This window comes from Nicotiana tomentosiformis, chromosome 1, assembly GCF_000390325.3.
Source record: "Nicotiana tomentosiformis chromosome 1, ASM39032v3, whole genome shotgun sequence".
NCBI lineage: Eukaryota > Viridiplantae > Streptophyta > Magnoliopsida > Solanales > Solanaceae > Nicotiana > Nicotiana tomentosiformis.
In genome coordinates this window covers 40,013,149-40,085,237 of record NC_090812.1, presented here as the reverse complement: position 1 = coordinate 40,085,237, position 72,089 = coordinate 40,013,149, and the positions used below count along the sequence as shown (strand labels likewise).

Below are 72,089 nucleotides of genomic sequence, written 5' to 3'. Positions count from 1 at the left end.
CAATTGAAGTAAGACTGCTAGAGCTGTTTCTGGTGGACTTTTAGTGACGAAAAATGGACTTTTAGTGACGGATTGGCAGATACTTAAGGACCAAAAATGCTCATTTCATTCATTTCGTTTTGGATTTTTGGAGCACGGTTCTTGGGCGATTTTTACGGAAAAACATTGGGGTAAGTGTTCCTTATCCTATATTGATTATATTTCATGATTCCATACTCATTTACATCATGAATCCGTGAATTTATGGAAGAAAAATCAAGATTTTTGCAAAATCTTCCAAAAATAAAAATTTAAGATTTGGAGGTCGAGTTGTTATCGAATTTTGGTAAAATTGGTATGGGTGGACTCGTAATTGAATGGGTTGTCGGATTTTATAAGTTTCGCCGGATTCTGAGATGGGGGCCCCACGGACAAATTTTGAGCTAATTTTGGATTTTAATGAAAATATAATATTTTCTTATGAAATTGATTACTATAATTTTGTTGACTGTATCGAATAAATTATGACTAGATACGAGTCGATCGGAGTCGGAAAATCGAGGAAAAAGCATAATACTTGGTTAAATTGGAGCAAGTCGAGGTAAGTGACTTGTCTAACCTTGTGTGGGGGAAATTTTCCCTAGGATTGGTATTGATGTAATTATTAAAATGTGTTGAAAGTCGTGTGCACGAGGTGACGAGTGTGTATACGGACTAAATTGCGAAAGATTATATTTTAAAATTGTGTAGATCACTGTTGCGCATTTATTAAATTATTTTATCTTGTTATATTCTTCATCATTGATCTGAGATATATACTTCAAATTTGTTTGATCTTTTCTTATTAATTGTTTTACTATAGTTGAAACTTGGTTTCTTTTATTCTGTGCATTATTTGAAGGTTGATTTTCTTTAAATTAAATATTATTAATATGAAGTATTTGACATTTTTAAACTTGATATTGAAGCAACATAGTAAAGATTTTGAAATATTATTTTCCTAAATTATTTACTCCTAAATATTTTTATACTCATTGGGAGGGAGCCGTGAGCTCTTTATTGTGGAAAAATATTATTGTTGAATTATTTTGACATGAGTCGTGAGCTCTTTATTGTGGAAAAATATTATTGATGAATTATTTTGACATGAGCCGTGAGCTCTTTATTGTGGAAAAATATTATTGTTGAATTATTTTGACATGAGCCATGAGCTCTTTATTGTGAAAAAATATTATTGATGAATTATTTTGACTTGAGCCGTGAGCTCTTATTGTGAAAAATTATTATTGATGATTTATTTTGGCATGAGCCGTGAGCTCTTTATTGTGGAAAAATATAGTTGTTGAATTATTTTGGCAAGTTAAATTATTTGAGCACTTGAGGTGCAAATTGTGATATATTGTGATATTGATACGCATGCGGTGGTATAAGGTCTGGGTGTTGAAACGCATGCGGTGAGATAAGGGTGGCTTGATACGCATGGCTAGTAGGGGAACTACTAGAAGTCATGCGGTGTGATAAGGGTGGCTAAAACGCGGGATGCTATTTCGGAAAAAAATATTTTCTTTAAATAAATTGTGAAGGCTCCCGCGGTGATATAAAGAGATGAGATATTGTGAATTTATTTATGATTTGGAACTACGAGGCGGTACCTCGGGAGTGCCCTTGTTGATATTGATTTATAGCCGTAGTTGCCTTTGATTATTATTGTGATTTTCATAAAGTTGAAGGAAATTCTGTTTTGATTTCCACGAGATATTATTTGCAATTATTTGGTGTCATTAAATGTGACATACTATTTGATTCATTTTCAATGTCATTTTATTTTACTACATTGATAAACATTTTACCATGCCATTATTATATTCCAGTAGGGCCTCACCTGACCTCGTCACTACTCTACCGAGGTTAGGCTTGGCACTTACTGGGTACCGCTGTGGTGTACTCATACTACGCTTCTGCACATCTTTTTGTGTAGATCCAGGTACATTTTACCAGCCTAGACGTCAGTGCGTTACCTGCGCACGGAGATTTCGAGGTATATCTACCAGCGTCCGCAGACTCCGGAGTCCCCTTCTATCATTTTATGTTGCTTCCTTATATTTTATTTAGACCTTGACATATAGAGACATTGAGAATAAATTCTTAGAAGCTTGTGACTTATTTCTACCGGGTTTTGGGAGTTGAAATTGTTTGAATTGTAGTTTATTTATTTCAGATATTTATTATTATTCCGCATTGATAGGCTTACCTAGTCTTAGAGACTAGGTGCCATCACGACATCCTACGGAGGGAATTTGGGGTCGTGAAAGTTGGTATCAGAGCACTAGGTTCATAGGTGTCATAAGTCACAAGCAGGTTTAGTAGAGTCTTGTAGATCGGTACGGAGACGTCTGTACTTATCTTCGAGAGGCTATGGAACTGTTAGGAAATATTCACTTCTTTGACTCCTTATCGTGCGTCATTGATTTAGCTTGAAAGATATATCTTATACTCATTTGTATCCACTTGTGTATGACATTGCGCACTCAATATCAGTTGTGTGTCGAGGGTTCGTGATGCCGCAGATAGACTACGAGGGAGCTAGAGATGCTCAAACATTGTCTTAACGTGTGGTTCCGACTGAAGATGTGGGCGTATTGAGAGATCACCTAGTGAATCATGTGCGGGGTGCAACGGACATTGGCGTCTGGTTGATTTATTCGAGCTGTGAAGGTTATTATTGTGGATCTTCGGACGTTGTGACCTATGACTTCATGCCGTCCACTATCAATGGGTAGATTGCGGGGTCATGTATTATATCAGTTTTGGCCTGAAATGTATATATGTGGTACTGAAAGGTTCCCTAAAATTTACACATGTTTAAGACCTGAGATTTTGTGGAGGATAAGGTTAGGACTTGCGGTATGTATGCCTCCTTAATAATCATATACTTCAATACCAAAGGATTTATAGAAACAACTCTAAATTTGTAGAAGGTCTACTCAGCGTGGACGACACTGTTGCAGATTTTGGGGTACTTCGGAGTAAGTACACTTGTTGACGAGAGTCTGGACTATGTGGTTCATAACAAGATTTATCTGTATGGAGCTCTACTTTTGTGATCCTTGTGTATAAATAGGGGTAAGGGTTACCCCAAAGAAGAATCAAAGAGTATGTTAATAAATGGGCCAGCTCAACAGTGTTAAGTCAGCATAACAAAAGAAGAAATTTGCCTTGGGAGAGATAATTCTCCACCAGTGTTCGTGGTAAGCCTATGAAGAGGGCAGACCAGCCAATGCAACACCGCCCACTTAGCTCAGGCAGTCGTCCAGCCCAGTCCACACATCGGATTACTCGGGGTGCTCTAGTAAGTTCTTTTAATGTACCACCGACATGAGTTCCTACAATGGTTATTCCAGTTATCTGGCACAAACTCAATATGAGCAGCCTAACCCACAAAGGGGTTATTATGAATACGGTGATACTGGAACATTAGGAGAAAAAAATTCCCAAACTTGGGAGAGACTTATTTCATTAAATCACTCAGGCTACGTGACCTAGTGCAGTTACTACACCACCCACACGACCAGTTAGGGGTGGAGGACAGACGGGTAAAAGGCGTCCTAGAGGTGAAGACCCAGCCATTGATATATTTCTTTTATGGTATGGCGGAGGTCGCTACATCAGTTGATGTCGTTACAGGTACGACTTTGATATAATATAAAGGAATGATTTCCTAAAGTTGATTCGGTTCTCAATATCGAAACGAGTCTTCCTATTGTGCTCCACTTATGAGTGAGCTTCATAATTCTATAATTTACTTATGTGTTTACCCCTGTTGGGAGATTTTATAGAGATAACTACACCTATCATTTCGTGTTGGTCACTAATAAGAGCTGCGAGGCTAAATGTGGCTTTTTATTACTCATTTTGATAAATTTTGATGTAAATTCCGAATAATTAATTGCAAATTATGAATTATATGCCCTACCGGTGTGGGGTTCATTATGTGTTATGATTTGGTATAACCGAAATTATTTAAAAGGAGAAAATAGAAATTTGCAATTGGCACGATGTGCATATTACTTGTGATTCAGAACTGAGGACGAGATCCTCACATTTTTATATAAATTGATATGTTTAAACCGGGCTACGAGCTGCGGTGGAAGTTAAAAAAGGATGAGATCCTTGTGAGAGAAATTCTTGTGTTTAAGTTCTCCCTTGTGAAATTAAATTTGTACTATAGTACTAATAGGGAGTCATGCCTATTAGGCTTATTTGAAAATTCTTATATGAAATTCTCTGTGCATAGTTGTCAAATTCGTGTGGTAATTATTAATTTTTAACCTACGAGGTAGGTGCCCGCCTAGGTGGCATTAAATGTGACTCGTTAATTTGGGTAAATAATTTTGAGGTCTTCATGACTCATGTCTCGTTATCAGTATTGTGAAAGTTTGAAATGAGATTTTCGTTAACATGAAGTTAATTGATGATTCGGTAATTGATTATAAACAACTATTAAGACCAGATTGACCCAGAAGGGTGCTCCATTCAGATGGACCGAGGAATGTGAGGAAAGCTTCCAAAAGCTCAAGACAGCTTTGACTACAGCCCCAGTATTGGTATTACCTATAGGTACAGGATCTTATACTGTGTATTGTGACGCGTCACGTATTGGTCTCGGCGCAGTGTTGATACAAGACGGTAGGGTGATTGTTTACGCGTCCAGACAGTTAAAGGTGCATGAAAAGAATTATCCTGTACATGACCTGGAGTTAGCAGCTATTGTTCATGCCTTAAAAATTTGGCGGCATTATTTGTACGATGTCCATTGTGAAATCTACACTGATCACCGGAGTCTACAATATCTGTTTAAACAGAAGGATCTTAATTTGTGGCAGCGGAGATGGTTAGAGTTGCTTAAGGATTATGATATCACCATTCTCTATTATTCGGGGAAGGCCAATGTGGTGGCCGATGCCTTGAGTCGTAAGGCGGAGAGTTTGGGTAGCTTAGCATATTTACCGGTAGCAGAGAGGCCTTTAGCCATGGATGTTCAGGCCTTGGCCAACCAGTTTGTTAGATTGGATGTTTCCGAGCCGAGTCGGATTTTGGCTTGCGTGGTTTTCCAGTCTTCACTTTATGATCGTATCAGGGAACGTCAGTATGATGACCCCCATCTACTTGTCCTTAAGGACACAGTTAAGCACGTCGATACCAAGGAAGTCACTATTGGAGATGAAGATGTATTACGGATGCAGGGTAGGCTATGTGTGCCTAATGTAGATGGTTTTCGTGAATTGATTCTCCAGGAGGCTGATAATTTGCGGTACTCCATATATCCGGGTGCTGCGAAGATGTAGCAGGACTTGAGGCAATATTATTGGTGGAGGAAGATGAAGAAAGACATAATGGAGTGAAATATGAGCATCAACGACCTAGTGGATTGCTTCAGAAGTTGGAAATTCCAGAATGAAAATGGGAGCGAATCACTATGGATTTTGTTGTTGGGCTCCCACGGACTCGGAGGAAGTTCGATGCAGTTGGGTGATTGTGGATAGGCTGACCAAATCAGCTCATTTCATTCATGTGATTACTACTTACTCTTCAGAGCAGCTGGCTCAGGTATATATTCGCAAGATTGTCACACTTCACGGTGTACTAGTATCTATCATCTCTGACCGGGGTACACAGTTTACCTCACGGTTTTGGAGGGCAATACAGCGTGAGTTGGGTACCCGGGTAGAGTTGAGTACAACATTTCACCCTCAGATGGACAGGCAGTCCGAACGCACTATTCAGATACTGAAGGATATGCTTCGTGCGTGTGTGATAGATTTTGGGGGTGCTTGGGATCAGTTCTTATCACTTGCGGAGTTTGCTTACAATAACAGTTACCAGTCAAGCATCAAGATGGCTTCGTATGAGGCCTTGTATGGTAGGCGGTGCTGGTCTCCAATGGGTTGGTTCGAACCAGGCGAGGCTAGACTTTTGGGTACAGACTTAGTTCAGGATGCCTTGGAAAAGGTTAAGTTGATTCAGGATCGACTTCGTATAGCCCAATCTAGACAGAAGAGTTATGCGGATCGGAAGGTTCGTGATGTTGCATTCATGGTTGGTGAGCGGGTATTGCTCCGGGTTTCGCCTATGAAGGGTGTGATGAGGTTTGGGAAGAAGGGCAAGTTGAGCCCTAGGTATATTGGGCCTTTTGAGATTCTTGAGAGAGTTGGAGAGGTGGCTTACAGACTTGCACTACCACCTAGTCTTTTTGCGGTTCATCTGGTATTCCATGTTTCTATGCTTCAAAAATATCACGGCGATCCGTCTCATGTGTTAGACTTCAGTTCGATTCAGTTGGACAAGGATCTATCTTATGTTGAGGAACCAATGGCTATTTTAGATAGGCAGGTTCGAAAGCTGAGGTCAAAGAATATTGCTTCTGTAATGGTTCAGTGGAGGGGTCATCCAGTTGAGGAGGTGACTTGGGAGGCCAAGCTTGATATATGCAGCTGTTATCCACACTTATTCACTAGCTCAGGTACTTTTTCTAACTCCGTTCGAGGACGAACGTTTGTTTTAGAGGTGGAGAATGTGATGACCCAAAATGTCATCATTAAGTTTAATAATTAATTTTGTGTTTTAAGACCTCGAAAAGCACTATTTATAATTACTTGACTTGCGTGTGCAGTACGTAAAAAATTTCCGAAAAGTTTTCAGGTGAAAAATGAATTAAAATGTGAATTAGAGCTTTAAAACTCAACTGAGTTGACTTTGGTCAACATTTTGAGCAAACGGACTCGGATAAGTATTTTGACAATTTTTGTAGGTCTGTATCATAATTTGGGACTTAGCGTATTCCCGGAATTAAATTCCGAGGTCCCTAGCCCGAGATATAGAATTTTGATGAAAAATTAAAAGTTTAAGTTCAAATAGTGACCGGATATCAAATTATGTGCAAACGACCCCGGAATAGAATTTTGATGATTCCAACAGCTCTGTATGGTGATTTTGGACTTAGGAGCGTGATCGGAATTTTATTTGGAAGTTCGTAGCAGAATTAGGCTTGAAATGCCGAAAGTTGAATTTTTGGGAAGTTTGACCGAGGGGTTGACTTTTTGATATCGGGTTCGAAATCCGATTCTAAAAATTTTCATAACTCAGTTATGTCATTTATGACTTGTATGCAAAATTTGAAGTCATTCCGAATTGATTTAATGTGTTTCGACACAAGATATAGAATTTAAAAGTTCAAAGTTCATTGATTTTGATTTGAGGTGCGATTCGTCATTTTGATGTTGTTTGATGTAGTTGGAAGGATCGACTAAGTTCGTATGATATTTTGGGACATGTTGGAATAATTGGTTAAGGTCCCGAGGGTCTCGGGTGAATTTCGAAAGGTAAACGGAATGGATTTCGGACAAAGACTGCTGGAAATTTCTGTTGCAGAAATTCCGTGCGTGGAGCCAACTTTGGAAGCTTATATCTCGCAATTCATAAGTAATCAGAAAATGTGCAAAACATGAAAGTTGTAGTCGTATGATTATAGGTTCCAGAAAGTTAAACTATGCATTATGTGGACATTTTTACAAAAAGTTATTACGGATTGAATGAAGGCTGATAGAGCAGTTTCGCCAGAAATTTCGCCAGAAATTTCGCCAGAAATTTTGATGCATGCAGCCGACTTTGGGAGCTTATATTTCGCAATGCATAAGGAATCAGAATAATTGCAAAACACGAAAGTTGTAGTCGATGGATTCTAGTTTTCAGAAAGTTAAACCATTTATCATTTGGACATTTGTACATAAAGTTATGATCAATTGAAATAAGACTGCTAGAGCTGTTTCTGGTGGACTTTTAGTGACGAAAAATGGACTTTTAGTGACGGATTGGCAGATACTTAAGGACCAAAAATGCTCATTTCATTCATTTCGTTTTGGATTTTTGGAGCACGGTTCTTGGGCGATTTTTGGGCGATTTTCACGGGAAAACATTGGGGTAAGTGTTCCTTATCCTATATTGATTATATTTCATGATTCCATACTCATTTACATCATGAATCCGTGAATTTATGGAAGAAAAATCAAGATTTTTGCAAAATCTTCCAAAAACGAAAATTTAAGATTTGGAGGTCGAGTTGTTATCGGATTTTGGTAAAATTGGTATGGGTGGACTCGTAATTGAATGGGTTATCGGATTTTATAAGTTTCGCCGGATTCCGAGATGTGGTACCCACGGGCAAATTTTGAGCTAATTTTGGATTTTAATGAAAATATAATATTTTCTTATGAAATTGATTACTATAATTTTTGTTGACTGTATCGAATTAATTATGACTAGATAAGAGTCGATCGGAGTCGGAAAATCGAGGAAAAAGCATAATACTTGGTTAAATTGGAGCAAGTCGAGGTAAGTGACTTGTCTAACCTTGTGTGGGGGAAATTTCCCCTAGGATTGGTATTGATGTGATTATTGAAATGTGTTGAAAGTCGTGTGCACGAGGTGACGAGTGTGTACACGGACTAAATTGCGAAAAATTATATTTTAAAATTGTGTAGATCACTGTTGCGCATTTATTAAATTATTTTATCTTGTTATATTCTTCATCATTGATCTGAGATATATACTTTAAATTTATTTGATCTTTTCTTACTAATTATTTTACTATAGTTGAAACTTAGTTTCTTTTATTCTGTGCATTATTTGAAGGTTGATTTTCTTTAAATTAAATATTATTAATATGAAGTATTTGACATTTTTAAACTTGATATTGAAGCAACATAGTAAAGATTTTGAAATATTATTTTCCTAAATTATTTACTCCTAAATATTTTATACTCATTGGGAGGGAGCCATGAGCTCTTTATTGTGGAAAAATATTATTGTTGAATTATTTTGACATGAGTCGTGAGCTCTTTATTGTGGAAAAATATTATTGATGAATTATTTTGACATGAACCGTGAGCTCTTTATTGTGGAAAAATATTATTGCTGAATTATTTTGACATGAGCCGTGAGCTCTTTATTGTGAAAAAATATTATTGATGAATTATTTTGACCTGAGCCGTGAGCTCTTTATTGTGGAAAACTATTATTGATGATTTACTTTGGCATGAGCCATGAGCTCTTTATTGTGGAAAAATATAGTTGTTGAATTATTTTGGCAAGTTAAATTATTTGAGTACTTGAGGTGCAAATTGTGATATATTGTGATATTGATACGCATGCGGTGGTATAAGGTCTGGGTGTTAAAACGCATGCGGTGAGATAAGGGTGGCTTGATACGCGTGGCTAGTAGGGGAACTACTAGAAGTCATGTTGTGTGATAAGGGTGGCTAAAACGCTGGATGCTATTTCGGAAAAAATATTTTTTTTAAATAAATTGTGAAGGCTCCCGCGGTGATATAAGGAGATGAGATATTGTGAATTTATTTATGATTTGGGACTACGAGGCGGTACCTCGGGAGTGCCCTTGTTGATATTGATTTATGGCCGTAGTTGCCTTTGATTATTATTGTGATTTTCATAAAGTTGAAGGAAATTCTGTTTTGATTTCCACGAGATATTATTTGCAATTATTTGGTGTCATTAAATGTGACATACTATTTGATTCATTTTCAATGTCATTTTATTTTACTACATTGATAAACATTTTACCATGCCATTATTATATTCCAGTAGGGCCTCACCTGACCTCGTCACTACTCTACCGAGGTTAAGCTTGGCACTTATTGGGTACCGCTGTGGTGTACTCATACTACGCTTCTGCATATCTTTTTGTGCAGATCCAGGTACATTTTACCAGCCTAGACGTCAGTGAGTTACCTGCGCACGGAGACTTCGAGGTATATCTGCCAGCGTCCGCAGACTCCGGAATCCCCTTCTATCATTTTATGTTGCTTCCTTATATTTTATTTAGACCTTGACATATAGAGACATTGAGAATAAATTCTTAGAAGCTTGTGACTTATTTCTACCGGGTTTTGGGAGTTGAAATTATTTGAATTGTAGTTTATTTATTTCAGATATTTATTATTATTCCGCATTGATAAGCTTACCTAGTCTTAGAGATTAGGTGCCATCACGACATCCTACAGAGGGAATTTGGGATCGTGACATATACGATGCATTATGAAATGGTACATAACAACCATCCAAACTAGCTTTTAAACTCTTTACCTATTAATAGACTATCACATCTAAAAAAGAAGAAGATAATATCCCACCTAAAGTTCCAAAATTGGAACTAAGTTAAGCACGATCCCAAGGATTAGTTGTATGACCTTTTGTTTACACCATTTTGATAGAGATGTGGAGCTATACATTGTCTAAATTCTAAGAGGACCATACCTATCCTTGAATCTGCATTTGCATTATATATTAAATCAATAAATTTACAATATATGCTTTTGATGCATATATTTATGGTTAATCGATATGCATTTTTACTTTAGATTTATATGTTAAGATTAAATATTTTGTTTGGTGTAAACATCCCATAGGTATTTACCCCTAACCAATTACCTCGCTAGAAAAGGTAATCTTTCCTTGTTTATCTTCCAAATTATGCAACTTATTCCAACTCTTCAACTTGTCTCTGTATATACATTTGCTTAAAACGTATGTCCTTTCTAACAATATTTTCCTGTCAAGAAGAAACCCCATGAAGTTTTATTGTCTCTAAAAGCTCCACCACATATTAAAGAACTTTATTTATATCTATTTGTATTTATTAACTTCAAATTAATATTCTTTTTTGAAGATGATTTTGGTTATCTCTTTCTTTCGTTAGGGGTTGCAATGACACGGATAAGAAAAGTTTATGTAAATTTCAAGTTTAGAAATGAAATATTATATAAAGATACTTTATGAAATCCTAGAAAAAGAAACTAGTATTTGTCTTAGCTATTCAAACCACTAAATTTTAAACTTTAAAAAATATGTACAAATACAACCAAATATCTATATTATATTAAAAGCACGAAGGCCCTTAGCGAAATGTCGTTCGTCTTTTTTACCCCTTTAAAATAGAGTTCACATTAGATAAAATGGTCATTTAATTATTTTTCTATTTAAGAATTTGAAATAACTAAATTTTTTATAATTATATTATTCCTTATTTGAAGGTTTCTAATATTTAAGACTTTAAAGTCAATTAAGTTTTTACCTTTTAAAAATTCTTTCCTATTTGAACTATGTAATCTAACTATGGAATACACTAAAATATTGTTCACAAATCCTTCTCTAGAACATTCTCAACCTTAATCGGCAAGATACCCAAAACTTCATCTAATTTACACTAAATATCTGTTTGTTTTCGATAGCCAAGCAAATGTTATTGAAACTTGTATGTTAAATCTCGTAGCATGATTTCAGAGACACTGAAAAACTAATCATGAAAAATGAAAGAACAGAAATATCGGACAAGATTAATTTGTTCTTATTTATTTTCATATTTTATGTATTTTGAAATTTAATTTAAAAATTATAATAATTATGTTGTGTCACAAAGCTAACGTCATGTCCTAATGATAAGTAATGTAATATTTTTCATTTAGGGTTTAAATAATATTAAATTACTAGATGTTAGTTTTATTTCGGGTGTAGATAATACTATTAAATTCCTAAATATTAGGCGTTGCTACATAATTTAAAGAATAAAAGATTTCATAGTCAAAACTTTAGTAAAAACACGTAAATATAATAATAAAAAATAATTACATAAATTTTTGATCTAATTTTAAATTTTTTTTATAGGATAATGAGATTAGAAAACTCAAACACGTGAATAAAACAAAATTAGATTATCGTCTACATGCCAAGTGTTTTATTTGTCATAAAGAACATATATGAATATGTTGTAATAATATAATTATTACATAAAGACTACAAGTTTTTAATGATATATAGGAATATATAGTATGTATGTCTAAATTATATTTTCTGAATATAATGACTTGTTGGACCATTGGTGTCACAAGTATTGTTTCCATACTAATCAGAGGCTAGCTAAATAAAGCCGAATAGTCCAACGTGATAAAGGATGAGATAAAATGGAGTCATTTGCTTGTTTTCGTAATTTTCAAGACTTTTAAATAAATAAATTATTATAAGTTTTTTACTTGAACTATGTATGAAATCCCAATATTTAAAACTTTAAATTCATTAAAATTTTATCTTATTGAATTATTTCTTTTAAGTATGATGTAACTATAAAGTTCGTGACATATATCAATATTAAGATTTGTCTTACGACAAAATCATCCAAATGATAAAAGAAAACTTATATCAATAATATTGTTCGTTAATTAAGCGAATAATATCTAATTAGTAAACTCAAGTACTGTATCACTAAAATTCTATTAACACATAACTTTTAATTACCTAATTTGAATTATGCTTTATAACTAAAAGAATATCTTAAAATATATATGCAGATAAGATAATTAATTTTAATGTTGTTGTAATGATTATATGAATGTATATTAAATTTACATGAATTATAAAAGACTTTTAATAATAATAATAATAATAACAATAATAATAATAAACATTAATTTTCTACCTTAATTTTCTATGACAATATCCTTTTCTTTATAAAAGAGAACATTGTTGTATTTAAATATGAACCATCTAATTAAATTTTTTGTATGATAACTAAATCTTGCAATATAAAATATCTTGTTGTTTTTCGTATTTTTCAATTTGAGTAATATGAATTTCATATTAGGTACTTGAGCAAATCTAATTTATTTTTAAGACCATTAAGGACATATTATTGTTACACGATATTTGAGTAAAAATCAACATATATTCTACTATATATATCGAAGTTTTGACAAGGCATTAAGAATGACATAATTTTTATTTATTTATTACGTTAGCTAAATGGGATTAATATTTATTATTTTAAGAGCTTATGGTTTTATAAAATTTTATTTTATAACTCAATCCCATAAATTAATATTATTTACGTAATTTATTTTTAATTATTATATTCATCAGCATGAATACACGCGCGCGTACTCTAATACTAGTATATATTTAAAAGGATAACAAACTAACCTTAAAAAAATTATGAACATATGAAAATGCATTCGACAGCCTTTTATATTTGAAATCAATTTAACCTTAAATTTTTTATTTTATCCTTAACGATATATTATTATAATCACAAAAATTTTATGGCATCTTTAAGGCCACGAGTTCCATAGTATTTTTTTAACTCTATGTCCAGTAAATTATGCATGTATGTCACATATAAATTGAAAGCGCGAGAAAATTATGGAAGAAAAATTCAATTTCGTGATAAATTATTTTGGAATAAATATTTCTGATACAAACAAGGACGAAGTTACAGCCTATCAAAGATGGTCATTTGACCACCCTTTGTCATTTGATTATATCATGTATATAAATAAAATATTAAATTTTAAAGGTATATAACATATATTGAACACCCTTTATCGATTTTTTTTTTTACTTTTAAAAGTTTAAACAACCTTAGAAAAATTGTTAGCTTTGACACACAGCCCACTACATACAAATACAACAATAATAAAAATGTTATAATAAGATATTTTCAAATAAGGAGTGAAATTAGGGCAGTTGCAAGAAAGATATGAAAAGGACACCCATATTAATTAATTATTATTAGGTGGTCCATCGCCCGTACGTGTTTCTCCACTCAAAATACAAATACGGTATACTACTAGCAGTGCAGCAGCAGTAGTACCAATAACCTATCTTTTTGCTACCCCACTTCTAGTCCCCTACCACCCCCGACTGCCATATGTACATCAACATAATATAGATATATAACCTTATTACTCTCCCTCTCTCTTTTCATATTGATCTTTCTCTTTCTAACAAAGCTGTTTTTTTTTAAGGTTTGGTTTATCCTCTGCTCTTCTCTCTGTCTTTGTAAGCATTGTGCATTAACGTTGTTCTTTCTTAATGGTTTCATGACTAGTGTATCTTGAAGCGAAAAGTCTCTTGGGTTTTACACTGTTTGTATGTTTCATGAGTACTACTGTATCTGTTTCGCCTATTGCTTTTGTTTTTTTTCCTCGTTATTTCGTCTCTTGCTTTGCTCTCTCTGTAAGTCTGTTTAAACTCGTTGTTTTTTGAGATCTTTGGGTCATAATGACCTTTAATGCATGTATATATAAATGTATATATTAGTCTACGAGATGGTTTGTTGCTTCGTCTTCCCTTCTGAAGTCCAATGTTCTTTTTCTTTTCAAAATCTGTATCTTCATATATCTTTTTACATTTAGCCATTGGAAGAAGCTAGGTTTTCCGTTTTTGGTAAAAAGGATTTTACTCACTCTGTTTTTTTTTTTTTGTGGTTTCTTGCTAATGGGGTTTTGAGGGAGGGTGTTTTTATGGGTAATAATGACAATGTATATATGTATGCATATATTGTATGTATATATGTATGTATGAGTCTATATATGAGATGGTTTGTTGCTTCGTCTTCTCATGAAGTTCAATGCCTGTTCATATATCCTTTTACAGTAACTCATTGGAATAAGTTCCGTTTTTCCGTTTTGGGTAAAAGGGTTTTGAAATCGAACAGGTATCATTATGGGCAGTCTCCTTGTTTTATTGTTTATGTTTTCTTGAGCCATTGTCCATTGGTATGTCTTAATTCGTTAGCAAAAAAGGAAAACTTTAGTCTTTAATACAGCTGTTATTTAGTCTCTTTGGTTTCTTTGAACTTTTAATTGTGTGCTAATTACATTACTTTATTACTAGTAGTAGTTGTAAAAGTTGTGCTCATTTACTCGTAAAAGTTGTGCTCATTTACTCGTAAAAGTTGTCTCCTTATCCTATAGGAGATTAGGAGATATATTTGTACACTGATTTAATTTTGCATATAAGTAAAGACAAGAATATTGTACTATCCATTACTTGCAAAAGAGAGGAAACTTTTGCAGGGATTCTTGGGGTCTGCTTTTACCACTCTTTAAATTTTAAAAACTGAGGTATCTACTCTCTCTCTATATATACGGAGTATATATATATATATATATATATATATATATATATATATATATATATATGTGTGTGTGTGTGTGTGTGTAGTATAACATGGATGTTGTTTGTGTTGAGTTTTCTTTGCTCTCTGCATATGTACTGTTTCTGGGGTATGCATGTATAAGATGCTCATGAAATTGATTTTTTGCTAGCTTATTTGCTTTGATTCATATACATTAATTTCCCCGTTTCAATTTAGACGAGGTAGTTTGATTCGGCACGGAGTTTAAGAAAAAAAAAGATTTTTGAAACTTGTGGTCTTAAAAGCTTAAGGAGCAAAAACTTTATGGACCATAACATTTGTGTGGTTATAAAAGTTTATCGTTAATGGTAAAATGGATAAAATAAAGGGTTTAAACTTAAATTATTTATAAATTTAAAAATATGTTAGACTGAAAAGAAAAATACCAGTATAATCTGAAAGGAGGGAGTACATTATTTTAATTTTGCCTTTTGTATCAGTGTTTGTCTCTGCTATCTGCATGTTCAGTGTGTGTGCGTATGTGTGTCTTTTTTAGTCAACCTCTTGCTCTGAATCTGTTTGCCCAAAATGGAAATCTTTGCTCTTTTTGGTCTATAGCAACTTCCATATTCCAGCTATTCAACTTTTTATTCTGAAGAGAAATACTCCTAGTTTGTTTTCTTTGTATAAATTAAAGGGAAAATATGCTCCTTATACTTGTCCCCAAAATGTGAGTTTCCATTCAACCTTTAGGGTGTCATTTTGAATTTATTTTTTCCTTAATAAATGACATGTTGGAGGAATTATTTTCACATTCCAAAAGGCTTAAAAATGATCAAAAAGTGATTAAATAATTAGTGGCGAAGTTATAAAATTCAATAAGGGTGTTCAAACCTTTGCTAGTGGATTATGTAATGATGTTCAAAGTCTATTTTTAATCAATAACAAATAATATTTTAATTTATACAGAGTATAATTTTCCGACGAAGAACAATTAATTGACCACCCTTGGTGAACTTAGCTTCGCCCCTGTAGATAATACATGTCTTGTTATTAATTAGTTGTATTAATGGGAATACTAATCTTTTTTCTTTTCTTATTCTTTTATCTTTTTTCTTCTCTTCCTCTTTCCTCTTTTCTTCTTCAGATATCTTTCCTCCATTTTTGCCCATCTGCTTACGTTGAGTTACCAGATGGGAACAACTAGTACTCAATTATGAACAAAAATAGTACCCAATTTACTTATAGACTAACAAAATAAAAACTTGGAGTCTTAATATCACCTCATTTTTTCAATTCATCTCTTTAAAATTACAAGTTATGCCACACACACTATCAGCATTCACGTCAAGATTACACCTCACAACCAAAATCTCTCTTCATTCTCCAATTTTGTTGGAGTAATGCTTCTTTATCTTATTAACCCAAAAATATATTTTTTTGCTTATTAATGGACGAGACCCACATAAAATTGCAGATGAAATAATTCAACAAGAACAAAAGAGTATGCAGATTCTTTGAGTTGCAGGTATTCAAGCGCTCAACAATGTTCTTTTCAGGGAATATTATTTTGGATTTCTTTGGGAAATTTTTACGGTGGAATGAAATTAAATGAAATGGAATAAACGGGTTATGGTAAGTATTTGGGTATATTAGGTAAAATATTACTATCTTAATTAATTATATTATTAGACTAATAATCATTTTAAAATAAAATTTATTATGTGGCATCATCAGAGGGCGAGTATATGCCACACACAACATACACACAACATACATCCTGGGAGAGGGGTTAGGAAGGAGGAACTAAATTTAATTTGGACAAGTACATGGAGTAAAATCTACGGGGCAAGTACAGGGAGCAACATATGTATTTTCCCTAAATTAAACTATTAGTCATGCTTAAATTGAAGTTGCTTTCACTAATCATGAAAAAAAAAATCCAACTCTAGAAAAAATATATTTTAGTTCTTTTTGCAAAGTGAAGAGGCATGTTCTGATTTTTGAATTTATATTGACTTTTCTGCAGAAGCCTAAGGTCTAACTTTACAACTCTCTGACGTTCCACCATTAATTAAGTCTTCAGGTATATCCTAATTTACTTGAACTCTTTAGAGAGAGTTGAATGTATGATTTATATGAAGTACTATTTGTTGAATAACACGTGAAGACATATTTTTGAGTTTGTTTATGTAGAGAAGTAGCATTGGAAATAAAGATGTATTAGGAAGACTGAGTGAGTGCTATGGAATCTTTTTACTATTTAGAAAAGTAAAAAAAATGTTGGGACAACCAAGAATTTCAGGAATTAAGTAAAAATTTGGAGGGGGGGGAGGGGGGGGGGGGGGGGGAGTAGCTGCTTATAGGGGAGTGTATATGTGCAACCATATGCATGTGCGTGTGTTTAGATTGCTAAACTATTTGTATTTTGCTTGTATATATATATGCTTGTGTTTGTCTCTGTGGTAATATGTGCTGGAGTGTGGATCTTGATTCTTGTGTATTAGCTATCTTAGTTGAAGAGGGATTATTTCAGGAATTATAAGATCTTAAAATGTTAAGTACCATGTTTGTATGCATGTATGACTTCACGTGCTCTATGAATTATGTGGTTGCTTCTTCATGTTGAGATGGAGCCTTTTCTGTCTGCAAATCCCTTATAATTTCTGGAGTTTTATTGTATTTTGTGGTTTAATCTTTTCCCTTAATTCCCCTTTTTCTGAAAGATGAATACTGTTAGTATCTCATCTGAATCTTCATGTTACCAGAATATTATATTACTTTATTTTTTCTTGTGTTTTTTACTGGAAAATGAATACTGAGAACCATTCGCAACATGTTCTATTGAGATTTTATAGTCGTCGCTCAAGATTTATTGCAGTTAATGTCCTGACAGCTAGATGATAATATCTGTAATATGGTTTTCAAACTTTGTTGGTTGTGTGCCACCCTTTAACCAAATGTAGATATCTTTATATGATCAACCATAAAGGGTACAACTTTTGTACTTTTCTGTTGGTTTACTGGTAGGTAATAGTTTGTTACTCATGTTTGAATGTCCTTCTATATTCCCATTTCATTTCAGATCAAGGCCCTCTGTTTTAATAACTTGCATTCAACATACTAGGCCATTTATTTTAGGATTCATGCATGATCTTTTCAGTTGGCTAAGTGGAATAAATACGTGCATTTCTTTGGTCTATTTATGTGCCTCTATGTGTCTGTGCATTACTTGTATGCTGAGCTTTTCTTTCTTTCTTCTCAAATTCTGTTACTTTTTAAAGCTGTGTGTGATTATATTTTTATAGCCACAAACTGCAGCATGTCTGAATCTACAGACGAAAATTTAGTCCTGTTGTGATATGTTCTGTTAAGATTACATGATGTTACAACTGTATCATATCATTCATTTGACAAACTGACAGGATATATTATATCTTACTGGTTTATTCGCACCAGAAAGATGAAACATCATTTTATAAAGCTATGACACATAAAATTCCATTAGTCTTGTTTTTTTAGCTTCTCACTGAACAAATTACTGAATTAGGTTGGTCGTTAGAATGGCTTCTTCAAAAGGTGAAGCTACAACAACAAAACCAAGCCGTGTTCCTATGGCTCGACTAGGGATTGGATCAAAAGGGCAAAAGATTCGTCTACTCACCAACCATTTTAAAGTAGGGATGACCAACTCTGATGGATACTTCTTCCATTATAGTGTAAGCTCTCATCTGCTTATAATGCATTCAATTTCTTTGTGCTAAAGTACAATGTGAAATGCTGTGTTTGGCTTGATTAAATTTCAAAGTGAACTGAAAAAATATTGATTATTATTGCCTCAGGTTGCTCTAAATTATGAAGATGGAAATCCTGTAGAGGCAAAAGGCATAGGACGAAAAATTCTGGACAAGGTGCAACAAACATATGCATTGGAGCTAGCCGGCAAAGATTTTGCCTATGATGGTGAGAAGAGCCTGTTTACAATTGGTGCATTACCTCACAACAAACTTGAGTTTACTGTTGTGTTGGAGGATCTCTCTTCTTCTTCTAGGTGCAGTATTGAATTTCTTTTTGCATTTTACAATAAACGATTTTGGTTTTTTAAAAACCAATTTTATGTATCAACTAAACTTTTGCTTCATGTGTACAGAAGCACTACTCGAGGTGGAAGTCTTGAAGGGAGCCCCGGTGAGGCTGATAAAAAAAGGTCAAAGAGGCAGCCACGGTCAAAGGCATATAAAGTGGTAATTAAGTATGCTGCAAAAATACCAATGCAAGCAATTACAAATGCACTCCGGGGACAAGACTCTGAACAGTATCAAGAGGCAGTGAGAGTGCTTGACATAGTTTTGAGGCAGCATGCTGCCAAACGGTATGGAGTTGCTTCTTTCTCTGCCTTGACAACTTATTCTGGTTATCTAAAACTCAATTTTTTTTGTTTTGTTACAGGGGCTGCCTGATTGTGCGACAATCTTTTTATCATGATGAGCCAAGAAACTTCACTGAGCTTGGTGGAGGAGTTTTAGGATGCAGGGGTTTCCATTCAAGTTTCCGGGTCACTCAGGGAGGCCTATCATTGAACATGGGTAAATTGTTAACCAGAAAAATCACTGCATTTTCTCACCTCCCCCAAATCATTATCGTATAATGTTTGAGCTTGCAGATGCATCAACAACAATGATTGTGCAGCCAGGGCCAGTGGTAGACTTCCTTCTGGCAAATCAAAATGCTAGAGATCCTTACCAGATTGACTGGTCCAAGGTAATTTATTACTCATTCTCTTTTCCTTCTTTGCAGCAGTTGCATTTCAATTTTTGTATTTGCTCCTCTATCCCAGGCCAAGAAGATGCTCAAGAGTCTGAGAATCAAGGCCAGCCCCTCAAATAGGGAATACAAAATCACCGGCCTCACTGAAAAGCCTTGCAAAGAGCAGACGTCAGTTTGTTTGTTCATTATGAATCCATTTTTCTTTTCTCCACATTTTGTGGACTGATTTGCTTTAGAGCACGCAAAGATTTAATCTCAGTTGTTTTGTGTTTCAGTTTCACATTGAAGCAGAAAAGTGGAAATGGTATGGCTGGGGAAGAGAAAGAGGTTGAGCTGACTGTTTATGAATATTTCACTCATCATCGCCATATTCCTTTGAATTATTCTGGAGATTTTCCTTGTATAAACGTTGGGAAACCCAAACATCCAACTTTTATTCCTCTTGAGGTACTATAGACAATTTACACCTAATATGTGCAGCTTTTAATGTTTGTGACCTCACAGTTTTCCTTTCTGCCTTGTCAGCTTTGCCACCTGGTGTCTCTGCAACGCTATACCAAGGCGCTGTCCAATCTACAAAGGGCTTCCCTGGTAGAAAAATCCCGACAGAAGCCCCAAGAAAGAATGAGAACATTGAGTGATGTAAGCTCTAGAATCAATTGTAGCCTGTTCTAATTTCATACGAGCTATGCATTTCACTATCATGTAAAACTTGCAGGCTCTAAAGACCAGCAACTATAAGGCTGACCCTCTTCTTGGATCTGCTGGAATTTCGATCAGTGATCAGTTTACTCAAGTTGAAGGTCGTATCTTGCCAACTCCAAAGGTGAGCATGATCGATGTTCAATTTCCTGCTGTTGTTTCTCTTTTGTCATCTTTAATTGCTAGAAGTTTCTCAGGTTGGCACTTTAGATTAGAGAATTTGTGTTTGTACGCAATGTCTGACAAGAATGGACATTTTTTATTTCTTGTTCTACAGTTGAAGGTAGGCAGAGATCAAGACTTGTTTCCTAGAAATGGAAGGTGGAATTTTAACCAGAAGGTAGGGGTATCTTGCTTAACAATATTACTTTCTCTGTTGACTTATCAATGCTAGTCCTTTGATTTTGGAGTCTTACCAACACAGCAATTGGTTGAACCGAGCAAACTTGAGCGTTGGGCAGTTGTGAACTTCTCTGCCCGTTGTGATGTCCGTAAGCTTTGTATGGATCTACAAAGGTGTGGGCAACAAAAAGGAATTGTGAGTACCTTTCCAACTCTAGAGTGCATGTATATATACACATATATAATCATATTTCTGCATCATTAACGTGTTCCATCATCTATGTAGTCCATCAGTAAACCATTTGATCATATCTTTGAGGAGAATCCGCAGTTCAGACGCAATCCTGCTCCTGTGAGAGTTGAGAAGATGCTAGAAGCAGTGAAATCAAAACTTCCATCTCCGCCTCAGTTCCTTCTCTGCATACTTCCAGAGAGGAAGAATTCTGACCTTTATGGTTGTTGCCTTAGAGCCGACCAATCTTGGTTTCTCTGAAATTTACATTTAAAGTTTTATATAATAATGGCTGGAATCTCTTTTTTAATTGTCTCTTTTTTGGTAATTTTCCATGTTGAAGGCCCCTGGAAGAGAAGGAATTTATCCGATCTTGGAATTGTTACACAATGTATTGCTCCAACAAAGATCAACGATCAGTACCTTACCAATGTGCTCTTGAAAATCAATGCAAAGGCAAGTTTGAATTGGCAAAAGGTTTTCACTCCAACTATTTACTGACTCCTGATTGATTAATAAACACCTCTTCCATGTGTGGTGCTTCTTTGCACAGCTGGGTGGTATGAATTCCTTTTTGGCTATGGAGCTTTCCCCTGTACTACCTCAGATTTCAAAAGTCCCCACAATCATTATCGGAATGGATGTCTCTCATGGCTCACCTGGACGAGCAGACATTCCATCCATTGCAGCGGTACTCAAAGATAATGTTGCTCATTTTATATCGCTTACTTATCTCTAAGTCTTAGATGGTGCTGACTCTGTGGATTTGAGATTATCAGGTGGTCAGTTCTAGACAATGGCCCCTTATTTCGCGCTATCGAGCAGCTGTTCGTACTCAGTCACCAAAGCTGGAAATGATAGACTCTCTGTACAAAAAAGTATCAGATACTCAAGATGATGGCCTTATCAGGTAGTTTCTGACACAATGTTGTTGTCCGTGTTTAGATGTTTATATTTACCATGCCGTGCTGATTTTAATTGATACTAGAGTACTCTCTATGTAAGTATATCGAATGCCCCCATGTTTTGTTGCTTAAGAAGTTTGTCCTGTATACAGGGAGCTGCTGGTGGACTTCTACTCAAGTTCTAACAAAGTGAAACCCGAGCATATTATAATTTTCAGGTATAATTTCTAGAAAGCAAGTTAAGAGAACTGATTCAATCTTGTATCATTTACTCAAATGCAGTTCTGTGAATCTGGAACTAGAAATTGTTGTACTTTTCAACTCCATATCCACATTTTGTGCAAGTTCCCCAGTTCATCACAACCTTTTTTCCCCTTCTCAAGTAGACTTGAAGCAAAATATAAAAACAAAGGAAGATATTACTTCTGAGGGCTTTAATTCTTATGTACTTTCACTATGCTTTCAGTACAAGCTCTCTGATTTAGGGCTATATTGATTTTTGCAACATCTAACTTAAGGATAGTCTTCACACTACCACATGATGTATATTTTATGGTTTCTTCTTCTCATTCCTGCACATTAAAATTTTATATAGTTGCTAATGATTAAGCTGTCATGGATGTTAACAGGGACGGAGTGAGTGAGTCCCAGTTCAACCTAGTCATAAACATTGAGCTCGATCAGATTATCGAGGTTTGAATATGCAGTAACTGCAACTTAGTTTTTCCATGACACCTATTCTTTTCCTGATCACTAAATATGACCATATTCTCTAGGCCTGCAACCATCTGGATGAGAATTGGTTTCCAAAGTTCACAGTCGTTGTTGCACAAAAGAACCACCACACAAAGTTTTTCCAGACTAACTCACCTGATAATGTTCTTCCTGGTTTGTACTTTTAGCTACCTAGTTTGTGTTATTACTGGAGTATAATTTGATTGACTCGTTCTGTATAAACTTCCTTTGAAATATCTTTCTATGCAGGGACTGTGATCGACAATGCAATTTGCCATCCTAAGAACAACGACTTCTACATGTGTGCTCATGCTGGGCCTATTGTGAGTTTTGTAAAATCCCTTGTTTGAGTCTGCTCTATGATTCATATTAATTGCTTCTATTCTATGATGAGCTTCTGTCATCTTTGTGCTATTAAGGGAACAACACGACCGACTCACTACCATGTCCTGCATGATGAAATTGGATTTTCAGCAGATGACATGCAAGAGCTGGTCCATTCACTATCATATGTGTAAGTAAACAGTCTCCTTCTATGAGTTGATGTTATTTGTTGTTCAAATCCTTCTTTGAGAGATTTTATTCATCTTTTCTACTGTACTACAGGTATCAGAGAAGTACTACAGCCATCTCTGTTGGTAAGAAAATCATTTGTGTTTTACTAGTATTGCTTTTTCAGGAATTATGATTCTTTACTGGCTTGAAAGGTGTAAAATATAGAATATCATCACATACTACTCCTAATACTGATCTGATGAACAATTTTGTTTTTTCTTAATACGTTTCGCGCAGTTGCACCTATATGTTATGCCCACTTGGCAGCAGCACAGATGTCACAGTTTATCAAGTTTGATGAACTGTCAGAGACCTCATCGAGCCACGGTGGAGTTACAGCAGTTGGTGGTGGTGCGGTTCCCGCATTGCCTCGGCTTCACAGGAATGTGCGCAGTTCTATGTTTTTCTGCTAAGTCTTACATTTGGAGAAAAAACTAAATTAAGGGAAACTTTTAGTTCTGTAATACTAAATATTAGAACTTAGTATTAGTGGAGGTCTGGATGCTTTTTGCCACCATTTCTCTAAGCCACTGTTGGTGTCTGGTTATATGTTGTGATGAATGCCAGAAATCAGTAAATCAAATATATCGTGCTTTGTCTCCCTTTAAGCCACTGCATTGGCTTTATTTGTATATCTGATCGACAAGGGAGAGGTTTTAGGGAACTTTAGTTTTGCATTTGCTGTTTAAACCTTTCGGTAAAACATTCGTCTATATGAGAGAGTTAACTTAGTTGCATCTTCTATTTATTATCTTTGCTAAATTCATGCTTTTTCCTTCGTTGTGGTTTCACCTCTGGTGTTATTTCTAGCCACATGTTGTATAGTTTTTTCAACTGCAAATAACAAATTTTAAGAGAAGATTGATTATTTAATCATTTACGAGAAAAATCTCTTAATTAATTGAAAAAAAGGAAAAATTCGACAATCATTTATAACAAAGTTTATTGCCTATACGTGCATCATTACGCCTTGGACTAGGGGCGGACAAAACACAAAGAGCACCATTATATCGTTGGTTTGGAAAGTAAGGGTGTGTATGGTATAACGGAAAATGTTTTTCGTGAAAAATATTTTCTTGAAAAACAAGTATTAATCTTACTTATCTTCCGGTGTTTGGTACGCAAGTTAAGCAAAATAACTTCTCAATTATTCATAAATAATTTAGATACAATAAACACGAAGCCATAAACTTTCGCACCGACAATCTTCTTAACCCATAAATTTGATTAACTTCTGAACCGCTAAACTTTCGAACCCGTAAACTCTATAATTTCTAAACCCGCAAACTTCCAAACACATAAACCTCTAAATTCATAACTTTGGAACTCGTAAAATTTTGAACCTGTAAACCGAAAAAATTACAAAACCAGCACTGAAAATATTTTTTTAAAAAAAATTGCCACGGGGTGGGGGCTGAATGGTGCAGAAAAACGAAAAAACATAAAACAAAAAAATTGAAAATAAAAATATTTTTTTGCGGGGAAAAAAAAGAAAAAACAGAAAACAAAAAATTGAAAATACAAAAAAAAAAAAATTGTGGGGAAAAAAAGAAAAAACAGAAAAACAAATTTGAAAATACAAAAAAATAATATATTTTTTGGCGGGGGTGGTGCAGAAAAACGAAAAAAACAAAAAATTAAGAAGTACAAAAAAGGTAATAAAAAAAAATGCGGGGGGTGGGGGGAGGAGGGCGGTGACGGAAAAGAAAAAAAACTGAAATCTAAAAAAAAAAAAAAAATTGGAGGGAGGGCGGGGTAGGCAAGAGAAGGGGAGGGGTTATATGTGAGAGTATGTGTAGTTTTTGGAAAATATTTTCTTAACTTTTTCTAGGGAATCATTTTACTCCAATTTCAAAAAAATGTGATATCTAGGAAAATATTTTTCAAATTATTTTGTGCAACCAAGCAGGGCAAAATGGAAAAACATTTTCCGTCGTACCAAACACACCCCAAGTTGATAGTTATTTGTATAGAACATAGTGAGGGACTACAATAATGTTGTTTTACTTAATTTAGATCAAGTATTGATGCCTTGCTTCACCTTTTCCAGTACAGTTGGTAAACCACAGCAAAAAAAAAAGAAGGTAAGGCGCATTAAGGAACATCAACGAGGCTCCAGTAACTCAACTACAAATTTCCTTGTTGCAACTAGCAAAAAGACCGTCTCTGAGCCTTAGACGATAATTGGTGGAGAATTCATCAATGCAAGAGGAAGCAAAAACCACATTACAATGGCCATAATTACAACTATTAAAATAATAGTTCACCAACATACCAAGCTTTCTTCATTTAAGGTTTAGGGAACAAAATTTTTGTATACTCCATGGGCTGTAGTAGTGCTTTAATTCCTTCTACCTTTGTTACGCCTTGTAGCTACTTTTGTCCACCCGTCTTCGTCCACTTCAGCAGGCTGCTGCTTCATCACAGGCTCATCAACTACCATACCCTGGCCCAAATTTGACTGTGTTTCCACGGAATCAATCGCCATATCTGATGAATTGTTAACCAAGTTCTCATTCCCATCATCACTACTGTCGTCGTCATCGCTAGCACCCTAGAAAGTTTTGCAAAGTAAGCAATAAAACAAATTATCACTGGACAACATTCTCCAATTACAAAAAAGTTGCATAACGGGAGCAAAATTCAAGAGCAACAGTTTCAATTTACGGCACTTTTCCCTTGGGGTCGACAAAATGAGTGAAAGAAACCAAAGACACTCAGAAAGAAAAAGGGAGACTGTCCTTAAATGCAGATGTTCATACTTGCTAACTTTGTGGTGCAAAAGGCTGATGTATATGATGTAGACAAAGCTAGAATTTCTCAGCTCCTTATATTGAATAAGATAAGGAATTGAGTTTTTGCCTCTTTTGTACAGTACACATTCAGCATCTTCCTACTGTTGCTTTACACTTAATGAACAAAATGATTACCTTATCAGAAAGAATTCATATACTGGACCTTAACTAATTTGGGATTGAAGAGTAGTTGATTGATTGATATACTAGCACGTTCCAGTAACGTGCACCTCCCACCAACCATTTCAGCTAGGAAAATGGAGGAATACAGCGTTGTGCTTGTTATCTTATAAAACGGTTGAATATATTAGGTTTCTCATTCTTCTCAAGTTCCTACTTCCTAAGAACAATTAGCAAAAGTACACCGTGCATAATTACCTTCATCTCATACAGTTAACATTATCCAATACCTGAATTACCCAAGCTTCATTTGTACTAAATATGAATTAAGGCCTATATTACTTCCACACAAGTAACTCATCCGAAATACTAGTTCTTCTTCATCACTTTTTTTTATGCATATGATAGGATACAGCAAAGTAGTAGGCGATCAACAGAAAAAAAATTTAGCGATCACAGAGGAAAAAACATATACTGCCCATAACAAAGGGGATGCTTACTTGTCTGACATAAGTAGCAGGTATCCTTCCAACATTTGTTTCTCTTAGCAGTTTGATTGAATTGAAATTGCCTTCCAGGCACTCTTCATGCATAAACATCAATTTTTCTGCTACCTGAAAGAAAACACCAATATTAATTGTTAGGGAAGCATACATCAGATCTCACTCCAAAGCCTTACAGAAATGCATGATTACATGGACAATAAATTCTCCAATCACCGTAAACAACATAATTTAGAAAGGACAAATTACCATTTTAGTCCTTATATTCTAAAATTGTACTTCTGCCTAACAGGAACAGTACAACAGTTTGGTCAAAATTCAAGATAACAATAACAAATAGAAAATATCAAAGAAAAAGCCCCTGCCCCTTTCCTGATCTTCTTTTTTGTTCGTTTGATGCCTCCTTGTACAAAGGTTAGAGGATGGAAGCGAAGAGAATGGGACAGAACTTCTCATCCCAGATAAAAAAAGAGAGAATGGGACAGAACTACGGAGAACTGGGAAATGGCTGCCTGAAGGGATGCGGGGTACCGCAAAGGGGAGGGCAAACCACAAACATGCTTCTTCAAGTTGTGGACAAAACTATCAATTGATTCCCAGAATTCATTTATATCTTCCCATGAGATATCCGTAGCAAGTTATTACTAAGCCTTCTAAGCTTTATTATTACAGGTAAAAATAACACATCATGATATTCTGTGGACGTCTATCTCATTTTTCATCAATTAAATGAGGTAAACACACTGAATTTAAGATATGGTTCTTAAGTCACCTTGATATTCCCAATTGGAATGGACAGTTTGGTTGTATGAAACAAAGCACCAGAGCAGCAATGAAGATTGGTTCTGAAGAGGATGCTAGTCATGCGATCAATTCCAAATTGAACTCATATCAGTATACTATTAATCTAATATTCTTTTTTTTTTTCCTACAAAACTAATCCATACTCCTAGCTTCCTTTTTTGGCCGAACACGAAATAGTAATTAGGCTTCTCTTTCGCATTCACCAAAAGAATTAAATTTGAAAGTGTAGTCAAATGCAATATCATAACCTTTAGCATAACCAAAAGGAGAGAATAGCATCAGAGTAAACATATTTGATTGATAATGACAAAAACCTTTACTGAGACCCCAAATTTGTTTTAATGACTTGTGCTACAATATAAATATCTACACACTTGAATCACACCAGAAGTTTGCACACAGCATATACTTGTCGAATTATTTCAGATCGGATGAGACGTACTTCAAAGCCTGATTATGTTTCTGGAAAATTAGAAGTGCTTACTTTTCAAAAGAAAGTACTTACAAGAAGTTTGTTTGAAATTTTCCAAAAACAGGCATAAAAACTGCTCCACTTAATTTCTTTGTCTATAAAAGTCATTCCCACGAATATTTTATGTTGTCTTGACACACGAATCAGCCGAGGGTCTATCGGAAACAGTCTCTCTGACCTCCCAGGGTAGGGGTAAGGATGCTTAAATCTTAGCCTCCCAGACCCCACTTGTGGGTTTTCGCTGGGCTGCTGCTGTTGTTGTTAACACAGGAAACAAAAATGATAAGGATTACAGGACAAGGAGTGGGCACCGTACCTCCTCAAGGCTGCCATCATTGACTTCAGTATTTAGAGATAACATGAACTCATCTAGAATCTCTTCTATATCATCCATATATACTTTTTCTGCATAAGAAAACAAGGATCAACCCACAAAACAATAAACGAAAAGCAAAGTTTTTAATCAAATACTAATAAAGAAGGGAGAAAACAAATATACATTAGCAGCTGGGAATGGATTTAATATGTTACTCCCTCCATTTCAATTGATGTGTTGCTTCTCTTTTTAGTTTGATCCAAAAAAAGTTGCCTCTTTTTATATTTAGTAAGTTATAAATTTCAGCATTTTCATTTTACCCTTGATGAAACTCTGAATGACATGCCAAGATCAAAGGATATTTCGAACTTAGTAAAACTAAAACACATAAATTGAGACGGAGGGAGTATTAATCATATGCTGAAGTACCTTTGGAATTTGTGAAAGCGGAAAATATGTCGAGATTGAGCTGATTGGATTTTTCACGAGAGCCACGGCCACCCCAGTCGTTCTCGATAGCCATCTGAAGGGCCGTCCATCTACCTAGCACTAACCCGATACCTTCCTGTAGCTGTGCAGCCGCCTCAGCCGTCAGCTGAGCTGATGCGTTGCCGTTGCCGTTGTCCATTCTGAACCAAAATAACAGCACAGAGAAAAAAGGGTTTTAGAAGATTAGTGGGAACAGATACAGAGAAATTATAAGTCACAATTAGGAGTTTAGTGTTCGTTGAGAAAACAAAAAACGAACTTACAGTCGAACAAAGGTTTTGGGAGCAGAGGCGCAGGTGGTGGTGTCTACTAGCGGAGTAAATTAGGGCTCGAATTTTGGCGGAATTTGGGTATAGAAAAAGAGAGAGAAAAGAAAAGAGCTTTTTCAAACTCCTTTTTCTTTTTTTGGTAATAACCTAAAAATGAAAATTAAATTTATTAAAGGAACAACACAAACTATTGTTGCCTATTCATTTGCCAACTACAAATGAGTAAACAACTTAAAATACACTCTTATTATGGTCGCCTGCTCCTTTAGAATTGTGTCCCATTTTTGTTGCATAAGATGTTTTATAGGTCACTAAATTAAGATAAACTTAAGTTAAGTAACCAAAAGATAAATTAAGGAATCATTTGAAGAAGATTATAGTAAAATAAATATTGATATGATAATAAATGATAAAGTGATTGTTATGTGGAAATTAATAGTGCATTTATTATTAACTTATATTATTTATTATTATTATATAGAATATTGATCACGCCCAACTATGCCTTAGAAAAAGGACTAAGCGGTCGTTGCAAATATAATCCGGTTTACAAGTCCGGAGTCGAATCCCACAGAGAACTAAGGCTTAGCTACAGCTGTTCAATATTGCAAAGAAACACAAGTTCGAATAATTTTCTAATTATAAAGATTATAATATTTATTTTTATCTAATTAACTAACAAATACTAGAAAGCACTAAAACTATCAATTAACATAGATGAAATTATAGACAAGACTAACGAGGTCTAGAGTTATGATTTTCCCAATTGTCAAAATCTTTTCCGCTATGTTTTCTACAAATTTGCCTAAGTCTTCTCTATCAACCATGAGCACTCTAACTGTCGTAACTCTCTCCCGAGCAATTACCACAATTTACTAGACATATTCTCCCGAATTACGCTAGCTAGCATTAAGCACAGCTCACTCAGATCGCACCAAGGTTTCGTTATCCCTAATCCCACCTTTAAACCTCCGTATTGATCCCTCATATACGTTCAGGAGTGATGTTGTTCAACAACTACCTAAATATGCACTCTCTCCCGAGTAATACATACTAAATAGGCACAGCTAATTGAGAGCCTTTCAATCAACCACAAGAATAATATAGTTGAACAAATAGAGAAAATACTACGACAAATCTATATTAACATAACAAGAAAATCATCCTTCAATAGGTTCCATCAAAACCCTAGATTAGAAAGCTAGCTACTCATACTCATATTAACAATATCTCAAATATTTTGCATAATTAAAATACAGAGTAAAGATGAAAAGATGTACAAATAGATGATTCTAACTCCAAAGGGGTTATTCCACCAGCTCTCCTTGCCTCTAGCTTCCCAAAAACGTGGCTGCTGATAGAACCCCTTTGGTTGCTGAAAACCACCCCCTTCCAAGTGGTGTTTTAGGTCTATTTATATGTGTAGAAGAAACCCTAAATGTGTGGGCCGGGTCCTAGTCAAAACCCGGAACGAATTAAGTCTTCAAAAACTCGGATTGGACCTGGCGTTAGGCTGGCCTCGCCAGGCTAAAACCTGGTCTCTCATTTTCACTGTTCTTGAGCACACTTTCAACGTTTAAGTACCCCTTTTGCTCTACTTTCATCTCCAATTCACCTACACATGAAATATACTCTCTTATGCACAAATAAAGTGTAATTTATCATTAAAGCATGTAAAATGCAAGGCACATAATGTACGAAACTATGGAATTATAGCCACACATCAATACCCCACACTTAAACATTGCTCGTCCTGGAGCAATCAAACTACACTTATGGATGCGGCCTTTTTAAGCAATTCTCCTAGCTCATTACACCAAGAATTTTTAAAATAGTTTAAGCACACAAGTGTGGCATCCTCGCCTCAAGATTCGACTCACAAATACCATGCCTTATTCACAATTCACTTACTTACTCTAACATGGATGTCAACAACATTACCTTTTCTTTATGAATCATGTGCCCTCACCCAATCAAAGAGATTAGTTCCACACACAATGAATTTTAAGACCGTAGGAACTCTATATAGGAAGAATTCACTCGCTCTCAGAAATAACATTCATATGCTACAAAAGATGCACCATAGGCTTGCCCGTAGTGTAATACTCTACTAATCGAGTTTATTCAGTCTAAGATCAAGTAGGACTTTCATTGGTTGTAATGTAGGTTGTGGGCCAGGTAGGATACATTTGGATATGAGTGACTACACCTCCCTTAAGCACTTCAATACATATACTTTAACACACATCCCATACTAATGCCAAACCAAACACTCCACCTTCACTTCAATTTATATTAACTCCATATATTTTTTTAACCACAATTACATCAAGAGTCACCACTATCAAGGAATATTTTTCACAACAATATAGCTGATTTTTCGTTTCTTTCTTTTTCAATTCAAGTGACTCTTACTTTTTCAAAACAGTGCATCTTTCTCCTTATTTCATTAGTTCCACGCCAAAGCCGAACCAACCACCCCACACTTTAACTTTTACAAAGTTCATAACAATTCAAGTGCTCATGAGAGGTGAAAATGTTCAAATATATGGTCGATTAAAACAAAGGGGTACGACTTGTAATGTGGTTACCAAAGAAATAAGATTATAGGCTCAACGGGGTTAACTACGGTACATAACATTTAGGTGGGTAAACTTTATATATCTGACTTAACAAAGAAATGCCTATATCACTTCCTAGACTGAACAATACTACTATTTTGCTTGCAAACACACGAGAAAAGTTCTAGACATCAAATGCAATGCATAGAATACATCCTCACACATACATGGCACATAACTCAATCAGGATTGGTTTCATCGCGACATTCCAGTCAAAGCAGTTAAGCAAATTAGGAATCTACGATTTAAGGTACTTATGCGAGAGTCAAAACTCGAGCCTAAGCGTCACAACCATATTACTAACTATTCTCATGGCATAACAAATCTAAGAGATATTACTTCAATTCAATTCATGGCACAATGGTTCATATTCCTAAAAACAAATAAAACTAACTACACCCAGTTCAAATAAAATCCTTGAAAAAGAACCGCGACACCAAAAAAAACTAAGGGGGAATTACTACACTACCTAACAAAATAAAATCTTTTTGTCTTTTTTCCTTTCGACTTAAATCCCTCAAGAAAATTGTCTAATTGATCCATCGTTGGGAAAAGTCCAATCTTTTCTATTTTTGTTCTCTAAAAAAAATAAAAAAAATATTCAATTAAACTAATATAATTAAAATAGCATAGAAAGTTACCTAGACAATCTCATCACCCCACACTTAAAATTGTGCATTGTCCCCAATGCACACCATAACTAATAAGAGGGTAAAAGAGACTCTATGGTAGGCCAAAGGCCGAAACACTAGCAACTCATGGGATACTCAGACTTCTTCCACGCTTGGTCCTTCGTGCGGGTACCTCACACTTAGTTCCAACTATCTGGTTTGTTGTTGCATCCTTCCAATAGTTTTGCTTTTCATGCTCCTAGAAAAGTAAAAATTGACACTACAAAAAATAATAATAAAATAAAAAATAAAATAAAGCAGTAAAGTTAGATTTTCTCCCAACAAGCGCTTGATTTAACGTCGCGGCATGACACGAATCACTTTCTGCCTCCACTTTGAACATATGAATTGGACCCCAAGTTTTGATTCTACTCTATGATCATGCTCCTGGGGTGGTGGAATGAATCTGACTGGCCCAATAAAATAATGTAGTATTCTGCACTTTTTGGCCTTTAGATGATATGTGTATTCCCGACTTTCTCGCAAAAAGCATTTCAGAATGTAGGCGCTTTGATCCTCATTCCCTGACTCCTCAAGTGGCTCGGATGACTCTATTTCTATATCATCATCCAAACACAATGTGAAAAAATGCTTGGAGTGTGGACCAATGCGTTCAACTACATGAACATTGGGACTGTCTACATCCTCAACACTAATGACACTAGAGTCAACTAAATATGTATCATCAATGTCCTTACTTGACTCTAGTATCCTTTTTACAATATCGGCATCCTCAAATTCTAGTTTGATTGATTGTTGGTGTTCTACTATGGACCCCTCTATTGTTACCTCAATTTCTGCATTTAATTCACGCTCTTCTTGGATACTATTCACAATATTGACTTGTTGAGCATTAAGATCTTCAACCAGTTGATTCACTTGAACTTTCAAGTTGTGAATAGTTTTCTCTTGCCTTTCTATCTGCAGCTCTCTTTTACTATTTTGTTCCACAAGGTACTTTAACATATCAAGGCACTTTTGCATATTACTGATCTCTTTCGGGTCATCATCCCTGGGTTCTTTGTTCCTATTAACTTCACAAGAAAAAGAAGAACCATCAAAGTAAGGGGTTGGGGGAGGATAAGATATATAAGCACAACCATGAAAGTGACCATCTTGACCACCACACATATCACACGCATTCCACACATAAGATTGAGTTGGTGCACATAACTCGCTTTTAAGAATATTTTGATAATTTTGCCATGGGTGATTTCCTCCACAATATGCATAAGGAGGATCAAAAGTAGAATTACCAGCATCAAAACTGTCATAATTCCAAGATGCCATGTTTCTAAAATCAACAAGTAAAAAAAATAAAAATAAATCAAATACAAGAAAAAAAAAGAAAAAAAAAGTTCAAACTTGCAACATAGCAATACGTACACCTACATTTATACCGTTAGATCCCCGGCAACGGCGCCAAAATTTGATCACGCCCAACTATGCCTTATAAAAAGGACTAAGCGGTCGTTGCAAATATAATCCGGTTTACAAGTCCGGAGTCGAATTCCATAGAGAACTAAGGCTTAGCTACAGCTGTTCAATATTGCAAAGAAACACAAGTTCGAATAATTTCCTAATTATAAAGATTATAATGTTTGTTTTTATCTAATTAACTAACAAATACTAGAAAGCACTAAAACTATCAATTAACATGGATGAAATTATAGACATGACTAAGGAGGTCTAGAGTTATAATTTCCCTAATTGTCAGAATCTTTTCCGCTACGTTTTCTACAAATTTGCCTAAGTCTTCTCTATCGACCATGAGCACTCTAATTGTCGTAACTCTTTTCCGAGTAATTACCATAATTTACTAGACATATTCTCCCAAATTACGCTAGCTAGCATTAAGCACAGCTCACTCAGATCGCACCCAGGCTTCGTTATCCCTAATCCCACCTTTAAACCTCCGTATTGATCCCTCATATACGTTTAGGAGTGATGTTGTTCAACAACTACCTAAATATGCACTCTCTCCCGAGTAATACATACTAAATAGGCACATCTAATTGAGAGCCCTTCAATCAACCACAAGAATAATATAGTTGAACAAATAGAGAAAATACTACGACAAATCTATATTAACATAACAAGAAAATCATCCCTCAATAGGTTCCATCAAAATCCTAGATTAGAAAGTTAGCTACTCGTACTTATATTAACAATATCCCAAATATTTTGCATAATTAAAATACAGAGTAAAGATGAAAAGATGTACAAATAGATGATTCTAACTCCCAAGAGGTGATTCCACCAGCTCTCCTTGCCTCTAGCTTCCCAAAAACGTGGCTGCTGATAGAACCCCTTTGGCTGCTGAAAACCACCCCCTTCCGAGTGGTGTTTTAGGTCTATTTATATGTGTAGAAGAAACCCTAAACATGTAGGCCGGGTCCTAGTCAAAACCCGGAACGAATTAAGTCTTCAAAAACTCGGATTGGACCTGGCGTTAGGCTGGCCTCGCCAGGCTAAAGCCTAGTCAAGCCTGGCGTTAGGCTGGCCTCGCTAGGCTAAAGCCTGGTCTCTCATTTTCACTGTTCTCGAGCACACTTTCAACGTTTAAGTACCCCTTTTGCTCTACTTTCATCTCCAATTCACCTACACATGAAATATACTCTCTTATGCACAAATAAAGTATAATTTATCATTAAAGCATGTAAAATGCAAGGCACATAATGTACGAAACTATGGAAATATAGCCACACATCAAGTATAAAAAGATGCAAAGAACAAACATATATAAAGTATGTTGAATTTAAGAGGAGATTAATTCTCCTCATTCAAGCAACTATACAAAGTATTGTTTATAGATCGTAATATTTGTTGGAAGCAAATAAAATTACTATCAAATATATTTGGAGGGAGACATGTGCATACTTTCTGAAGAGTGAAGAATACAAGCATAAATAAGATTGATAATTCGGAGAGTGCGCTTTAGAAAATGAAGTTTCTTTAGGAAATAAAGTTTTTTTCACGTGATTTAAAAAAAGAATTTAAGAATTTTATTTAGTTAATTTTCTTACGTAGACTCACCAACAAAAAACAAATTAATCTCCAATTCAAACAGCCGTTTAGACGGAAAAAACAGCCTCGTCAAAATTTCAACTTAAAGGGACGCCTTTAAAAGTCAAAAGGATCGAACCGGTTCATTTGAATTTCACTCCCACTTTGAACTTGTAAGTCTTCACGTCCCTCCATTATCTCTCCAAATTCCCTCTCTCAATTTCTAGGGTTTTCTTGAGATTTTTTTTGCAACAATGTCAGCTTCCACAGTATCCATCACAGCCAATCCAGCCTCGGGCTCAACCCGTCGCCGAGCCGTCGAGAAGAAACAACCCTCCGCCCTAGATTTAGCCGATTCCAACTTAGCGACCGCCGCCGCTGCTGCCGCGGCCGATCCAATTTCAACCCCCAACATTTCCTTCAGAAGCGACGGCCGAGATGCGATTCAAGTGGTGAAGAAACCTTTGCCCAATACAAATGCTCCCACATCCTCTACTCGCCGTGCTAGCGGCTCAGCAGCAGCAGCAGCAGCGAAGAAACCCTCGAAACCGCCTAAGCCTAGGTGGTTGACTGTGGTTAGTGTATTCACTAAGAATTTGTTGCTGCTGCTTGTTTTAGTTGGTTTAATTCAGATGGTCCGTAGACTTGTTATGAATTCGAATAATGTAAACGACTCTGATGGTCTCGCTGTAATTTCTGGGGATTTTGAGGGAAAATTCGCTGAAATGGAGTCGTTTGTTAAGAAAACTACGAAAATGCTGCAAGTGCAAATCGAAGTAATTGATCAAAAACTCGATTCAGGGATTAGGAATGTGAGGGATGAGTTGAGCGTGAAGGTGCATGAGAAAGGGGAGGAATTGGAGTTGAAGTTGAAGGAAGTGAGTAGCAGAAGTGAAAATTTGGAGAAGTTGATGAATGAATTTCGAGAGAAAGATTGGGTGTCCAAGGACGAGCTAAATAATTTATTTGAGGAGTATAGGAAGACTAAAGGTGACACGGAAGTTGATGATAAGAGTTTGGATGAATTTCGGGCATATGCGAGAGAGGTAGTGGAAAAAGAGATAGAGAAACATGCTGCTGATGGATTAGGGAGGGTGGATTATGCATTGGCTTCGGGAGGGGCTCGCGTAGTGAAGCATTCAGAGCCATTTATTACGAAGTCTGGTGGTGGTGATGTTTGGAGTTTGTTAAACCGGAATGCAGTTAGTAATGATGCTCAGAAGATTCTTACACCCAGCTTTGGAGAACCTGGTCAGTGTTTTCCCCTTAAAGGGGATAGGGGCTTTGTCCAGATCCGACTCCGGACACCTATTATACCCGAAGCTGTCACCCTGGAACATGTTGCAAAGGTAACACTTTTTCCATTGGATAGTAGTGATGATTCTATTGTATCATTTTTTCTTTCTGCTTATGGGGATGCTGACTGTTTAGTATGATGCGTTTATCTGAGCTTCATGAGTATATGTGACTTTTTATGTGATGAGTAACTCAGAAAGCATGAATTTAGGAATCTTCTGACATCTTAGTCATTATGAGCACAATTGAATTTGAGCATGACTTTCAGATTTCAATTGAAATTGATCGGTCTGAGCCTAGGTTGGGTCAGCATGAATTGAGCCTTTTTGTGCCTAGACAACATATTTGAATATGTTTATGGAAATTGAAAATATCAAAAGAAGCACAAGTAGATTATATATAAATGTGTACAATTAAAAGTAAGTTTTCCAGTTTTAATCAGAATGAAAGTATGTTCCATCTAGTGTTGCTTACTAATTTGCATGCTTCATAAATTCGCCTCAAGCCTCCAATTAACGTGCAACTTAAGTGTAAGGACTCGAAATTAGAAAGTGCATGCTCAGGCAAGGCCTTAGTGAGTCTTCTCTTTCGTAGTAAGAGTTTTTTTTTGGGGGGGGGGGTGAGAATCTTTAACCTAGAAGCGGCAAGCCCGTCCTACCTCATGTTTGTGTTTTTAATGATCGAGGGATATATTCTACAATTGGCATACCCTGCATTCTAATGAGAGGAGCTTTATCTGGAGATACTATAATGCTTGTATATATTCCTTTTATTGGAATGTAACTTGGATAACTGATTGGACTGATCCAAAACTGATGGTTTGGGCCCCAAACTAGGCAATTGTTGGCTGGAAAATTAATTGAAGATTAGTGATAGATCGCAGGTGAATGGTTTTCATACTAATCAGTCATATCGGCACTATCAAGTATTCTGCTTTAGATACACCTGTAATAGCTGAGAGTTGTTCTCTTCAGTACATCCTCATTTGCCTTCATTGTGTCCCTCTCGTAGCCTTTCACCTCTGTTTTCACATACATACCTGAAAATCCTGTTCATCTCTATCTTTTCCTTTCCTAGCTATGATCATTTGAACTAATATATTCAATTGCTTTTGCATCCACAAGTGTGATTATTATGGCAAACTTTCTCCACTATATGGTTGTTTGCTTATGTTTGTGATAGGTACATACGTGCAGTTATGTGTTTATATTTATAAGTTTATGTCTGTTTGTGTTATTTTGAAATGCCTGGGTCTTTTTCAGTTTCTAGAGCCCTGGAAACCTTTAATCTGCCAACTATACCAGATAACTGCGCTAATCTTGACCCGGGCACATGACTGATTCTGTTGGTATCCTCTCATATTGGATCATTATGGTTTGATTGCTGAGAATTGTCTGGGGTAGGTTCTTACCCAGACCAAGATGTATTCTGTTCTGTGTACTTTTGCTTATCTGTTCATCATTGTTTTTGTTTTGCTTGCCTATCTTCATCATTTGATCTCTTCCATTATTTAAAGTGGACCTCGATTTCTGTCCATTTCTACTTTTTAAGTGATACTTGGTAGTCTATTTTGTTTGGATAATTCTCCAGACTTGCTTTCTTGTCTACTGATCAGTAGCATGACTATAGAAATCACCTGTCCTGATTACAGTGTGCCTTTTTGGCTCTAAATTGGTAATAACATCAAAGAAGGGTTTTATCCCCCACCTGATCAAAAAAAAAAAGAAGAGAAGGGTTCTATCCCCCATTTCTCAAACGGTTTTATTGTCCATTTTACCTTTTAGTGAACATATTGAAAAGTTTCTAGACGCCTTCTTGAACCTTTCTACTTTCTCATTGTTGAAGTGCCCGATCAGCCTATTTTAGTTTCTACTGTTTCTTTAGTGCACCATTGTTCTCTTGAGAACAAGTACTCCAGCCATATCTTTAGTTCTTAATTTTGTTGATATCCGTGATGATTGGCCAATTCCGTTCTCATTGGTGAATATGTTGAACTGTGATAAGTGAATATTATTAGTTACCTAGGTTTAGTGAGCACTCATGCTTTGTTACAAATGTTATTTACCCCCTCTGTCTCAATTTATGTGAACCTATTTGACTGTGCACGGAGTTTAAGGGAAAAAAGGGCAGCCCAGTGCACTAAGCACCCGCTATGCGCGGGGTCCGGGGAAGGTCCGGACCACGAGGGTCTATCGTACGTAGCCTTGCCCGGCATTTCTGCATGAGGCTATTTCCACGGCTTGAAGCTGTGACCTCCTGATCCCATGGCATCAACTTTACCAGTTACGCCAAGGCTCCCCTTAGGATTTTAAGGAAAAGGGAAAACTTTTGTAACTTGTGGTTGTAAATTATTTGTGTGACTATAAAATCTTTTGAAACGCGTGGTGAAAAAATTCATACCATTTGTGTGGTGGTGAAATCTTCGCATTAAGGGTGATATTGGAATCCTAAAATTAAGAGTTTCCTTATTTCTTTCGCAGACTATTTTTGTGATGCTTCATACTTGAGACCTGAACTCTAGCAATTAGGGTGAACCTTGAGCAAGAATTCTTACTCTGTTAGATTGAATAGAAGGCTAGGAGTTTCATAGCTCTAAGCAATGTACAATATTATGTTGACCGTAGTGTTATCAAAGGCGAAAAGCGCAAAAAAAGCTCCAAGGTCCGTTGGGGCTTTAAGCGCAAATAAAGCGTGGGCTTTAATGTAAAAATGCGCAACTAGAGAAAGAGTAAAAATATGTATATGTAGTCTAACACCAATAATTATAAGCATGAATAACAAATATATGGACAAAGAAATTGAAAAAAATTATGATAAGGTGAAGTATCAATTATTTAGTGTCGTCTTTTCGGGATTACACTCATTGGCAAGGAAAAGTATGGTTTAGAGCCTTAATGCAACACTGAAGCGCCCACAAAGCGAGGCGAAGCGCTCAACATGTTTTGAGCCTCGCTTCAGGGCTTAAGCGCGCCTTTAACAACACTGGTTGACCGGTCAATAATTTTAACCAAAGGTCTTAGGAAAAAGATTTATCAGCAAAAGTGTGGCATGAAGTAACATGCGTGTTGACCTTGCTGAGCAGCTGTAGACCTTAAATCACATTTTTTGAGATATTTCAGTGAACGGTCCTAATGGCTAATGTAGGATGAAACTGTGTGAACAAACTATCACATTTGGGAAGTGAATTTTCATGAGACATGGTATGAAAACATTGAACAAGTTTTGTGTCCATTGGACAGAAGCATATATTTGTAAGTACTATCACATTTGGGAAGTGAATTTTCATATTGAACAAGTTTTGTGTCCATTGGACATAAGCATATATTTGTAAGCATTCTACATGCTCCCCCCCCCCCCCCCCCGAGCCCACAGACTGATTTTTCAAACACTTAAATTGAAAAATTCATAGCGACAAGTTTAATGGCCTATTATCCACCTAGTTTCAAACCATGGGCCGCAAGGTCTTGGAGATTTCTTGGTTATCAAAAAGAAAGTTTCACCATGTTTGCTATGTATCAGTACTTGTCCTCTTTCCCACATTTTAGCTTCGATTATTTATGACCACCATGAAGTTTTGATTTTTCTGCCCACTGTGTCTATCCTGCTGTGATTAGCACTCTATTGATGCTAGTGAATTTGCAGCGCCACTTAATGATGCAGTATTGCAGTGTACTTGATGAGCAATTTATATCATTAACTTGCTATATGTTGAATGATTTCTTGTGCTCTGACACTTAAGGATGTGGCCTAACGGTCAATCCCGTAGGGACAAACACTAGGTGATTTCTTCCCATCTACCTTAGGTGGGCAGAGTTACACGGTACTTGTGTTGGTGGGAGGTAACAGGTACCCGGTGGAGTTCCGCAGACACCACCTTATCACAAAAAAGATTTCTGGTTCTCTGCTGTTATGCTTCTTAAATCTTAGGTATCCAAGTTACTAACAACTCCTGGATATTTTTGAACAGAGTGTTGCTTACGATAGGTCCAGTGCTCCGAAGAACTGCAGGATATCCGGATGGCTTCATGATAAAAAGGAGACTGATCTAGCAGCTGATAGCGAGAAGATGTTCCTTTTGACGGAGTTCATATATGATCTTGACAAGAGCAATGCTCAGACTTTCAGTGTTTTAGAATCTGTAGGCTCTAGTGTCGTTGACACAATCCGGTTTGATTTTACGTCCAACCATGGGATACCGCACACATGCATTTATAGGTTGAGGGTACATGGCCGTGAACCAAACTCTTTGGTAATGCAGTCTTGATGGTAAAATAATATAAATTATTTTGACATTCCTCTCCTTAACAATGTAGTGCTTTTGTGTCTTTCTGGTAGAACCCAATCCGACGTGTGAGTTGTAATCTTTTGGCTAAGTATGGATTTTAAGATCATTCTCCTCTGTCATTGACCAGTACTGAGTTGGGGCTAGGTGTAAAAATGTCTTGTTCCTTTCAGCTCCCGAACTGTAAAATTGATGATTTGATTCCCTTGTATCTTTTTTTTTTTTGGAAATGAGATTCCCTTCTATGCGATGTAAAGATTATGACTTTCCTGTAAACCCTTTCATTTTTAGTACTTGTTTTCTTGACAATCTTGCTTTTAGAGATGCGAATTTATGCTTTCTAAATCATTACAACATTGTCTCTTCTTCTATTTCTTTTTCTTTTTTGGTGGTGGTGTAGTGGGGTGGGATGGAGCGATTGAATTAGTCCCACCTTGTACTGGAATAAACGGCATAAGAGTCATTCATTATGGTTCAAACTTGATGAATTCCTTGTTGAGTTACCGGGGATTATTCTCCATTAAAGAAAATTGGTAAAGATGGACAGAGAAAGAAACACATACTTGAAGGTGATCAAATTAAAATCATGGACGTTATATTGCTCGACTTTTGTATGATGTTTGTATGCTTCTAAGCATTATCACATGTATTAGACTTTATGGGGAGATTGAGATATCAATATTATAAAATACATCTCAGCAGCAGAAGAAAGTGTCAATATAGCAACATGAGCGAAGTTTTGCCGCCTTCATTCATCCGGTTACATAAGTCGCATTGAATCTCCTTTTTTCTTTTGCGATAGCATATAATAACTTAAGAATTCACGTCTCCTTAAGCCACTTCTGATGTGCTTTCCCCTCAAGAGTACTTACGATTATTATCAGTGTCATTGAGGGTCACTATACTAAATAGCAAAGCAGAGCCCTATATCAAGACCTTAGCTTTTAAATAGGATGCCTTTTTTTCTTTTCTCATCAGATTGACAGTGATTTGTAGAAGAAATTTCAAAAACGGTAGGTTCTAGGGTACATAGAATTTATTTCTTATTGGCTTCTTTTAACCTGAAAGCGATGTCTTTTGTGTGCAGAAGGGGGAAGGAGATACGAAAGCTAAAAATGGTAACTTTGACATCTACGAGGTTAAAGGTATAATGATCTCTTTCTTCTCCAAAAGATCTCATTTCTCTGTTTGGATAAAATATTGGAGCAAAAGAAATCCTTTTTAAAGATATCTTCTTTTTTGATAATGATGATAACTCAAAAGATACAGTGTCTTAAGTTTACAACATTAACTATATATCAAAGAGTCTCTTCCTTCAATATTTTCTATAGCAATAGGCACTCATTCCTTGCAACCATTTGAGCCAAGTACTTTGACTGTGAAGGAAGAGTCCTCTTCATATCTGAAAATCAAGAAGTAGCCACCCTTCACATAGTGATAATTGATAAAATCTTCCCATCCTTCTCTAATAAAAAGTAGTCCATCTTCTGTCTTTTCCACAGACACATTCCAAACATGCCCACACAAGTCTTTAATTGTGGTTCTTTCTTTGATAGTTTCCCCAAATTTCCTAGTGAAGTCCTTTGATAATTTCTGTAAAAACCAAAGTGTTAGACCTTTTAAATGTTATGCTTTGCAATACAAAAGGTTCACTACTAAAAAACAGCAAATTTGCGACTGAATAATTGCGACAAAATTAAATCGGTCGCAATTTTCGACTGATTCGGTCGGAAACTTTATTAAAAGTACATGTTATTTTTTTTTGGCTCAAAATTATGGCTGATTCAGTCGCTCAATTACGCGGCAATTACCGCGAAAATATTTTTTATGGTTTGCGATTGAATCAGTCGCAAAAATTAAAATTTTAAAAAAATTAAATTAAATGTTTCAACCGATTTGATCGGAATCTTCAATAAAAACGAGGTCTGACTGGTCAACGGGATTTGCGACCGAATTAGTCGCAATTTGAAAATTCAAATTTCAAATTTGCGACCGATTTGGTCGCAAATCTATTTTTAGTTATAGCCCTAGCCCATTTTTTCTTCTTTCTTCTTTCTTCTCTAGTTTTTCCCCCTCTCCTCCCCTCTCCTTTTCTGCCCCCACCGGCTATATTTCTTGATTTTTTCCTCTAATCTAGCCATATAAGGTATGATTTCTCACTCTCACTCTCACTCTCCCTCACCCTATCCATTTCTATTTTCCTGTCCAGCCGGCCCCCCCTCCCCCAAAGTTTTTGTTCCCAAGTTGTTTAACTCGTTTTTGGTGCAGGAATCCGGCGGCTCATCTCCCCTCCGGTGGTGGTTCCCGGTGGTGGTTCGACAGCAGATCCGTTGGTCGTTTTTCAGGGTTTTTTTTTTATTAATTTAGCAAAATAGTATGTATAAATTAGCTATATAATTTGCAATATAGTATAGATAAATTAGCAATAATTTTTGCAATATAATATGTATATAGTGACTTGTTAAAAATTTACTTGTTTAGATTAATTAGCTATTTTTTTTCTTTTTAGTTAGATGTTCTTGTAAAAATGGCTAGTATACTTGTATGTATCCAATAGTAAATCAAGAAAAAATTTAGAATAATTTGGGTATGTTCTATAAGTATGGAATTCTTGTTTATATAAAAACAACTTAAGTGTTAATACTTCTTATAATTTAGGTTATAATAGTTAAAGTTGAACAATATTTTAAAGTGTTGAAATTTTTATACATTCAAGTTATGTTAGTTAAGAAACAACTTAAGTGCTAATACTTCCAGTCGTCCACCAGCAGCATTATTCACTGGGGCATCAATTTTCCAAGAATACATAGAAGCTATGCGTCAAAAAGTGGATCAAATGTCGCAAGAATTTCAAGCAACTCAGGATTTGATCCAAAAATTATTAAAAAAGAAAAGCAAGAAAGGAGCTGCAATTGAGTCTGAGGAGGAGACTGATTCTGAATATGCTATTTGAATGTTTTAGAGTTGAAATTAGAGACATGTTTAATTTATGTTGTTTGATAGTTGGTTGTTTGATTAGTTGGTTGAATTGTTATAAATATTACTGTTCATTTTGTAGTAAAATATTGAATTTTGGATTGTTAGGTGTTTGGTTGGATGTTTTATTTGGCAGGCAGTGTAATTAGAAATACAGCAAGATTTTGCTCTAAAATGCTCAGATTTGTTACTGAATCCGTCACAAATTTCACCAGGAATTACCCAGATTTACGATTGATTCAGTCGCAAATTGAAAAATTAATCAATATTTACGACTGTTTCAGTCGGAATAATTAATTAAAAATTAATTTTATTTCTAATTTTCCGACGAAATCAATCGGAACTTTTTATTTATATATTTTTTTTAACTCTGGTCAGTGACTGAATCAATCGCTAAATTTGCGATTGATTCGGTCGCAAATGACTTAATTTCAAATGTCCCCATATTTTTCAGTTTGCGACTAAATCTGTCGCAAATTTTCGACTGATTCTGTTGCAAATATATTGCGACCACGTGTTCTCTGACTGACACTTTTCAGTCGCAAATCGATCGAAAAAACACAATTTTCGATCGATTTGCGACCGATTTGACGGTCGCTAATTTATTATTTTTCGACCGATTTGCGACTGATTTGACCGATTTCAGAGGTAGCATACCAACTCAAAACTGTAAGACATCTCTATGTTCGGCGTTTATTCAAAAATAGGAGAAAATTTTTGTCTAATATTTTTCCTTGAACCAAACGCCAAGGGTCTATAGAGGCCCCCACCTATGAGATCACACTAGGTTTGTTGTTGTTATTGTATTTTGAGTTTCGTAAAAAACTAAATGACATGTCTCTAATAGTGTTTGGTTGAAAGAATTTTTTTGAAATAATTTTAAAAGTTATTTGAACTTTTTTCCTTCTAAACCTTAAGTTTTAAACTTTTACAGATCATTCGAGCTCTAATTTAAAATATCAAGAGATATTAAATTGTGAACCCCCAAATTTAAAACTCCAGTAACTTCGTGCTAAAAATATCTTAAAGTTAAATTCATCAAACTTAACTCGTGAATCTAATGTGGACACAAAATCACACATAAAATGTGCAAATATGTAACCCTTCACCATTCTTCACCCCACACCACAAGCAAATCTCACACACAAATACTGGGACATATATATATATATATATATGCTGATAAAAAGGAAATGCACGCGTATATATTATAATAACACAACATGTAGTAAATATACATCAAGAAGTACACAAAAATAAAAAAACAGAAACAAATACTTAGACAACATCGTTATATATTCATCGACCTACATTATTTATGAGCAGAAATGGTTCAAACAATACGAAAATATATGTGTTAAGTTCGAGAAATTAGTACAAGTTGATGAGAGCTGCGATGAGGATCGAAGAGCTTGAAGAACTCAGGCCTGTCCAGTGAGGAAGAATAGGAGGAAGTTGAGATGATGAGTTTTCGTTGATCTTCTTCTTCTGAAACCAAAGGCTGCTTCTTCCTCGGTCTTCCTCTTCCCCCTTTCTTCATTCTTTACTTCTTTAATTCTAACTAATTAAGAATAAAAATTGGACAGCTTTAGAATGGTTATTTATTTATATAGAGCTTCAAAGAATTACAAGGAAAAACAACTTAATGAGAGAACGGTATAAAAGTTAAAAAGAACACAGCTTATTAAAAGACCTGTCAAACTAGAATTTTTTTTGATTGATTAATTACTACTATCTCTGACGTTTATATTTAGTACGATTGCAGAAGGTGGGAAGGAGGAAAGCTAAACATAGTAAAATTTGACAACTGCAACATAAAGATCCCATTTCTCCCATTTGGTTAATAGTGTGTGTGTGTTTGAGTGAGAGAGAGAGTTATGTGTGTATACATATCACAAACAATTTCTGATATTCAATAGAGTGATAACTTGATAGTGAATGCGATTAATGAAACTGATTTAATCAATTAAACTTGTTAAATATCAGTTGAAAATTACTCCACTTATCATGTTAAAATAGTTAATTTCCAGAAAACTGCACTATATTTATTAAATTTCTTGGTCAAAAACTCACGTTTACATATACTCTAATACTTCAGCTCTACAAATTGAAGTTTATAATATCTTCTAGAATCAGAAGAAACTTTTCGAATGAAGTTTTTGTTTACCCGTAAAACGGTACAGTTAAATTTATGCGTGATTTTTAGATAAGTGAATTAATTTGATCCTGAAATAATAGATAAATTATATAAATATGCAATACTTAGCCTTGAGATGGAGACGACATAGCAGAAATAATAGTTTCGGGAGCGCGGCTTCCGGGCACAACAACAATGAAATCAAAAAGCAAGAAGATAAGATTATATTAAGCTTTGAACAGAGTATAGCGTAAGTTTGCCAGAAAATTCGTGTCCTTTACAATGATAGTAGAGCTCACTATTTATAGTTGTACCTAGGGAATAAGTTTCTAGGATCAAGCCCCTCTTTAATGTCAATTATGAGGGCCATTGAAGAATGTGTAACGGCGTGCATGAATGCCATATCCTTTTGTGACAGGCAGTATACTAAATGATGTAGAATATTCATCATTAAATGCTACCATGTGACGGACATTTATTTCATCTTTATGAATATCATTCTCTCTGGTAACAAATGAGATCGGTTGCCTTCGGTTTCAGCAATCCTCTATCTTCGACTCCATGTGTCACTTTCTCATACGATCATTTAATATAACATATTTTACCCCATACTCTAGTCCTTCTACTTTCCTGTGGCATAACTTTGTGTCACCGGGAGGTTGGTAGAAATATTCTTTTTGGCGGAAAATTTACTGACCCCTCTGAAAAGTTTTTGACGGTTGATTAGATACACGTCTTTCCGCATTTAATGCCCGAAACACGCGTCATCCCATGATTTAGCATTAGTTTTGCCGGTTATCGAGGTAATTATGGCCACGATTTTAGCCGCCTATTTCTTCACTTATACGCATCAAACTCCTTCATTCAAACCTCATAATTCTTCAAACTCTTTCAAACTCTCTTCATTCAACTCGTACTCTGTTCTTCAACCTTTCTTTGTTTTCTTCATAAGAAAAAAGTTTTTCCTTCTTCTCTAACATAGAATGACTTCTTCTTCTATAAAAACCTTAGTTCCTCAAAGAACAAAGGCAAAGCCGATAAGGCTACTCCTTATACAGTGAGTACCATCATCCCCAGAAGTCTTGTCACAACTAAAGAATTCGAAGGGAAATTTCCTTCCACTAACCCTCGTACATAGGCCATTGGCAGATACCCTTCTTCCATCCATCTTTTCAGTATTCCTGCTGTGAAGGAAGATTGCCATTGCCAGGATTTAGACATTATCGCTCTTGATCTGACGGCGCGGGTAGCCTTACCCAAGAAGGGTTTTACATATTTCTATATATATCCCTTCACTTTGGGGGCGTTTTCTCTGAGTGGAGAACTTGACTCCGTTATCGTGGAGTTCAGCCTCCACTACCAGGTGTGCTTAGCACAAGTAAGTCCTTCCGTGTGCAGAACGATTGCTTGTCTTCGGCGCCTGTGCCAAGAAACGGGAGATGAGCTATCCCTAGCTCATGTGATGAACCTCTATTCCCCCAAGATCTTCTGTGGGGGGAATGGTGAACTTCAGCAAACGTGGCCTCCATACTCTACTATGTAACATGGATGATGACAACGACCGTGGGTGGATGGAATAATTTGTTGCAATTACCACCAATGATATCATTCCGGAAACGGCTTTATCCTTTCCGGAATCATGGAACTGCACTCGCAAGTTCCTTGTTTAATCTTTCCTTCATTAGAGATCATCTCATATCATTATTGATCCCCCTTGTTTCGCCTGTTTCATCAACTCGATGGGTACCACCTAGGGTTGAAGGCTTGGACCAGTGGGTCCAGCAAATCTTGGACGTCACTACGCTCGAAACCCGTACGTGGAAAGAACTGGCCCTTAAATACGGGTGGAAGACCAAAAATCATGGTAACTTAAACTCGTCTCATCTTTGCTTTTTGTGTGAGGAGATTAATTAATCCTTTCTCTCTTTCCTGAATTCAGGTCTATCCCATGGCTCGGTTGTCATCCCCAAGGAGGATGTTTTGGCTGATCCTTCTGATACGGCGAGGCTGCTTCAGGAGGCGTTTAATTGAACATGTATCTCCGGGCCTGCTTCTGGTGCGAGTGCTTCTCCTTGGAGTCCACAGCTGGAGAACAAGCAACCAAAAAGAAGGCGTTCCTCCGTGGTCGGGGGAAAGAATAAGAGGGCGAAGAATGCCACCCCCGAGTCATCTCCGAAAGTCGTTGTAACGAGCCCTCTACCCGGGCCAGCCATAGATACCGTGATGATTGACGATGATGGAGAAGCCAACGAGGAGGGAGCTTCTCTACACAGAAGATGACGACCTTCCTCAGCTCAACAAACTACTCAATCTGTTGAGTTAGTTACACTAACTGAGGATGATGCCTCGGCACTCTGAGGGGGTTTGAGATGGTGGAAAATGCCAACTCCCGTTTTCAAATCCCAGTCGTTGCGCCCGGTATTGTGGGGCTGTGTTCCGGGTCCCTGCCGTCTTCGATTAACGAGCAACCAACACCTAGCACTGCGCTTGCCGTAGACACTTCTTATCCTTCAACGCCATCAGCTTCATCTCCTTCTTCACTGACTCTTCCACCAGCAACTTCTACAACATCTCCACCGGCCGCGTCCATCCGAGAAGAGGATGTTCCTCTCCCCAGTCCCCGGTTCATAGGAATTTGGGGAAAAATTACGCCGCCCCCTCAGAAGATCCGCAAAGTAGGAGAAGCGTTACTCTTTCGGTCTCTACCAGGTGCAATATGTTATCCCGGTCGGTGGAACTTGCTAACTATCTGAAGCTTTTGGCTTCACAAAAAGATTAGGAAAAGATACAAGCTCTCTCGGGAGAGTGCTTGTTGAACAATGCTATACACAATGCTGCAACGGTATACTCTTCATTTCCTTTGTCATTTCTTCTATCTTTGATTTAGCAGTATTTTGAGTTTTCCTTTCTTATTTCGTAGTCCAATTTCCTTGCTTCCGAGGGTCTCCAAAGGTTGATTCACGAAAAGTAAGAACTTACCTCCGAGCGGGATCAACTTTTGGCCGAGCGGGACAAAACTGTTGCTCGCCTCTCAGAACTAGAAGCCAAAGCTACTGAGATTGCTGTGTTAGAGTCTCGTTTGCAGCAAAGTGAGAAAGAAGTAGAGACCCTTAGCCAAGAGATCACCCCACTGAGGGTTCAATTTCGAAGAGGCTAGGGCCAAATGGGCTGAAGTCCATAGTGTCGTACTTGCTGCATCCGATCGCGAGGTAGCCTCCACTGAAAGATTAAATAATTTGGAGGTAGCCTTGAACTCCAAAACTGAAGAGCTTGCTGCTGTCGGGGTGAAATATGCCCTATTGGAGGAGAAGTATAAGAGGACCATTGAGCATAACAAACTTTTCAACTCTACTGTCAGTGATCTCGATGTTAGCCTTCGGTCCATTAGACTCGCACGAGAAAATCTTTCTGCTGAGGTTGACCAACTTAAAGAAGAACTCAAGCGTCGAGCGGCTTCCCTCGTTGTTGAAACAACATATGTTATGTATATCATGAGGAGAAAAACCTTGAAAAGGCTAAAGCAGGTGATATCGACTTTGATATCGAAATCTCTAAAGCCCGTGAGCAGGAGTCAGCTACTAAAAGGGGTCTTCCGGCCAGGCCCGATGCTTCTGATTCTTTTGGTTCCGGTTCTGAGTTCTCAGGAACTAAAGAGGAACCAAAAGGCGAAGATATTGAAGGCCAAAATGATGAAGGTTAAGATATCGAGCCGGTGGCAGATCTACCCACTTCCCCTGGGGGCGCGGATAATTCTCTTCCTCCAGACTCCAGAGATGCAGCCGTTTAGCTTTTCATTTATTTTCCTATCTTTTGTACTTGTGCCGTTTTGGAACAATTATTGTAAATAAAAACATCTTTTGCTCAAGTATTTCATGAGTCTTTCTGCGTTCTTTTGTTTGAACATTTGTGCAAGTTTTAATCTTTGCGTTCTTTCTTGCTTAAGTGTTTTGCGCAAGTTTTACTGTTTGTATCTGATTATGCAGGCTTTGGGTGTATTTTCCCCTGAAAGCATTTGGATTTCGGGTACAAGTTCTTCCGAAATCAACCCTTTATCGTGAGGGTTTTCATATGAGAGGACCCTCTTATGTTTACGGTGCTCTTGAAGAGGACGTCTCTTGTTCATTACAGCACTAGCATTTAAAGTACTTGTTTAACTTTCAAATGACAAAAAAATTCATCATTCCGACAAGAAACAAGATAGAAATAAAAGGACTTTACTTTATTCCTTCCAATTTCAAAAAGCACATATGCATTCGTTATGCTAAATAAGAAATTGCCATTTCTTGTGGCTACTTGTACAACTTATTTCTACGGGGCTGGCCACGCAGTCCCCAGTCTCGATGATATAACTACATTTCCGGTTTTCGTATTTCGGTCGACCTAGCAGTCATTGTTGTCGCATCCTCATATCATTTCCCCTAGTGTTTGAATGCGAAGAATGCGAATTTGAACACTGGAAGTTCTGCACCTTCGAGGATTCCACCAATGAACTGCTAGATAATATTCTTTAGTTCGGTAACAAACTTCACTTCCCCTTAGGAATTTATGCTATCGAGCTAAAGACTATCTAACAATCCCCTAGTGGTTTGCACTTGTGAACGGTCGGGTAACCTTAGTTCGATAGCAAACTTAACTTCCCGGTGGGAACTTTGCTACCGAGCAAAAGATTATCTAACCTCTCCGGAGTGGTTATTCGCTTGTGTGCCTTGTTATTAGAAGGTCTTATTGCTGCTGTTGAAACTTTTCTTCGTAGAATGCTTTTCGTTATTGCATCGTTAAAAACCTTGCCAGAAAAAACCAATTAGGACAAAAACTGGGCGAAGGGAAAAAGAGTGATGCACATACTTTCAGTACACGTGATGTTCATCAACAGTAATATCTCTTGAGGTATGCTACATTCCAGTTGCTTGGCAACTTTTCTCCATCTTGATTTTCCAACTCGTACCATCCTTTCCCGGTGACAGCTGAAACCCGGTAGGGGCCTTCCCAAGTTGGACCTAACTTCCCTGCATTGAGTTCCCGGGTGTTTTAAGTTGCTTTTCTTAAAACCAAATCTCTTACTTTGAAATAACGGAGGTTGGTTCTTCGATTATAATATATTTCTATTCTTTGCTTTTGAGCTGCAATCCTTATATGTGCCAAGTCCCTGCGTTCATCGAGTAGTTCCAAATTGACCAACATTGCTTCGTTGTTCGCTTCTTCATTCGCCTGAAAGTATCTCAGGGTAGGTTCCCTTACTTTCACCGGGATCAAGGCTTCTGCTCCATACACAAGGGAAAAAGGAGTCTCTTCAGTGCTCGATCTGGTCGTTGTTCCGTACGCCCATAGTACTCTGGGCAGTTCTTCGGCGCATCTGCCTTTATCTACTTCCAATCTCTTTTTGAGATTTTGTATAATCACTTTGTTCGTTGACTCCACTTGACCATTTGCGCTTAGATGATAGGGCGAAGATGTGATCCTTTTGATTTTCAAGTCTTTAAGGAACTTTGTGACATTTGCGCCTATAAATTATGGCCCGTTGTCGTAGGCTATCTCTTTTGGTATCCCAATTCTGCAAATTATGTTTTTCCATAAGAAATTCACCACTTCATGTTCACCGATCTTCTGATAAGGACCTGCTTCAACCCACTTAGAAAAATAGTCAGTTAAAATCAAAAGAAACCTTACCTTTCCAGGGGCCGGTGGCAGTGGTCCGATGATATCCATTCTGCACTTCATGAAAGGCCATGGAGACAAAATCGAGTGCAACAGTTCTGCTGGTTGATGTACCAATGGTGCTTAGCGTTAACACTTATCGCATTTTTGAACTAAAGCTTTGGCGTCTTGCTCCATTCGAGGCTAGTAATATCCCGCCCTTACAAACTTTAGTACCAAGGAATCTGCGCCCGAATGATTTCCACATATTCCTTCATGGACTTCTCGCATAACATAGTTCGCTTCAGAGGCTCCCAAGCATCGGGCCAGCGGGCCTCGGAAAGATTTCCTATACAATTGACCTCCTTTGAAGTTATATCGTGTTGCTTTGGCACGCAGCGCCCGGGATGCCTTAGGATCTTCAGGCAACTTTCCGTGCTCGATGTAATCAATTATCTCATTCCTCCAGTCCTAGACCAAATTAGTCGCGTTTGCCTCAAAATAGTTATCTACGTCCAGAACCGAGTGCATAAGCTGTACAATCGTACCATAGTCCGATACCTTCATTTTGTTAATGAGCCAAGGTTATCTAATACATCTGCTTCTGCATTTTCCTCCCTTGGGATATGTGTAATCGACCACTCCCGGAACCGAGCAAGAATAGCCTGAACCTTTACTACGTATTGTTGCATGCGTTCCTCTTTGGTTTCGAAGATCCCGTAGACCTGATTCACCACCAACTGGGAGTCGCATTTGATTTCTATAACCTCGAAATCTAGTCCCCAGACCAATTCGAGTCCTGCAATCAAAGCTTCATACTCCGCTTCATTGTTAGTCAGAGGAACCGTTCTTATAATCTGCCTTAGGGTTTCTCCCGAAGGTGTGGTCAATACTATGCCAAGCCTGGACCCTTTTACGTTGGAAGCTGCATCCGTATATAGGTTCCAAACTCCTGATGTCGATTCTGACACCATCATTACTTCTTTGGTAGCCAGAGGTAACAATCCTGGACTAAAATTGGCCACAAAGTCGGCCAAAACTTGTGACTTAATCGTAGTCCTAGGTTTATATTCTATGTCAAATTCACTCATTTCGACGGCCCACTTGGCTAGACTACCCGAAAGTTCGGATTTATGAAGCATATTCCGCAGGGGAAAGGTGGTTACCACCGCTATCGGGTGACATTGGAAAAAAGGCCTTAACTTTCAAGCGGCGACTACAAGGGCTAAGGCCAACTTCTCCAAATGCGGGTAGCGAGTTTCTGCTCCCGTTAAAATTCTACTAATGTAATAAATGGGAGATTGTGTACCTTCGTCCTCATGGACTAAAACGACGCTTACCGCTACCTCCGAGACTGCTAAGTAGATTAATAATTTTTTGCCTTCCTCCGGCTTTGATAGTAACGGAGGGCTTGACAAGTACCTTTTCAAATCCCTCAAAGCCTGCTGGCATTTAGGGGTCCATTCGAAGTCGTTCTTCTTTTTGAGCAGCGCGAAGTAACAGTGGCATTTCTGTGATGACCGGAAAATGAGCCTGCTCAAAGCGGCTAATCTCCTTGTAAGCCTTTGAACCTCTTTTACACTTGATAGCTGGTCCGGGATGTCTTCGATGGCTTTGATTTTATCGGGTTAAACTCAATCCCCCTTTAGAACAATAAAAATCCTAGAAACTTGCCGGAGCTGACCCCGAATGCGCACTTCTCGGGGTTAAGCTTCATGTTATGCTTCCTTAGGATGTCAAAAGTTTCTTGCAAGTGTTTAAGATGATCACCTGCATTCAAAGACTTAAAAAGCATATCGTCTATATAAACTTCCATTGTTTTCCCTCTCTGCTTTTCAAACATCTTGTTTACGAGCCGTTGATAAATGGCTCCGGCGTTCTTTAGCCCGAAGGGCATCATATTTTAGCACGATGTGCCGAAATTCGTTATGAACAAAGTTTTTTCCTGATCCTCCGGGTTCATCTTAATTTGGTTGTACCCTTAGTAAGCATCGAGGAAACTCATTAACTCGTGCCCAGCCATTGCATTAATCATTTGATCGATGTTTGGCAGTGGGAACGAGTCCTTTAGGCACGCCTTATTCAAGTCCTTATAGTCTACGCACATGTGAAATTTATTGTTCTTCTTACGAACTACTACTACGTTAGCTAGCCAGTCTGGATACTTTACCTCTCGGATCGAACCGATATCGAGTAGTCGAGTTACCTCTTCTTTGACGAATTTATTTCTGGCCTCGGCAATAGGACGTTTCTTTTGTCTTACCGAAGGGATGCTAGGATCTATCCATAGCTTGTGTACGGCCACTTCTGTCCCTGTCATATCCTCATGCGACCATGCAAAACAATCGGCATTAAATTTAAGAAATTCAATAATTCCATACCTGAGCTCGGGGTGCAGTCCTGTCCCCAGGTGGAATTTCCTCTCCAAGAACTTTTCGAACAATGCGACTTGCTCAAGCTCTTAGGTTGTGGACTTCGTTGCGTTCATCTCTTATGGTACCTGGAAATATCTTGGCACCTGATAAGATTCTGACACTTTTCCCCCCTGGTTGACTTAACTTGATTTAGGAGTAGGCTCCGGGTCCTGTAATTGCTATGCCGTATGCTCTTTCCCTTTGCTACTAGAGACAGAAATAGCATTCATCTCCCTTGCCGCCGGTTGATCGCCTTTTATCTGTTTAATCCCCTTGGGAGTTAGGAATTTTAGCAACATATGATATGTCGATGGTACAACTTTTATCTCGTGCAACCACGGTCTTCCTAGGATAATGTTGTAGCCCATATCACCATCTACAACCTCGAAAAGGGTCGTCTTCATCACCCCCTCGGCATTTGTGGGCAGCAAGAACTCTTTTTGGGTCATGCTTGCGAGGTTGAACCCGATGAGGAGTTTCGTGGCCGGAATGATGCTTTCGGTAAGTTTGGCTTGTTCCAATACCCTCTATTTTATAATATTGGCCGAACTCCCTGATCCACCAGAATACGTTTGATTTTAAAATCTAATACATTTAAAGAAATTACTAGTGCGTCGTTATGCGGTAGTAACAATCCATCTGCATCTTCCTCCACGAAAGTGATTTCATCTTCAGCGACTTCCCGGAGCCTCTTGCTGTGGGTTACTGATACCTTCATCTTTTTTGCTGTCGGGAAAGTAATCCCGTTAATCTCGTTCCCCCCGAAAATCATGTTGATTGTCTGGCGCGGGGGATCTTTTTCTGCTTTTGAGGGCTCCGTGTTATCACGGTTGCGACTGTAATTGTTTTTGGCCCGACTACATAAGAATTACCTGAGATGGCCATTTTTCAGTAGTGTCTCCACATCTTCACACATATGTCGGCAGTCCCCAGTCCGGTGGTCATTTTTCCTATGGTATTCGCACCACAAATTATGGTCCCTCTGGCTGGGATCGGACCTCATCGGCTTTAGGAACCGTGCTTCTTTAATGTTCCTCATAGCCGATACCAACTCTACTACACTTTGTATTCTGATAGTCTGGTGTAGGAAGGATCTCGAGAACCTAACGTTTCCTTGTCCTGTAATGAACTGTTGTTCCGGTAACGATCAATTCTTCTATCAGTAACGAACCTGTCTGCCGACCGGAAACCTCTGCCGCGTCCTTCGGCCCGTTCATAGGGAAAAAACTGGCTCATCGAAGACCATCTATCTGTGTCGAAATCATCTTTTGATTTCTCTTTATTCTTCTCCCTACCTTTAGCCTACGTCGGGAAGACGAGCTGATCATCCTCAATCCTTATATTTGACTCGTAACAGTTGTGAACATACGCCCAAGTCGTCACTTGGAACTTGAGCAAGCTTTCCTTCAACTTTCGGGAAGCATCGGAACTTCTCGGATTCAAACCCTTGGTGAATGCTTCAACCGCCCATTTATCCGGAACAGCTGGGAGTAACATCCTTTTCTTCTAGAACCGGGTCACGAATTCCCGCAGCAACAGAAACTCTCCTTGTGCAATTTGGAAAATATCGGCCTTTCGGGCCTGCACCTTTCTGGCTCCGGCATGGGCCTTAATGAAAGAATCTGTGAGCATCTCAAAGGAATCTATGGAATGCTCGGGCAACAGCGAATACTACATCAAGGCTCCCCTCGTGAGAGTCTCTCCGAATTTCTTTAGCAAAACTGATTCGATCTCGTGGGGAGCTAAATCGTTCCCCTTCACCGCCATCGTATAAGTGGTGATATGCTTCTGAGGGTCTGAAGTCCCATCATATTTCGGCACGTCGGTCATTTTAAATCGCTTCGGGATCAATTCTGGTGTCGCGCTCGGTTTGTACAGCAATTGAGTACTTCTTAGAGTTCGGTCCTTTCAGCACCTGTGGTGCACCCAGGATTTGGTCCATGCGGGCGTTCACTTCCTTTATAAACCGTATGAGTTCGCTTTTGAATGGATTGCTCTCATTGTTGTGACCGTATCATCTCCCCCCGGCCCCATCGAAGACAACCTCGCCCCTCGGGGTGTTGTTGTCTACCCTCTGCATTGTTTGATTTGCGGGAGCACCGGGAGGAACTGGACCTCGTCCGTTCACGTTATTGGAAGCACCTGATAATACCTGCTTTAGTTCTGTCATAACCTTATCCTGCTGTGTGAGATGGCCGAGAATGGCCTCTTGTTTCTCCTGCAGGACCCTTACCGCTTCAACGATATGCTCCTCTTCAGCATCATCAGGAGTCGCCTCCCGAACTTATCGCGAATACTGTCTGCCATGGACTGGTGTGGCCTCGTTCCCCTCGCTGCAGGTATCACTGATTGAATCCTCATGCCGAGGCTGGTTTCCTTGGGCCTCAAGATTATGTGTGTTGCTAACACTATTATCTGCCATTTTTTTATGGATTTTGCTAAGAACAAATAATCAAGACACATTAGTAAAAGAGGCAAGGACCAACTTAATCACACAACTGTCTAGGCCCCACGGTGGGCGCCAAACTGTTTACCCGTAAAATAGTATAGTTGAATTTATGCGTGGTTTCTAGATAAGTGAATTAATTTGATCCTGAAATGATAGATGAATTATATAAATATGCAATACTTAGCCTTGAGATGGAGACGAAATAACAAAAATAATAGTTCCGGGAGCGGGGCTACCGGGCACAACAATAATAAAATCTAAAAGCAAGAAGATAAGATTATATTAAGCTTTTAATAGAGTATAGCGTAAGTTTGCCAGAAAATTCGTGTCCTTTACAATGATAGTAGAGCTCATTATTTATAGTTGTACCTAGAGAATAAGGTACTAGGATCAAGTCCGTCTTTAATGTCAATTATGAGGGCCATTGAAGAATGTGTAACGGCGGACATGAATGCCATATTTGTAACGGGCAGTATACTAAATACTGTAGAATATTCTTCATTAAATGCTACCAGGTGATAGATATTTATTTTATCTTTATGAATATCATTCTCTCCGGTAACAAATGAGATCGTTGCCTTCAGTTAGTTGGTTCGGGTCCGGAAAGAATTCGGAGTGAAACAAGACACTTAGTCTCATAATTGAAAACTTAAGTTGGAAAAATTAATCGGATATTTATTTATGTGTAAACGACCTTGGAATTTAATTTCGATGATTTCAATAGCTCCGTATGGTAATTTTGGATTTAGGAGCATGTCCGAAAAATTATTTGGAGGTCGGTAGAGGAATTAGGCTTGAAATGACGAAAATTGAATTTCTCGAAAAGTTTGGCCAAGGGGTTGACTTTTTGATATCGGGGTCGAAATCCGATTCTAAAAATTGAATACCTTCGTTATGTTATTTATGACTTGTGTGCAAAATTTGAGGTCAATCGGACGTGATTTGTTAGGTTCCGACGTCGTTTGTAGAAATTGAAAGTTTTAAAGTTCATTATGCTTGAATCTTTGTGTGATTCGTGTTTTTAGTGTTGTTGGATCTGAGTTGAAGACTCGACTAAGTTCATATGATATTTTAGTACTTGTTGGTATATTTGGCTGGGGTCCCGAGGGGGTCGGGCGTGTTTCGGATGGTATTCGGATTATTTTCCTTCATTTTGGCACTGCTGGTAGTTGCTGTTTGCTGGTGTTTCAGACCTTCTTCGCGATCGCGAAGATTGGGACGCGATCGCGTAGGATTAGTTGAGGTAGTGTTGATTTTGTTCTTCGCGATCGCATGAGGTCGACCGCGATCGCGTAGGTTGGGCCAGTCTATGCTACGCGAACGCGTAAGGGAAACTTGAGAGGAAGCTGGGCCACGAGGGATGCGATCGTATAGAGATGGAATCTTGTGCATTGCGATCGCGTATGATTGTTCGCGATTGTGTAGGGTTAAACCTGGGTAGTGGAAAACTTTTCTTCGCGATCGCGTGTGATTGTTCGTGATCGCGTAGAGCAAATGACTGGGCAGAGAGTTTAAGTTCTCCCATTTTCTATTTTTGATGGATTGGAGCTCGGGAATAGGCGATTTTTGGGAGATTTTCAGAGGAAACAACGGGGTAAGTATTCTTAACTCAATATTGGTTAAATTACCCGAATCCATAGTTATTTTTATCATTTATTGGGTGAATCAAGTTGGAAAATTTAGAAAACCCTCTTGCCCTGAGAGGTTGTACTTGCTTTTCATTTGTTGTTGCACTTAGTTGCTATCTGTTATTGTGGTAAAGTTTCCTGAAAGATTTTATATCCGGAATACATGAACTTGAACTGTATAAAATTGATTTGACTTAAATTGTTGGATTTGAAAGCATGTCTATTCTTTGTTGGAATTACTGAAAGTGAACTATAATTGTGTAGCTCGTCACTATCTTCAGTTCCTTATTTATTATTGTTACTTACTGAGTTGGTTGTACTCATACTACACCTTGCACTTCGTGTGCAGATTCAGGTGTTCCCGGCCATAGCGGGTGTTGATTTCTTTCGCATGACTGATTTTTCGGAGATTCAGAGTTAGATGTCATGTTTTGCAGACCTTGCCTCTCCTTCCCTATCTCCTTATTTACTGCATTTGGTCTCAGACTATTATGGACCGTATTTTCCAGATTTTTATTCATATTAGATGCTCATGTACTCAGTGACACCGAATTTTGGGAGTGTTTATATATGTATTTGTGAATTTTCTTCCACTGAATTTAATCATTATGTTTTTAAAATTAAATGATATGGTGGTTTATTGAGATTGTCGGCTTGTCTAGTATTGAGATAGGCACCATCACGATTGGGTGAGAATTTGGGTCGTGACAAGTTGGTATCAGAGCCTAGGTTACATAGGTCTCACGAGCCATGAGCATGTTTCGTAGAGTCTTGCGGATCGGTACGAAGACGTCTATACTTATCTGAGAGAGGCAGCAGAACCCTTAGGAAAATTTCACTTTCTTGTATTCTATCGTGCAAATTTGCTAATTCCGGAAACTAAATTTCTGTTATTTTATTCTCTCACATATGGTAAGGACACGTACTACCGGATCGGATGACCAGCCACTAGTGCCACCAGTTAGGGCCGTGAGAGTCGGGGCCGTGGTAGAGGCCGGGTCCAAGGTAGAGATCAAGGTATAGCTCGTGCAGCAGTTGGAGCAGAACCTGTAGTACTACCAGTTGCTCCAGCTCAGGAGCAGATTCCAGATACAGTTGAGTCGGCGGGACCATCTCAGGCACCACCTACACCTATTATGTCTAAGCCTTCACGAGGCTCTGGCCCATATATTGACAGTTTGTACTGGTCTTGCTCAGGTGGTTTCGGCTCAGGCCGCACCTGCCACTTCTCAGGCCGGGGGAGGTACTCATACCCCTATTGCTTGTACTCCAAACCAGGTAGTACAGGGACTTCAGATACCGGGGGCACTACCAGTCCAGTTGGCTGCAGCTGCTCAGGCCTCGGTAGTTCCTGTTATGGCAGACAATGAGCAGAGGAGACTTGAGAGATTCGAGAGGCTTCGAACTCCACCATTTAGCGGCACTGAGTCAGAGGATGCTCAAGGTTTTCTTGATAGGTGTCAGCGGATACTTTGGACAGCGGGTATTCTAGAGACCAATGGGGTCTCGTTCACTACTTTTTAGTTTTCTGGGGCTGCCTTCAGATGGTGGGAGGCTTACGAGAGGCGTACGCCGGTCGGTGTAGCACCCTTTACCTAACAGCAGTTCTACGATCTATTCCTGGAGAATTTCGTGCCTTAGTCCTGCAGAGAGGAGCTGCGTAGGCAGTTCGAGCAGCTTCGTCAGGGTGATATGTCTGTGACGCAGTATGAGATGAGATTTTCAGAGTTGGCCTGTCATGCTATCTGGTTGATTCTCACAGATAGAAAAAGGATCAGGAGGTTCATAGATGGCCTCACTTTTCAGCTACGATTACTCATGACTAGAGAGAGAGTGTCTGGTGCCAATTTTGATGAGGTGGTCGACATTGCTCGTCAGATTGAGATGGTTCGCAGTCAGGAGCGAGTTGAGAGGGAGGCTAAGAGGCCTCGTGATTCAGGTGATTTCAGCAATGTTCCTTCAGGGGGTCAGTTTTACCGTGGTAGGGGTCATTCTTTTAGACACGCTCAGGCGACTCATCCATCTCATCATGGTGCATTATCTAGACACGGTTCTTACAGTGCTCACTCAGGCCAGTCTTCATTCAGTGCATTGCCAGCCCAGAGTTCTCATCATGCCTCGTCCGCTCAGGCTTCTACAGGTAATTCCTCGGGTTATCAGAAATAACAGTTCCGTCAGAGGAGGGGTTATTTCGAGTGCGGATAATCGGGTCATTTCAAGATAGATTGTCCTAGGTTGTTGAGTGGGGCTCTACAACAGAGTTATCGACCAACAACACCAGCACCATCAGTTACACCACCCACCCACCCAGCTCGAGGTGGGGGTCAGGCAGCTAGGGGTCACCCAAGAGGGGGAGGCCGGTCATGTGGTGGTCAGGCCCGATTTTATGCTTTTCCTGCCAGGCCAAATGTTGTTGCTTCAGATGCAGTGATCACAGATATTGTTTTAGTGTGCCACATGGAGGCTTCTATATTATTTGACCCTGGATCCACTTATTCATATATATCATTGTATTTTTCTCATTATCTAGACATGTCCTGTGAGTCCTTAGTTTTACCTGTTTGTGTGTCTACACTGGTGGGCGATATTATTACTGTATACCATGTGTATCGGTCGTGTGTGGTAACTATTGGGGAACTAAAGACTAGAGTGGATCTCTTATTACTCGGTATGGTTGATTTTGATGTAATCCTAGGTATGGATTGGTTGTCTCCATGTCATACTATTCTGGACTGTCACGCAAAAACCGTGACGTTGACGATGCCGAGGTTTCCAAAGGTTGAATGGAGAGGTTCTCTATATTTTATTCCTAGCAGGGTAATTTCTTATTTGAAGGCCCAACGTATGGTGGGAAAGGGATGTTTGTCATATTTGGCCTTTGTGAGAGATGTTGATGCAGATATTCTTATTATTGATTTAGTACCGGTCGTGCGAGACTTTTCGAATGTATTTCCTGCAGACCTGCTAGGTATACCACCCGACAGGGATATTGATTTCGATATTGACTTGCTGCAGGGAACTCAGCCCATTTCTATTCCTCTGTATCGTATGGAACCAGCTGAGTTAAAAGAATTCAAAGAGAAACTCTCTTTGAAAAGGGGTTTATTAGGCCTAGTGTGTCACCTTGGGGTGCACCGGTTCTGTTTGTGAAAAAGAAAGATGGTACTATGCGTATGTGCATCAATTATAGGCAGTTGAACAAAGTTACAATCAAGAATAAATATCCCTTGCCACTTATTGATGACTTATTTGACCAGCTTCAGGGAGCGATGGTGTTCTCCAAAATTGATTTGAGATCTGGGTATCACCAGTTGAAAAATTAGGATTCAGATATTCTAAAGACAGCATTCAGAACTCGTTATGCCCGCTATGAATTTCTTGTGATGTGTTTTGGGCTAACCAATGCCCCAACAATATTTATGCACTTGATGAATAGTGTATTCCATACATATCTTGATTCATTTGTCATAGTATTTATTGATGATATCCTGGTGTACTCACGTAGCCAGGAGGAGCATGCACAACACTTGGGTATTGTATTATAAAGATTGAGAGAGGAGAGACTTTATGCCAAATTCTCTAAGTATGAGTTCTGGCTTAGTTCAGTGTTATTCTTGGGACACATAGTGTCTAGTGAAGGAATTAAGGTGGATCCGAAGAAAATAGAGACAATTCAGAGTTGGCCCAGGCCATCTTCAGTTACTGAGATTCGGAGTTTTCTCGGCTTGGCAAGTTATTATCGTCGCTTCGTGGAGGGTTTCTCATCTATTGCATCGCCTATGACTAAATTAACCCAGAAAGGTGCTTCGTTCAGGTGGTCGGATGAATGTGAAGAGAGCTTTTAGAAGCTCAAAACAGCTTTGACTATAACTCCAGTATTGGTGTTGCCTACAGGTTCAGAGTCTTATACTATGTATTGTGACGCATCACGTATTGGTCTCGGCGCAGTGCTGATGCAAGACGGTAGGGTAATTTCCTATGCATCCAGACAGTTAAAGGTACATGAGAATAATTATCCAGTCCACGACCTTGAGTTAGAAGCTATTGTTCATACCTTGAAGATTTGGCGGCACTACTTGTACGGTGTCTATTGTAAGGTTTATACCGATCACCGGAGTCTACAACATTTGTTTAAATAGAAAGATCTTAATTTGTGGCAGCGGAGGTGGTTAGAGTTGCTTAAGGATTATGATATCAGCATTCTCTATCATCCCGGAAAGGCCAATGTATTGGCCGATGCCTTGAGTCGTAAGGCGGAGAGTCTGGGCAGCTTAGCATACTTACCGGTAATAGAGAGGCATTTAGCCTTGGATGTTCAGGCCTTGGCCAACCAGTTTGTTAGATTGGATGTTTCCAAGCCGAATCGAGTTTTGGCTTATGTGGTTTCTCGGTCTTCTTTATATGATCGCATCAGAGAGCGCCAGTATGATGATCCACATCTGCTTGTCCTTAGGGACACAGTTCAGTACAGTGATGCCAAGGAAGTCACTATTGGAGATGACGGTGTATTACGGATGCAGGGCAAACTATGTGTGCCTAATGTAGATGGTTTGTGTGAGTTGATTCTCCAAGAAGCTCACAGTTCGTGGTACTCCATTTATCTAGATGCCGCGAAAATGTATCAGGATTTGAGGCAACACTATTGGTGGAGACGAATGAAGAAAGATATAGTTGGATTTGTAGCTCGGTGTTTAAATTGTCAACAGGTAAAGTACGAGCATCAGAGATCAGGAGGATTACTTCAGAGGCTTGAAATTCCGGAGTGGAAATGGGAGCGTATTACCATGGACTTCGTAGTTGGTCTTCCACGGACTTTGAGGAAGTTTGATACGGTTTGGGTGATTATAGATCGGTAGACTAAGTCCACGCATTTTATTCCAGTTGGTACCAATTATTCTTCAGAGCGGTTGGCTGAGATTTATATCCGCGAGATTGTTTGCCTACACGGTGTGCCAATGTCTATCATTTTAGATCGAGGCACGCAGTTTACATCACAGTTTTGGAGAGCAGTGCAGCGAGAATTGGGCACACATGTTTAGTTGAGTACAATATTTCATCCTCATACGGACGGACAGTCTGAGCGCACTATTCAGATATTAAAGGATATGTTATCTGCTTGTGTTATTGATTTTAGGGGTTCTTGGATCAATTCCTGCCACTCGCGAAGTTTGCTTATAATAATAGATACCAGTCAAGCATTCAGATGGCTCCGTATGAGGCTTTGTATGGGAGACAGAGCCGGTCCCCGGTGGGTTGGTTTGAGCCGGGTGAGGCTAGGCTATTGGGTACTGACTTGGTTCAGGATGCTTTAGAGAAGGTCAGAGTGATTCAGGAGCGGCTTCGCACGGCACAGTCTAGACAAAAGAGTTATACCGACATGAAGGTTCGTGATGTTGTTTACATGGTTGGGGAGAAGGTTCTACTAAAGATTTCACCCATAAAGGGTGTGTTGAGGTTCGAGAAGAAGGGCAAGTTGAGCCCTCGGTATATTGGGCCTTTTGAGATACTTAAGAAGATTGGAGAGGTGTCTTATGAACTTGCTTTGCCACTTAGTCTATCAGGTGTTCACCCAGTGTTCCATGTATCCATACTCCGAAAGTATGTCGGGGATCTGTCTCATATTTTGGATTTCAGTACAGTACAACTGGACGGTAATCTGACTTATGATGTGGAGTCGGTGCCTATTTTAGACCTGCAGGTTCGAAAGCTGAGGCAAAGAACATAGCATCAGTAAAGGTATATTGGAGAGGCCAGCCAGTCAGAGAAGCTACTTGGGAGATTGAGCGGGAGATGCGAAGAAAATATCCACACCTATTTGAGACTCCAGGTATGATTCTAAACCCGTTCGAGGACGAACGTTTGTTTAAGAGGGGGAGAATGTAACGACCCAGCCGGTCGTTTTGAGTATTATAACTCTGTTCCCCCATTTACTGCTCAATTTATGCTTTACAGTTATTTTATGACTTATCGGGTTTGTTGGTTCGGATCCGGAAGGAATTCGGAGTGAAACGAGACACTTAGTCTCATAATTGAAAACTTAAGTTGAAAAAATTGATAGGATATTTATTTATGTGTAAATGACCTCGGAATTTAATTATGATGATTCTAATAGCTCCGTATGGTGATTTTGGACTTAGAAGCGTGTCCGAAAAATTATTTGGAGGTCGGTAGAGGAATTAGGCTTGAAATGACGAAAATTAAATTTCTCGAGAAGTTTGACCGGGGGGTTGAATTTTTGATATCGGAGTCGAAATACAATTCTAAAAATTGGAATACCTCTGTTATGTCATTTATGACTTGTGTGCAAAATTTGAGGTCAATCGGACGTGATTTGATAGGTTCCGACGTCATTTGTAGAAATTGAAAGTTTCAAAGTTCATTAAGCTTGAATCTTTGTGTGATTCGTGTTTTTAGTGTTGTTGGATGTGAGTTGAAGACTCGACTAAGTTCGTATGATGTTTTAGGACTTGTTGGTATATTTGGCTGGGGTATATTTGGCGTGTTTCGGATGGTATTCGGATTATTTTCCTTCATTTTGGCACTGTTGGTAGCTGTTGTTTGCTGGTGTTTTAGACCTTCTTCGCGATTGCAAAGATTGGGACGCAATCACGTAGGCTTAGTTGAGGCAGTGTTGATTTTATTATTCTCAATCGCGTGAGGTCGATCGCGATCGCGTAGGTTGGTCCAGTCTGTGCTACGCGGACACGTGGAAGAGGCTGTGATCGCGTAGGGGAAACTTGAGAGGAAGTTGGGCCACACGTTTGCTCTATGCGATCGCGTGAAGAGGGATATGATCGCATAGAGCTGGAATCTTATGCATCGCGATCGCGTGTGATTGTTCGCGATCGCATAGGGTTAAACCTGGGCAGTGGAAAACTGTTCTTCGAGATCGCATGTGATTGTTCGCGATCGCGTAGAGCAAATGACTGGGCAGAGAGTTTAAGTTCTAAAAATGGGACTTCGTCCCATTTTCCATTTTTGACGGATTGGAGCTCGGGAAGAGACGATTTTTGGGAGATTTTCAGAGAAAACAACGGGGTAAGGTTTCTTAACTCAATATTGATTAAATTACCTGAATCCATGGTTTTTTTTTTATCATTTATTGGGTGAATCAAGTTGGAAAATTTAGAAAACTCTCTTGGTTTAAATTGAAGATTTGAGGGTCGAGTTGAGGTCGGATTTTGGTAAAAATTGATATGGTTAGACTCGTGGTTAAATGGGCTTTCGGATTTTGTAACCTTTGTCGGGTTCCGAGACGTGGGCCCCACCGTCGATTTTTGAGCTAAATTTTGGATTTTTATGGAAAATTAGCATTTTCTTATAAAATTAATTTCAATAAATTTTATTGACTGAATCGAATTATTTGTGGCTAGATTCGAGGCGGTTGGAGGCCAATTCACGAGGAAAAGACATTGCAGAATAAAGAATTACATGGTTTGAGGTAAGTAACAGTTTTAAATCTGGTCCTGAGGGTATGAAACCCCGAATTTTATGTCATGTGACTATTTTAGAGGTGACGCACATGCTAGGTGATGGGCGTGCGGGCGTGCACCGAGGGGATTGTGACTTGGTTCATCTTGTAAAACTGTAAAGTTGAATAACTTGTTGTTAGCTATATGCTCTCTATGTGTTAAAGAAATTTGACTATAAATCATGCTTAAGCTATGTGATAGTACTGCTGGGATTCGCAAAGGTCGCGTACTTTTTGAATTATTTGCTAATTGCTGTCTTGTACTCAGTCATGATTTTACTTGCGTATCATACCTCTGTCTTTCTTGATTTTTTGTTGATACACTATATTATCTTTGTTTGGGCTGATCTTTATGATTTTCGAGAGACTAGAGAGGTTGATGATTGAGTGAGGCCGAGGGCCTGTCGGTGAGGTATAGATATTATAGCACGTGAGTTGTCCGTGCAGCACGTGAGTTATCCGTGCGGGATATTATAGCACGTGAGTTGTCCGTACAGCACGTGAGTTATCCGTGTAGCATGTGAGTTGTCCGTGTGGATTATAGAGCTTGGGATGTAGGAGCCCCTCCGGAGTCTGTACACCCTCAGTGAGTGCGGGTACCCATTGAGTGTGAGTGCTGAGGGCTGAGAGCCGAGTGGTTGAGTTATTGTGACGAGTTTAGTGACTGTTGCCCTGAGATGTTGTACTTGCTTTTCATTTGTTGTTGCACTTAGTTGCTAGCTGTTATTGTGGTGAAATTTTCTTAAAGATTTCTATCCAGAATACATCTTGAACTGTATAAAATTGATTTGACTTAAAGTGCTAGATTTGAAAGCATGTCTATTCTTTGCTTGAATTACTGAAAGTGAACTATAACTGTGTAGCTCGTCACTCTTCAGTTCCTTATTTATTATTGTTACTTATTGAGTTGGTTGTACTCATACTATACCCTGCACTTCATGTGCACATTCAGGTGTTCCCGGCCATAGCGGGTGTTGAATTCTTTCGCACAATTGATTTTTCGGAGATTCAGAGGTAGCTGCCGTGTTTCTGTAACGACCCGATCGGTCATTTTGAGCATTCACGCTCCTTTCAACTATTTAAAGTCTTGAATAACTTCCTACAAGGTATTATGACTTGTGTAAATTATCGGTTTTAATTTTTAAGGTATTTCGGAGTTAGCTTGGAAGAAATAATTTTCATGTTGGAAATTTAGTTGAAATGGTTGATCGGATGTTGACGTATGTGTAGTGACCCGGAGAATTTTTGCTAAGGAAATTAAGGTTGTGTGGTGTCGACGGCTCAAACTTTTTGGGTTGAACAATGCACCGGAAAGTAAAAGAAAATTTTTGGTGAAAAAACACATTTCTGCGGTCCATTATGCGACCGCATAATCACTGTGCGGGCCGCATAATGGCCGCAGAAGTGAGGCAGAAGAGGGCCAGTTTGGATGAAATTTGCGGTTGACTATGCGATCGCATAACTGTTCTGCGGTCACTATGCGATTGCAGAACATGTATGCGGGCCGCATAGTGACCGTATACACAGACAGATATTTGCCAGTATTGGACACCGATTATGCGACCGATATGCGGTCCGCATAACCATTATGCGGTCGCATATGCGACCGCAGAACCTGTTCCGGAGCTTCATTTTTCTGGTTTTATAAACCCGATCCCATTCTTATAAAACACTATTGGGGGTCATTTTGAAGGGTTTTCATCTGATATTTTAGAGAGAGGTGAGAGCATTTTAGAGAGAGAAAGTGAAGACTTAGTCATTTATCCATCAATTCTTGTTCAAGGTTTGAAGATTTCACAAGGATCTTGCTAGGGCTTCAAATAGGTAAGAATTTCTTTCCTCAATTCTTCAATTTCGGGTTTGGAGTAAAGATGGGTGATTCATAATATGATTCCTGGGTGTAAGAGTATTATGTATACATACCAATAAGGTTGTGGAAGGATTGTTAAGTTCAAATGGGTAAGGATTGGGTTAAAAATGGTAGAAATCTTCATAGGCTTTAATTGAAGATTTGAGGGTCGAGTTGGTGTCGGATTTTGGTGAAATTTATATGGTTGGACTCGTGGTTGGATGGGCGTTCATATTCTGTAACTTTTGTCGGGTTTCGAGATGTGGGCCCTACGGGCAATTTTTGAGTTAATTTTGGATTTTATTGGAAAAAATTAGTATTTCCTTATGGAATTAATTACAATAATTGGTATTGACTGAATCGAATTAATTATGGCTAGATACGAGGCTTTTAGACACCAATTCTCGTACAAAGGGCATAGCGAAATAAAGAATTACACGGGTTGAGGTAAGTAACAATTATAAATCTGGTCCTGAGGGTATGAAACCCTAGATTTTGGTATCATGTGATTATTTTGGAGGTGGCGCATATGCTAGGTGACGGGGGTGTGTGCGTGCACCGAAGGGATTATGACTTGGTCCGTCCCAGAAAGCTGTAATGATTTCTGAGAGCCCGAGAGACTTGAGAGGTTGAGGACTGAGTAAGGCCGAGGGCATGTCGGTGAGGTAAGGATATTATGGCACGTGAGTTGTCCATGCAGGATATTATAGCACGTGAGTTGTCCGTGCAGTACGTGAGTTGTCCGTACAGATTATAACTCTTGGGTTGTAGGAGCCCCTCCGGAGTCTGTACACACCTCCAGTAAGCGCGGGTACCCATTGAGTGTGAGTGCTGAGGGCTGAGAGCCGAGTGGTTGAGCTGTTGTGATGAGCTGAGTGACTGTTGCCTGAGAGGTTGTACTTGCTTTGCATGTGTTATTGCACTTGGTTTCCATCTGTCATTGTTGTGAAATCTCTGAAAGAATTTATATCCGGATTACTTGAAATTGAACTGTATAAATTGATTTGACTCAAACTGCCAGATTTGAAAGCATGTCTATTCTTTGCTGGAACTACTGAAAGTGAACTATGACTGTGTAGCTCGTCATTATCTTCAGTTTCTTAGTTATTATTGTTACTTGCTGAGTTGGTTGTACTCATACTACACCCTGCACTTCGTGTGCAGATCCAGGTGTTCCTGAACATAGCGGGTGGTGATCATTTCGCGCAGTTGATTTTCAGGAGATTTTGAGGTAGCTGCCGTATTCCGCAGACCTTGTCTCTCCTTCTCTATCTCCTTGTTTACTGCATTTGGTCTCAGACTATTATTGATCGTATTTTTCAGACTTGTACACATATTAGATGCTCATGTACACAGTGACACCAAGTTTTGGGAGTGTTGTATCAAAAATTGCTAGATCTTTGGTATTGTATTAAACGTTACGTTTTTAAATTTAAAGGAAATCGTGGTTTATTGATATTGTCGGCTTGTCTAGTACTGAGATATACGTCATCACGACAGGTTAGGATTTTGGGTCGTGACAGTTTTGCAGACCTTGCCTCTCCTTCCCTATCTCCTTATTTACTGCATTTGGTCTCAGACTTTTATGGACCGTATTTTCCAGACTTGTATTCATATTAGATGCTCATGTACTCAGTGACACCGAGTTTTGGGAGTGTTTATATATGTATTTGTGAATTTTTTTCCACTGAATTTAATCATTATGTTTTTAAATTTAAAAGATATGATAATTTGTTGAGATTGTCGGCTTGCCTAGTATTGAGATAGACGTCATCACAACGGGTGGAATTTTGGGTCGTGACAATAAATTATAATGGCTGTAGGTTTTTGTAATACATCTTAACTAGGGATGTGCATGGATCGGATCGGATCGGATTTAGCACATTTCAGATTCGAATTTCGAATTTCGGATTCTACAAAATGCAATCCGAATTATTATCGGATCGTATCAAATTTTAAGGTTTGGATCGGATCGGATTTTTTAAAATCGGATCGGATTATTATGCCTCAAATTTGCAAACTCATATGTATATTTTCTTTGTAAAAGAGGCAATACAATAAGAAAAATTCATGTTTATACAATTATGAGAGTACTATGGTGCCATTATAGCTAAATCCAGCAATTGTAAAGGTAATAACTTGGAGAAAGATGTAAATGAAGTACTGACTATCCGAAATTAAAGTTTAAGATTTATACATTCCCTAATAATTTCGGATTTCGGATCGAATCGGATTATAAATATACCAATCCGAATCCGATCCGAATATCCAAAATTTTAATAAACACAATCCGAAATCCGATCCAAATATCCAAAATCCAAAATCCGAAATTGAGCAGATCGGTTCGAATTTCGGATATCCGATCCAAATGAGCAGCCCTAATCTTAACACTTAGAATAAACCTAGTAAATGTTTGGCTTTTCTTATTATGTATATCTTAAGAAAAAGCTAATATTTTTTCGTGCTTTAACGTAATTTTAGATAATATCAAGTAAGATTTAAATCCTAAATATTTGAACTACCAAAATAGTCGTCATAAGAGTTTTACTGGTACGTCTTCTTTTATGCTTTTGCTATGTTATTTTAACAACTGATTCGATTATTTATACAGTTGTATACTTGTAGTAAGTGAATTATGCAGTATATGACGCACAAAATTATTTTATGTGATATTTTAAGGAATAAGTTTTATAAATAGAGATGGGTACTTTGCCTAGATAACCATGTAAAAGTCACTATTATTTTGATAATATTTTTATGTTCTTGCTCTTTTGCTTTGAATTTATGTTAATTATTAAAAATGGGTTCAACATTAAAGTCTTCCTGAAAAATCAAATTTTACCACTTGTTTTTCAAATTAAATTTTACCAATACAAACGGCAATTTTAGAATATTTTAAAAAATGGAGAAACTCCAAAGCTCTCAACTGAGTTTTAAAAGACTTAAAATGCTTTAGATTACATTTCAAGCATATTATAATTTTTTTTCACAAACGTTTAAAATTATTGAGCACATATTAAATAGTATATACAATAAAAAATGGGCAATAATTTACCTTGCTCACAGTATATGATAGGACCTAATAGAAAACCTTAGAAATTTTATCCTCATCCCTTTATACAAAAAGGTGAAAATCCTTATAAATTGTACCATCTTACGTGGCTTTAGTGGAGAATAAATGACTAAGCGATTGTACATGCAGTCAAACTATCAAAGTAGAGCTGATTATTTGGCCTTTGCAAAATAGCTCAACCATACCCTTTATTTACTTATTATGTATGATGGCAATTTTAGTAATTATGAGCTAATCCATGGGCAAACAATAATTCCTTTAAGCTTACAGGACGACCCCAAGCTCCTCAGCTGCCTCTTATTAACGGTAGGAATGTTGATTATTATACATATATTATACATGAATTATATGTATATTATATATCCGCCGGCTATTTTTAATTTAAGAGATTAAGTGCATGACTATTTATGTTAATTCTTCTCATTTTTTTCTCATATGGTGTTCATGTTCATTATGTTGAACAAAAACAAAAGGCTTTATTATTTGAGTGTTGTTGGAATAGATTGGATATATCTTAAGGAGTTTGAATCTCAGTTTTAGGATGATTTAGTAGAGTTTTGAGGCGGTTTGAATTATAAATTCGAAGTAGAAGATGAACATAAAAAAAAAAAAAAGATGATACACGTATCACACTGTGTATCGTTTGTATATCATATATGTATCATATTAGTATCAAATGTGTATCATATATATATATATATATATATATATATATATATATATATATATATACACACACACCTGTGTGTGAGATACATGCGTGATACATATGTCGCAGAAGAATTTCTTGAATTCAATTTTAACTACGATTTTTTATACCAAATCACCTCCAATCTTTCTCAAATTTTGTATATTGACTCATCTATATGTTTTCAATAAATTTGAAGCATACCCATAGAAAAGGTTCCTTTTTGCTTAGGTTTTTGGAATCTTGTATATATTTTGTTGGTTATATTTCATCACCTTGTTTGATATCTTATCCATGAATTTTCTTTACGTCTTGCATCTAATATTGCTGATCGTACTTAAAAATATGGAAGGAGATCTTTGTGTGTAATATTGGCGAGAAAGAATCCTTATTTGTTTTGGGTTTTTAATTTTTATATGTGCTTGGCTAGTTTTGGTAAATCTATGATTAATGACTAGATGTTGGTAAATTAAGACTTATTTTGAACATCTTCATAAGATTTTACTTAAAGTTTTACTCATAAGGCAAGCGGATACAAAAATTTAAAACTATTCACTTTGAGGGCTATTTGTGTACTTAAGTGCCAATTCTTTAGGACTTTTCTTGCTTTTCGTCACGGGCCCTTTTCTTTGCTTTTGTCATCGGCCCTTTTCTTTTTCTCAAAGAAAAGATCCGGCCCTTTTCTTCAATTTCTCTCTTCTTTGATTGATTGTTATCCATGTAATTATATTTTTCTTCCTAATACCATTTTTTTTGTAATGACCCGACCGGTCGTTTCAAGAGTTATAGCTCTGTTTCCCACATTTTTGCTTCTTTTTGTGTTCTTCAGCTATATTATGATATGTCGGGTTAGTTGATTCGGGTCTAGAGTGGTTTCGGAGTGAATTAAAATACTTAGTCTCCTTATTAGAAGCTAAAGTTGGAAA

General features: G+C 37.7%; 3 protein-coding genes and 1 long non-coding RNA gene across 8 annotated transcripts; 3 read left to right on the top strand and 1 right to left on the bottom strand.

The window, feature by feature from the left end:
• The first annotated feature begins 13,811 nt into the window (after nucleotides 1-13,811).
• Nucleotides 13,812-23,944, top strand: LOC104087524 (protein argonaute 4A-like). Of its 5 annotated transcripts, none has more exons than XM_009592026.4 (25): nucleotides 13,812-13,847; nucleotides 14,901-14,948; nucleotides 16,992-17,048; nucleotides 18,513-18,681; nucleotides 18,805-19,013; nucleotides 19,113-19,334; nucleotides 19,412-19,548; nucleotides 19,626-19,723; nucleotides 19,800-19,897; nucleotides 20,005-20,176; nucleotides 20,255-20,371; nucleotides 20,448-20,555; nucleotides 20,709-20,771; nucleotides 20,856-20,969; nucleotides 21,060-21,228; nucleotides 21,349-21,461; nucleotides 21,559-21,696; nucleotides 21,785-21,915; nucleotides 22,063-22,128; nucleotides 22,540-22,603; nucleotides 22,687-22,798; nucleotides 22,895-22,968; nucleotides 23,065-23,159; nucleotides 23,252-23,283; nucleotides 23,438-23,944. In XM_009592026.4, exons 4-25 carry the CDS (start codon nucleotides 18,526-18,528, stop codon nucleotides 23,611-23,613), a joined length of 2,664 nt encoding a protein of 887 aa, XP_009590321.2. In that variant the 5' UTR covers nucleotides 13,812-13,847; nucleotides 14,901-14,948; nucleotides 16,992-17,048; nucleotides 18,513-18,525; the 3' UTR covers nucleotides 23,614-23,944. The 5 variants fall into 5 exon arrangements, with proteins under 5 accessions (XP_009590321.2, XP_070037735.1, XP_009590319.2 ...); XM_070181634.1 differs by lacking the exon at nucleotides 13,812-13,847 and adding an exon at nucleotides 16,440-16,490 and having other exon boundaries at nucleotides 14,883-14,948; XM_009592024.4 differs by lacking the exons at nucleotides 13,812-13,847; nucleotides 14,901-14,948 and adding an exon at nucleotides 16,073-16,490.
• Nucleotides 23,945-25,319: 1,375 nt separating this feature from the next.
• On the bottom strand, nucleotides 25,320-29,187 carry LOC104087526 (uncharacterized). Its single transcript, XM_009592030.4, has 5 exons — nucleotides 28,963-29,187; nucleotides 28,640-28,839; nucleotides 28,211-28,299; nucleotides 26,616-26,729; nucleotides 25,320-25,754 (listed from the first exon to the last, which is right to left on the bottom strand). Exons 2-5 carry the CDS (start codon nucleotides 28,836-28,838, stop codon nucleotides 25,542-25,544), a joined length of 615 nt encoding a protein of 204 aa, XP_009590325.1. The 5' UTR covers nucleotide 28,839; nucleotides 28,963-29,187; the 3' UTR covers nucleotides 25,320-25,541.
• Nucleotides 29,188-35,394: 6,207 nt separating this feature from the next.
• On the top strand, nucleotides 35,395-41,153 carry LOC104087527 (SUN domain-containing protein 1-like). Its single transcript, XM_009592033.4, has 2 exons — nucleotides 35,395-36,615; nucleotides 40,530-41,153. Exons 1-2 carry the CDS (start codon nucleotides 35,521-35,523, stop codon nucleotides 40,824-40,826), a joined length of 1,392 nt encoding a protein of 463 aa, XP_009590328.1. The 5' UTR covers nucleotides 35,395-35,520; the 3' UTR covers nucleotides 40,827-41,153.
• A 299-nt stretch (nucleotides 41,154-41,452) lies between these two features.
• On the top strand, nucleotides 41,453-43,188 carry LOC138896509 (uncharacterized). The gene is made up of 3 exons (XR_011409768.1): nucleotides 41,453-41,857; nucleotides 41,932-41,989; nucleotides 43,113-43,188. It is a non-coding gene; the product is annotated as an uncharacterized lncRNA (long non-coding RNA).
• Nucleotides 43,189-72,089: the final 28,901 nt, after the last annotated feature.

Bases quoted from the DNA above. Each gene is read 5' to 3' on its own strand.
- LOC104087524 (XM_009592026.4), top strand. From the start codon at position 18,526: ATGGCTTCTTCAAAAGGTGAAGCTACAACAACAAAACCAAGCCGTGTT. The intron at 20,177-20,254 runs GTACTATAGACA...CTGCCTTGTCAG, and splicing joins CAACTTTTATTCCTCTTGAG to CTTTGCCACCTGGTGTCTCT. The intron at 20,970-21,059 runs GTGAGTACCTTT...TCATCTATGTAG, and splicing joins GTGGGCAACAAAAAGGAATT to TCCATCAGTAAACCATTTGA.
- LOC104087526 (XM_009592030.4), bottom strand. From the start codon at position 28,838: ATGGACAACGGCAACGGCAACGCATCAGCTCAGCTGACGGCTGAGGCG. The intron at 26,730-28,210 runs GTACGGTGCCCA...GTTTTCTTTCAG, and splicing joins ATGATGGCAGCCTTGAGGAG to GTAGCAGAAAAATTGATGTT. The intron at 25,755-26,615 runs GTAAGCATCCCC...AAAACTTTCTAG, and splicing joins CTGCTACTTATGTCAGACAA to GGTGCTAGCGATGACGACGA.
- LOC104087527 (XM_009592033.4), top strand. From the start codon at position 35,521: ATGTCAGCTTCCACAGTATCCATCACAGCCAATCCAGCCTCGGGCTCA. The intron at 36,616-40,529 runs GTAACACTTTTT...ATTTTTGAACAG, and splicing joins CCCTGGAACATGTTGCAAAG to AGTGTTGCTTACGATAGGTC.